The 71,171-nt window shown below is 37.6% G+C and overlaps 5 protein-coding genes, 1 long non-coding RNA gene and 1 pseudogene across 10 annotated transcripts; 2 read left to right on the top strand and 5 right to left on the bottom strand.

Annotated features, from left to right (window-relative positions):
- Positions 1 to 383: 383 nt before the first annotated feature.
- Positions 384 to 2,546, bottom strand: LOC112184154 (G-type lectin S-receptor-like serine/threonine-protein kinase At1g11410). The gene is made up of 6 exons (XM_040515265.1): positions 2,327 to 2,546; positions 1,945 to 2,006; positions 1,577 to 1,787; positions 1,259 to 1,496; positions 892 to 1,042; positions 384 to 780 (listed from the first exon to the last, which is right to left on the bottom strand). Exons 1-6 carry the CDS (start codon positions 2,463 to 2,465, stop codon positions 475 to 477), a joined length of 1,107 nt encoding a protein of 368 aa, XP_040371199.1. The 5' UTR covers positions 2,466 to 2,546; the 3' UTR covers positions 384 to 474.
- On the bottom strand, positions 2,497 to 3,980 carry LOC121048836 (G-type lectin S-receptor-like serine/threonine-protein kinase RKS1). Its single transcript, XM_024322429.2, has one exon. The coding sequence runs from the start codon at positions 3,860 to 3,862 to the stop codon at positions 2,555 to 2,557; it is 1,308 nt and encodes a 435-aa protein (XP_024178197.2). The 5' UTR covers positions 3,863 to 3,980; the 3' UTR covers positions 2,497 to 2,554.
- Positions 3,981 to 29,588: 25,608 nt separating this feature from the next.
- LOC112187789 (G-type lectin S-receptor-like serine/threonine-protein kinase RKS1) lies at positions 29,589 to 33,157 on the bottom strand. 2 transcript variants are annotated; one of them, XM_024326723.2, is made up of 7 exons: positions 31,783 to 33,156; positions 31,525 to 31,647; positions 31,147 to 31,349; positions 30,826 to 31,036; positions 30,508 to 30,745; positions 30,142 to 30,292; positions 29,590 to 30,030 (listed from the first exon to the last, which is right to left on the bottom strand). In XM_024326723.2, exons 1-7 carry the CDS (start codon positions 33,056 to 33,058, stop codon positions 29,722 to 29,724), a joined length of 2,511 nt encoding a protein of 836 aa, XP_024182491.1. In that variant the 5' UTR covers positions 33,059 to 33,156; the 3' UTR covers positions 29,590 to 29,721. The 2 variants fall into 2 exon arrangements, with proteins under 2 accessions (XP_024182492.1, XP_024182491.1); XM_024326724.2 differs by lacking the exon at positions 31,525 to 31,647 and having other exon boundaries at positions 29,589 to 30,030; positions 31,783 to 33,157.
- An 868-nt stretch (positions 33,158 to 34,025) lies between these two features.
- LOC112184153 lies at positions 34,026 to 49,375 on the top strand (annotated as a pseudogene).
- On the bottom strand, positions 35,296 to 39,407 carry LOC112187794. 2 transcript variants are annotated; one of them, XR_005807137.1, is made up of 7 exons: positions 38,184 to 39,407; positions 37,418 to 37,475; positions 37,140 to 37,248; positions 36,882 to 37,022; positions 36,516 to 36,752; positions 35,673 to 35,924; positions 35,296 to 35,579 (listed from the first exon to the last, which is right to left on the bottom strand). It is a non-coding gene; the product is annotated as an uncharacterized LOC112187794 (long non-coding RNA). The 2 variants fall into 2 exon arrangements; XR_002931227.2 differs by lacking the exon at positions 36,882 to 37,022 and having other exon boundaries at positions 38,184 to 39,399.
- Positions 49,376 to 50,574: 1,199 nt separating the features above from the next.
- On the top strand, positions 50,575 to 53,946 carry LOC112184152. The gene has a single exon (XM_024322428.1). It carries the CDS (start codon positions 50,575 to 50,577, stop codon positions 53,944 to 53,946), a length of 3,372 nt encoding a protein of 1,123 aa, XP_024178196.1.
- Positions 53,947 to 56,809: 2,863 nt separating this feature from the next.
- Positions 56,810 to 60,112, bottom strand: LOC112184151 (G-type lectin S-receptor-like serine/threonine-protein kinase At1g11410). 3 transcript variants are annotated; one of them, XM_040514986.1, is made up of 7 exons: positions 59,009 to 60,112; positions 58,755 to 58,877; positions 58,373 to 58,575; positions 58,005 to 58,215; positions 57,687 to 57,924; positions 57,319 to 57,469; positions 56,810 to 57,206 (listed from the first exon to the last, which is right to left on the bottom strand). In XM_040514986.1, the coding sequence occupies exons 1-7, from the start codon at positions 59,913 to 59,915 to the stop codon at positions 56,919 to 56,921; spliced, it is 2,121 nt and encodes a 706-aa protein (XP_040370920.1). In that variant the 5' UTR covers positions 59,916 to 60,112; the 3' UTR covers positions 56,810 to 56,918. The 3 variants fall into 3 exon arrangements, with proteins under 3 accessions (XP_040370920.1, XP_040370921.1, XP_040370922.1); XM_040514987.1 differs by having other exon boundaries at positions 58,373 to 58,497; positions 59,009 to 60,111; XM_040514988.1 differs by lacking the exon at positions 58,755 to 58,877 and having other exon boundaries at positions 59,009 to 60,110.
- Positions 60,113 to 71,171: the final 11,059 nt, after the last annotated feature.

The raw sequence follows: 71,171 nt of genomic DNA, 5'->3' as shown, positions 1-71,171 counted from the left end.
CCATTGGAGTTTGTAATTATAGTTTATGGTGCTTATGGTTGCTGGCTGTGAGCGTTTGGCATAACATTCAACTGCTAAACTGCAAAAAATACTGCAATCAACACGGGTGTCAAGAAAACTGTGTAGATGTTCTTTGGAATGCTCAGATTCAATTGGAAGCAACTCAAGATTTGGAGCTGTTCCATTTTTCAGAGGAGAGCTGCGATTTTTATTTATTAATTTTTTTTCACAGCGCACCTAATACACAAGCCGAGTTTGAGCTATAGTATGTTCAGCTCCTGGGCAGTTCGTATTTAATTATGAGTTAACTCAAATTAAGCTTGAGGTTGACTATTAGATGTTTTTCTATATAGTTTTTGTTACACAATTAATAATAAAAGGCGTTTATAAGGTAATCATTTTTATTGTAATAAAAAATTAATACTAAAACCTTTGCTTAACACACAAGCTAGGTTTTAGAGGGAGCCTCAGTCTTTAGCGAGCTTCAACTATACTGCATGTAACATAATTTATGGAATTAGCCTCTGCAGTACTAGTACTGGGGTCTCCATTGGTATAGTTACTTCTGAAGAGAAATCCAGGTTTTCTTGGTGAAGGAAGAGCTGCATCGTTGCCTAACACAGACACAACTTTTGACATGGTTGGCCGGTCATTTGCGTACTCTTGCACGCACAGGAGTGCGATTTGAATGCACCGTAGAACTTCACTTATGGGGTAGGATTCTCCCAAAGATGGGTCGACGATTTCCAAGGCTCGGCCTTCTTTCCACAAGTCCCAAACCTGAAAACCATTTACAACAGAGGATCAAGTTAATTATCAAAACTAATTGAGTAGGGTCATGAAGTCATGATTAATGATTGTGAAAATAGCTAGACTAGCTTGTACGCTTACATGTCCAACCAAATTTGAGTCAGGATTATCATAGTAGTAACCGGTGTTCTTTCTACCAGTAACGATTTCTAGCAGCAAAACACCGAAACTGTAGACATCAGACTTCACTGAAAATAGTCCTTCCATTGCATACTCCGGTGACATGTAACCACTATGACAACAAAAAGAAAAGTGATTATAAGCAAACTTCTTTCATTATATAGTTAACCAAATTTGTTGTCTTTGGATTGTGTACTTGGTGATGTTGTGTTTTCAAATTGATTACACTCATTTAGCTCGTGGTCATAACATAGAGGAAATGAAATAACACATGACTAATAAGGACTGAAAATTTAGTATGATATTGATCAAATTGGAGGAAACTTACTATGTTCCAACCACGCGATTTGTATTTGCTTCAATTTGGTTTGCTCTGAATATTCTAGCCATACCAAAATCTGCAAGTTTGGGGTTCATATCATAATCCAGTAGAATATTGCTGGCCTTTAGGTCTCTGTGGATAATTCTTAATCTCGAATCTTGATGAAGATACAAGATCCCTCTAGCAATGCCAAAGATAATCTCCAAGCGTCTTTTCCAATCCAGAGATGTCCTTTTCATTTCATCTGGAATATGTTTTTACATTATATAACTTTCTTGCTTGCTTTAATTTAGTTTATGGTACTACAGCGAGAGGAAGACATACTGAATATGAACGAGTCCAGGCTTTTGTTGGGCAGGTATTCATAGATTAGCATCTTCTCTTCATCTTGAACGCAATAGCCTAAGATTCTCACAAGGTTCCTGTGTTGAAGTTTTGCAATCAGCACAACTTCATTCTTGAACTCTTCATTTCCCTGGCCAGAATTTTTGCTAAGTCTTTTCACAGCTATTTCTGTTCCAGTAGAAAGCACTCCCTGAAATGGAAATTCAAAACCTTACTTATTGTACCAGAAACTTCTAGTATGATAATTCATATCCAGCCCTTGATAATGCATTTACATAGTGCATTCAGAAAAGAGTGAACAACAATCTGAGTCGGAGTTGATTGAGACACTAATTGAGGACAACTACCTTATAAACGGGGCCGAATCCGCCTTCTCCAAGCCTGTTCGAATCAGAGAAATTTTTTGTGGCTGCAGATATGGTGCTTAGATCAAAGAAAGGAAGATCCGGATTTAATCTGCTATCATCAGCATCTGTTCTACTAGGAGAATCTTCCAAGTAGATTGAAGGTGTGATCACACCAAATGGAAATAGATTTTGTCTTTCCTTACCTGTCAACAATTAAAGAAAACAAGAATTTCAAGTTAACTACTGGTTATTCTTAAAGCAGCTTGAAATTCTTGCATTTGTATAGTGTGCTATAAGGTACAAATTGAGCAAATTAAACTGCTCGACAATATAAACTGAAAATTTCATCTTGGTAAATCAAGCTGTTGACATAGTGACTTACCTTTTCTCTTCTTCTTTACGGACCAATATGCTATAGAGATCACAAGAAAGAACACTAAAATAGATGTTATCGTAATTGCCAGCTTTCCCTTCTTTCTAAAAGAACCATTCGACTTCCTTGCGTGTTTAGCTACAACCATATATGGTGAAAAATTAACACAATATACTTAAGAAAATGAGTAACAATAGATTAAAAATGTACCTTCTACTATGATGTGTGAAACCAACGTTACATTTGAACAAAGGAGAAGGCAGAATTACCTAATTCAATTGAATCAACTCGAACATATAATTCTTGAGTGACAATCGTGTAAGTCCTTGTATCCATCAAGTCCCCGTACCATGTCACACATCCATTCCTTTCTTGCGGGTCACCTGCACCCGAGTATGCCATGCAAGAACAATTCCTTATGCATTCCTCTTCACATTCTTTCGGACCCATGGTCAAGTTTACATGCGTAGTAGATGAGTCTGGTGCCTTTACTGGTGATACCTTCACGAACCCTTCTCCGTTTTTACACACGGATGCTCCTTTTTTCCTCACACACCCATCCGAGCCATCTCTCAAGTACCATGCATGGGGCAACTTAGGTTCAAACCCAGGTAGGCATGTACACTCGAACTCATCAGGATTGTAAGGGTCACAGTTGCTATTTGGACCACACTTTCCATAGTCGTCACATAGTTCTGCCGGGGCATGCCAGTACTTGTTCCATCGGTGATCCTGATCTTGCCACATGGACCGTTCGATGATTCCCGATTCATCAAGCACCATCCTTGAGAAGATTGAGTCGTCCTTAATGCCAGTCATGACGGATGGCTCATCTTGATTGGTCACAAAACCAGTGTTGAAGATGAAATTACGAGTCATTTCAGGGATACCACTCCATCTGTGTCCTATCCAAGATCCGGCCCGCCATCGGGGAGCTTGACCGTTGTACAAAAACAGCTGCGGAAACCCATCCGGATCAATCCTAGCAGAGAAATTCCCAGTTCCCGGGTCATCTTGGGACTTCCAAGAAGTTAGGAACCGGTTAAGCCCGGATCGCCGTTTCAGCCCAATTTTCATAAAGGGAAGCATTGTATTTGAGGGATAATCAAACCCTTCCCACAAGCTCCGCCCATTCTCAAACAAAACGAAGTTACCTGTATCCAACAGCTTGGCCATGGAGTTTTTTGGAGAAGAGAGAGTAACATTAGCAGACCAAAGAGGGAGTTTTCTGTCCTTTCCATATATGACAAGGCCTCCATCTGCATCGATCACTAGAAGTCCAGAGGAATCATTGATAGGGTTGTCTCTATTTGCTACCCAAACAATGGTCTGCTCTGGAACTTTGTTAAACCAAACTCCAATGTAACGTTTGCCAGAATTTCCAGGGCTGAAGAACCCTAGCGCAAAGAGCTTCCTGCTTGAGACTAAAACGTCGCCATCTTTGATGGTTTGGTTTGGAGTAATGGAATCAATGGAAATGCAAGAGGGGAGATAAAGAAGGAAGATGAGCAATGTAGTGATCATAGACCATTGAAAAGAATTCATGGTTGGGTTTCTAGTTTTCTACCTCAGTGACGCTGAGATTGATCGATTTGGGGGGGAGTGGCTAAGATCTTAAATACTATAAATTGATGAAAGACTCTGATTGAGGATGTTTCTTTAATTTCATTCCCAGTTGGATTGACTTCAAATTTCAACAACTGGACTTTGTTTTATGTATTACGTATAGTTGAAGGAATCTTATTTTCCATTAACTTTCTACATGTAGAAAATTATACATGTAGACTTTCTAACAAAGCATTTGGATTATATGAATTGGAGGGTTGTGATGACACGACCGTTATACATATTGCACTGTGGTTTGTTCATGGTAATGACAAAAATATTGAGCATTGAGTAAATATCGATAGTCTGAAAAATGGAAATTTCGAAGAAAATATCGGGAAAATTTTGATATCAACAAATTTTCGAAAAAAATGGTGGAAATTGAGAGAAAACTATAGAAATTTTAAGTGAAACTCTGTGAGCTACTTATTTATTTCATTATCTACTATATTTAAAAAAAAAAGGTGAACAACTGATAGGTTCATAATTTCATACATTTTTATACCCTTAAATGTAGGATTCTAGGCTTAGTTCTTATCATTTTTGAGTCATTTACTTTGTGTTTGTGTTTTGTAGGTTAAATTTGGAGAAAAGAAAGATTTGGAGCTTAAAGTCAGACGCAGGATTGAAAGGGTGCTTGCTATCCTGAGTGTCTAGAATTGGCTCTGCTGTGCGTCAACTTCACGGTTTAAACTGTACCTTATCACAAGGAATTAGCAGGCAAGCCTTATACCATTGGAAAGAGACGGATGTTAGCTTTCTGAGGAATTTTACGGAAGTGGATTCGCATTTTTCTGGAAGAAGTTATGATGGTTTAAGTGAACCTAGTTCGGGAAGGTAGATTCTGATGGATTTTGCATATCTTTTCGGAATCTGACTTGTGAGGCGCAAGTCCGTTGTTCTTAGCACTTGAATGGAACAAGGCTGAACGTGTTTGACATATTTGGAGTAATTTCTTGCATTGACTTTAATAACCCTGTGTTTCTTTGGAGAGAAGAAATCTATTCCAAGTTGGACTAGAAGACCTAAGAAGCCCAGGCAGAAAACCTGCAACGTCTAGAGACATAAGAGGCAGCAGATTCCGCAGAGAACAAGGAGAAGAGAAGCTGTCACCATCGCTGGACCCGAGTTCCTCAATTCTTCCATTGTTTGTTTCATGTTTTCTTTGATTCTAGTCATGGATTGCTAAACTTCTAAGCTAGGGCTGAGATGAAGCCCCTAGTATGACTATTCTATTTGTTTAGTTGGTTTGCTATTGAATTTCTGATTTCTATGTTAAACTCTTAATCACCGTTTCAATAGAACTTTTATTCAAAATCTTTGCTCAGGATCAATAAGACCTAGGTTTTGTTTGAGTTATTTGGTTGGAGAACATGATGCTTGATCAATGAGTAGATGTTTTCTAGGGTGCCAAAAGATAATTCAATCTTGTGATTAAAGAGTTGTGAATTGAGAATACAAGTGATTGATCTTAGTCGATATTCTTGTTTGCATGATTTCCTAGTTCTTTGTGCTTTATGGAGTTGAACATGTTTGCTTGAACTTGATCATTAAGTGGAATAAATTATAGTTTGGCTACTTGAGTTCTATACAAGATCAATAAGTTGGAATTCATAGGTTAGAAGAACTTTGGCATATGTCAGGGATCAATAAAGCTTATGTATGGAAATCTTTAGCATGAAATCTAGGGAATTCAATTTTTATTAACTAGAGAATCATATAGAAGTATTAGGTTGTGGATTCAATGCTCTAGCATCTTCATAATTTGCTTTCTTTAGATTTTAAATCTCATTGCTCATTCTTGTCTTTAATTTTAGTTTTCCTTTCTTTAATTTTCTGTTTAAAACTCAATCACATCATAAAAATCAGTTTGTTTCACTTAAGTATAGCACACTTGTCATAACAAAATTGTCTCAATCAGTCCTTGAGGGAATGACCTCGTGCTTGCACATCTATTCTACAATTGATTCGTGCACTTGCGAGTACTAAATTAAAAGTGAAAACACAACCTTCATATCATAGTTGTTGAAGGAAATCGACTTTTGTGTGCCTAATCAAACTAGGATTAGTTCTATAATTTTAATAGGTGAGAAGGTTCTAGAATTCCTAGTCCTATTTGGAATAGTTTTCCTTGTATCATTAGAACATGTACTTTGTAATCCCTATAATCCTATATATAGGGCTCCTATTCTCAATAATGAAATACACAATTCTCTTATCAATCTCTCTCAAATCTCTCATTCTTAAACGCATTATCAGCATCAGCCCTAACCCTGAAATAAAAATCAAAACCCGAAAATCTTCTTCACCATAAGCCTTACTACCACTGCCCCTAGCCCACGCTAGCCTCACCTGCGCGCTTGCCCTTGCCGCACCTACGCGCCCCTATGCAAGCATCTGTCGGCCAGCTCCTCGGCTTACCTCGGCCAGACCTGTCGACCACACTCCAGCCCACTAGGCCAACGTCTGCTTCTGTCTGACCGCATCCAACACCAGCCCAACCGCTGGCCACACCTCCCATCCATCTTGGCCCAGTTTTCTGACACCCTCGGCTTCCTTTTTCCGGTTTCTGTCAACAACACCAAATCAACTCCAAAGTTCAAGGTTTCAAGCTCCGATTAACCAAGTAAGTTTTAATTAAAGTTCCTGCTATGTGTTTTTAAAATTTCTTTCTTTTTCTCGGGGACTTGAAACCTCCCTTCTTCTACATCCGACCTTTCTTATAACGTGGGTTCGATTATTTGAAAAGCGGAATCGTGGGGATTCACGCTATAAATTAACTAAGAGTGTTCGTAAGACTTCGGACTAATTAAGAGCATCCGCAAGCATCAATTTATGACCATATAAAACATCATTGTTTCGGTCTAATCCAAATATTCTTGGAAATTGATTTCTTGGTAGCATAGCTCGAAAATCTTATTATTTATTAGTTGTCGTGGAAGCTTTGACTCCGAAACTAATCTACTTCTTCTTCTTGCTTTCAGGATGTCGAAATCGAAGCTTGACTTTCCTATGCTTGATTCAACTGGCTCGGAATGCCACAATTGAGTCACGGATGTTGAGAATCATCTCACTTCGAAAGGGATCCTAGCCATAGTTCAGGCACCTAATCCTGAGCTCATATTTGAGCGTATAGCTACAAATAATGCCGCTGCCCTCATCTTGATGAGACGCCACATGGACAAATCACTCTGATTGGAATACATGGAGATCAAGGATTCTAGAGAACTATGGGTTGCGCTAGAAGAGCGTTTTGGTAATGTCCAGGATTCCCTCCTCTCCTATTTGAAGGTTTGATGGAGAGCAAGAGCTAATTGAGAAAACTCTCTCCATCTTCCCCGTCTCAGCAATTTTGGTATCCAAGCAATACAGAGGTGAGTACAATGTTGGACAGATCATGAGGTTTCATCAGCTCATCAATGTCATGTCTGTAGCTGAAAAACATGATAACATCCTCTTGAAGAATTATAATTCAAGGCCTATCAGAACTAAGAGCATTCAAGAGGCGAATTATAACAATGCACCCAAAGGAGGGCGCAAGGAGCGGAACTCTAAAATTAAGGGACAAAACGGATGTTTTGGTCCATATAATTGCCCTACAAAGGAAGGTAACTGCCATAATGGAGCAGGAACACGTGGCAACAAAGGCCAACGTGGGAGAGGAGGATATATTGCCGCTGGCCATAGGGGTGGCGCCACCGTCCAACACGGACGCCCAACTCATACTCGTGCACAAGATGCACCTCAATTCAAGGGAGGAAATCACAATGATGCATGCCAGAGATGTGGATCTATTGAACATCGGTTCAAACAATGCAATGCAAGCAACAAATTGGCTGCACATTATAAAGCATATAGAGAAGCAAGAGAGCAAGAGGCACACTTTGCAGAAGAAGAAGAAGAAGATGATGGTGATGATGCCAACGTTAATCTCACCATAGTGGACTCAAATTTGACAAAGTAGTGCACAAGGATGCCGTAGATTTTGATTAGTGTAGTCCTTTATTTTTTCAAGAATTATGTAATGACAATTATGCCTTAATCAATAAAATGACTTATTGTATTAACTCTTTCTCACTAGATGCATCCAAGAGTAATTGTGATGTCTAGGAAAGTTTTGAATTGAGAGAACGGTTTTAAAAGTGAGCATTGCTCCATGAAAATCTCGCCTTACCTTACCTGGTCACAACTAAACGGATTAAGTGACTACAATTTGTTTAAAGTTTGATTTTTATTTTTGGATTAGATTTTGGTCAAGAAACTTTGATGTAATCATTGGCTATTTTATTAATAAAGTATCAATTTATTTTTGAATGTCTTGGACATATTTTAATTTCGAACTTTATTAATTTTCAGTATGTTTCCCGGAGAGCTAGAATGCCTCTTGGATAGTGCAACTACACATACAATCCTTCAAAATAGGCAATTATTCCTATGAATGATGCCTACTCGATCTTCTGTGACTACAATGGCTGGATCATCTCAATTGATTCATGGTAGAGGACCAGCCCAATTTATGTTGCCAAAATGGCACGAATATAAATGTCACCGAAGCTCTTTATGCTCCTAGGGTTGGACGAACCCTATTGAGCTTCAAAGATATAAGAGCCAATGGTTTTCATGTGGAAACACATTGTGAGAATGGACAAGAGTTCCTTTGCATCACCTCTAATGACTACGGACATAAAAGAGTCTTAGAGAAACTTATGTGTCAATCTAATGGGTTGTATGCAACCACTATTCAAATCATTGAATCCAATCATGTTATGAGAGATGATTTATGGGATTCTAACACATATAGGCTTTGGCATGACAGTTTGGGACATCCAGGTTGTGATATGATGATCTGTTTATTAAAGACTTCACACAGACATCCATTCTTTAGAACGAAAAGAAGTAAAAATCGGATTTTGGACCATGAAGGAGCCACTGAGCCTCACGGCGCCGTCCCCCTGTTGTCCAAGAGTGGCCTTGACGCCACCTATGCTCCCTTGACTCCAACTTCTACTTCTAAATTCAATTATGACTTCATGGCTCAACCAAAATCCTCATTGGTTGTTTCTAAAGCCCATCATTCATTCTGCAAAACCTGCTCTTTTTGCAAAATTAGGATCGAGACCATCCTATACAAAGGACACTAAAGAAAACATACCATTCTTGCAAAGAATCCAAGGTGATATTTATGGACCTATTCAACCACCTTGTGAACCATTTAGATATTTTATGGTATTGGTTGATGCATCGACAGGCTGGTCACATGTCATGCTTTTGTCCACCAGGAATGCTGCATTTGCTAAACTCCTAGCACAAATTATTAAGTTACGGGCTCACCACCCTGATCATCCCTGATCATCCTCTTAAGTCTATAAGACTAGACAATGCTGGGGAGTTTACATAAAAAACTTTTGATGATTATTGCATGTCCATTGGGATGAAGTTGAACATCCAGTTCCTCATGTTCACACCCAAAATGGTCTCTCAGAAGCCGCCATTAAACGACTACAAATGGTTGCTAGAGCATTGGTAATGCGCACCAATCTCCCTATTTCTGCTTGGGGCTATGCAATATTGCATGCAGTTGTGCTTATTCGTCTGAGGCCCACTGCCACTCAACCCTATTCTGTGTCCCAGATGGTGACTGGGTATGAGCCTGATGTCTCACACTTACGCATATTTGGGTGTGCAGTTTATGTGCCAATTGCGCCGCCACAACGCACCAAAATGGGTCCTCAAAGACGATTAGGCATTTATGTTGGATATGATTCTCCAACTATTAACTGCTACTTAGAACCCTTGACAGGTGATCTTTTTACAGCTAGATTTGCAGATTGTCACTTTGATGAGACAGTCTTCCCGTCGTTAGGGGGAGATAAGAACATAAATGTTCAACAGGAACAACATGGATTGTCGTGGTCTGTTCCCACTTTGTCTCATCTTGATCCCCGAATAGCACAGTCCGAAATTGAAGTGCGGAGAATTCTTAATCTTCAGAACGTAGTAGATTTGATGCCTGATGCATTTTCTGATATCGCTAAAGTGACGAGATCATACATACATGCTGCAAATGTGCCTACAAGGATTGAAGTCCCTAAAAATAGAGGACATGGTGCCGTCCCTAGTGTCATTGGGCACGGCGCCGCCGCCCAAAATGGTGATGGCGCAGTGGCTCAGGCCAGGCTCCCTGCAAGGAAGCGCGGGAGGCCCAAATATTCGATGGATTCTCACCTAAGAAAGAAAGCGAGTTTGGCACAAAATAATCCATTAATCATCGATGTAAATAATCCATCTCATGAGAATATTCCAGATTATGGTTATGCCCAAGAGACATTGGGGGACACTCCAATGTCAGAACCAATTCCTGAGAATAAGGAGATCTCTATGAATTACACTAGTGTACATGAGATGATGGATAAAATTTCTATTGCTATTGATGATGCCTTTGCATATCATGTTGCAAAAGGAATTATAGAATATGATGATATCGAACCTTGCTCTGTCGAAGAATGTGAATGAAGAGCGGATTGGCCTAAATGGAAAGATGCGATCTAGGCTGAATTAGATTCACTAACAAAGAGACAGGTATTTGGGCCTATAACGCAGACACCCCCAGATGTAAAGCCTTTTGGCCATAAATGGGTCTCTGTTAGAAAGCGTAATGAGAAAAATGAGGTGGTTAGATATAAAGCCCGCCTTGTGGCACAAGGTTTCTCACAACGCCCTGGAATCGACTACGAGAAGACATATTCTCCCGTAATGGACGTTATAACATTCCGCTACCTTGTTAGTTTGGTAGTTTCCGAAAAACTTGACATGCAGCTTACGGATGTGGTTACAACATATCTCTATGGGGATCTAGATTCAGAGATATATATGAAGGTTCCAGATGGACTTCAATTACCCAAATCAAGTGGCTCTAAATCACGGAGCGCGTTTTCAATAAGATTAAAACGCTCACTATATGGATTAAAAAAATCCGGACGGATGTGGTATAACCGTCTAAGTGACTACTTGGTTGGGAATGGATATATTAACATTGAAATATGCCCATGCGTGTTCATTAAAAGAACAAGTTCTGGATTTGCAATTGTAGCAGTTTATGTCGTTGATATGAACCTAATTGGAACTCTAGATGAGTTAAAGGAAATTGCTAAATATTTGAAATCCGAATTTGAGATGAAAGATCTTGGGAAAACACGGTTTTGTCTCAGTTTAGAACTCGAGCACCGTAGTGATGGGATTTTGATCCATCAGTTTGCATATACTCAAAAAATTCTAAGGCGCTTTAATGAAGATAAAGCAAAACCTGTGAGTATTCCCATGATTGGCCGTAGTCTTGAGCCTGGAAAAGATCCGTTTCTTCCAAAGGATAAGGCCGAAGAATTATTAGAGGCTGAAGTGCCCTATGTAAGTGCAATAGGCGCATTATTGTACTTAGCTCAATGCACAAGACCAGACATCGCATTTGCAGTGAACTTTTTAGCTCAACATAGTTATGCGCCAACATGCCGCTATTGGATTGGTGTAAAGACAATCTTTCGATACTTCAAAGGTACGATTGATATGGGCATATTTTATCCCTACAGAGAAAAGAGGAATGACATAAATTTGGGAACGGACCCCATAAGGCAAACCGCCGCAGTCCATGGTTCGGTCGCCGGCCATGTTGCAGCCGTAGCCCATGGTGGCTAGCATCCTCCTCCTCCCCTCCATCAAAATGACAATGATGTTTTGATGACTGATTCAGGGTACCTCTCTAACCCTCACAAAGGTCGGTCCCAAACAGGTTATGACTTTACCATGGGAAGCACTACGATATCTTGTAGGTCTACAAAACAGACCCTTGTTGCTACTTCCTCAAATCATGAGAGATTATTGCTCTACATGAGGCCGTGCGTGAATGCATATGGGTAAGTTATGTAATTAGACATATTCAAGGAACTTGTGGTTTGAAGTCTACCACGGATGAACCTACATGCATTTATGAGGATAATGCAGCTTGTATTGAGCAAATGAAGTTAGGTTTCATCAAGGGTGACAAGACCAAGCATATATCGCCTAAGTTCTTTTATAATCAGCAACAACAATCACTTCTAAAGATTGAAGTGAATCAAATCCGATCAGAGGATAATGTAGCGGACTTATTCACTAAGTCGTTACCTAAATTCACCTTGGAGAAACATGTGAGGAGCATCAGATTGAGAAAGTTATCCGAACTCCCATGATTGTAGCAATTAGGGGGAGATATCGACATCAGGGGGAGGTATGATGTCTTCATGTTCGATCTCGAAAAGTGAATGACATGTTGTACTTTTTTTCTCCTCCTCGAGCTTGTTTTTTTCCCACAGGGTTTTTCACTCGAGCAAGGTTTTTAACGTGGCAACGGATGAAGCGTCACCACCAACTTTGAGCGGCACAAGGGGGAGTGTTGAAGGAAATCGACTTTTGTGTGCCTAATCAAACTAGGATTAGTTCTATGATTGTAATAGGAGAGAAGGTTCTAGAATTCCTAGTCTTATTCGGAATAGTTTTCCTTGTATCATTAGAACATGTACTTTGTAATCATTATATATAGGGCTCCTATTCTCAATAATGAAATACACAGTTCTCTTATCAATCTCTCATTCTTAAACAATAGTGAATTATAGTAATTTTTTTTTGGTTACAAAGGGGACCTAAAGAGGCCCAGAAAACAGAACAAAACTAAAAATTAGCTAATCATGACCACTAGAAGGTTCGACACGAGATCTTCTTACTCTAGTAGCTCCATCAAAATCTTCAAGAAAAGCATTAGCAGCATGAACATGAGGAACATCAAATTCGATGACTCCATAAGCATGATCAATGCTATTCTTTGCAAGGCAATCTGCCTCTATATTAATTGCATTCACGATAGATGTGCTTTAAGGAATAAGATTGAAACTTCTTGATCAAAGCATAGCAGCAATCAATTAGAGAGCCAAGAGGATGGATAGATACATCACTATCAAGAATAAGTTTCACCAAAATTGCAGAATCCGACTCAACCTCGATCTTAGTAATATGACAAGCAAGGGCTTGCCTAAGGCCATAATACAAACCCCATGTTTCTACATCCAAAACCTCACTAATGCTCAGGTTACTTGAAACCCTTTGATCCAATCTCTAGAGGGAGATCTGATAACACCACCAACACCAACTTTGCCAAACAATTTAACAATCTATTTCTAGTACCATCAACATTCAATTTACAAAAACTAATGGGTGGTTTTAACCAATTGAGTAAGTTGAGATTATAAGCCTGATTTAAATCCACCTTAGTCTGTGCATTAATCCATTCAGTAGCAGCAGAGGAGATCAACATACCAGGATTTATGGGAATTTGAAATTGAGCATCGAAAACAAACTTGTTTCTCCACTTCCAGATATACCAGCAAATAAAGACAAAGGCTGAGCACCACTGAACTCCAGCGCTTGTTTTAGTAGTGCAGTGGATATGAGCATTTAATCGACCCTCCCAATCCATGTTAAAGGTGTTCCCAACAGATTCAGGCAAAGAGAAGGAGTTCCATATATGATAAACAGCATGACAATTTTTAAAGAGATGAGATAATGACTTACTGGCTGTGTGACAAATAGGACAAGAGTCATCATGAGTAAGATGTCTTCTAGCTCTCTGCACATTAGTCAGGAGCTTCCCATGATAGAGCACCCATAAAAAATCTTCAGTTCGGGGGAATCTGCAATCTCCATATGAATTTCCAAGGAGATTTATTCTCAGTATAATCATTAAAAATGATACCATAGGCAGACTTTACAGAGAAAGAACCATTTGAAGTGCAATACCAAATTTGAATGTCTTCTCCACAACCATCAAACCCAGGAGGAATGTGAAAAATTTGATTAACAATATCATAAGGAAGAAGCGAGGATAGCAGGTCAATGTTCCAACCATTAGCATCCCAAAAAGAGCATAGAGTAATATTGATATCAATAAAGGCACCAAGAAGAGCATAGCGTATGAGTGGTAGAGGAGACAGCCAAATATCAGTCCAGAATTTAATTTTCTTACCATTTCCAACTCTCCAAATAAGTCATCGTTTCAATAAATCAGCTCCATGGGGACACTTTTCCATGTACTGGAACAATCCTTTGGATAGTGGTAATCCTTATCAAAGAGATTATCATGCATGTTTCAAGTACTTTTCTCTATAAATTGAGGCCCACAAACCAGAGTCATTTTGAAAGATCCTCCATCCAGCCTTAGCTAGCATTGTCTGCTTCATATCAGTAGCTCTTTTGACTCCAAGACCTCCAAGAGATTTAGGCAAGCAAACAATATTCCAGTTTACAAGATGCACCTTTTTCTTGCTCTCTAAATTACCCCAAAGGAAGTTTCTATTTATTTTGTCCAAATCATCACAGATTGACATAGGTAATCTAGCAGTTTGCATGACATAATTAGGAATAGCAGCATTCACAGATTGAATTAGAGTTAATCGACCAGCTAAGCTCAAATTTTTGCATTTCCAACCTGAAAGTCTACTAATTTGAACCTTATCAAGAATATTGGCATATGTATATTTATTAACTCTTGAGTGAATGAGTGGCATACCTAGGTATTTTGCCCAATCAGAAGTAAGAGGAGATCCACAAATGGAACTGATATAAGTTACAATGTCATTATTAGTATTAGGAGAACATAAAATAAGAGATTTTTTTGTAACTCACTACTTGACCAGATAACGAGCATAAAATATCAAGGCAATTCTTGAGTATGCATGCCCGTTCAACAGTAGCTTCATAGAAAAGCATGAGATCATCCGCAAAGAATAAATGGGAAATTTGAGGTCCAGATTGGGAAGCTCTCACAACTTTCCAAGCCCCAGCATTAACACCGATTGAATTAAGTGGGCTAGTTTTTCCATACACAAAATGAAAATGTACGGTGATAGAGGATCCTTGTCTGATACCTCTTTGAGCATAAAAAGAGTCAGTGAGCTCACCATTGAAGCATATCTGAAAACTAGTGGATGAAATGCAACTCATAATGAACTTGTTTAAAGGCTTAGGAAGAAGAGTTTCATATAAAAAAAATTCAATAAATTTCCAGCTGTCTATCATAGGCTTTAGAAAGATCTACCTTCCAAGCAAAGAAACTCTTTTGGCTAGTAGATTTTCAGAATTTGTAAAGGATCTCCTGAGCAATCATGATATTGTCTGATATATGTCTTCCTGAAACATAGCTGGCTTGATTGGGATTGATAAGCTTCTGGATCAAAGGTCTTATTCTTGCAACAATGATCTTGGAAATAACCTTGTAAATTGTTGTGCATAGACTGATAGGCCTGAACTGAACCATATTTTGAGGACCAGTATCTTTAGGAATTAAGGAAATAATTGTATGGTTCAAGCCAGTAGGGATAATGCTACAATTGAAGGCATTTTGCACAGTAAAAAAGACATCAGCTGAATATACACTTCAAAATTTTTGATAAAATAATGCTGGAAATCCATCATAGCCTGAAGCTTTCAGACCACTAATAGAGAACATGTGGTCTCATCAAAAACCTTGCCCGATTAGACCAAGTAAAAAAGAATATTACAAACCTAATATCAACTAGACATATCATCTAACTCCTATGACTGGTACAATGTTATTAATAGATGTCCTATGATAGGAGTCCGGCCTAAACCCTAAACCCTATATATCTAACTCATTTTGAGAAGCACACAACAACTCGTTATTATATAGTATAGAACTCACAGACTCTCACTTATAAAAGAAAACTCCTTATGAACTAGGCCTCTCCTCGATTTAACTCGTTTAAGAAAATGGACTTAACCCCTGTGGCAATATGAAGACCCAATACCAACATGACAATGACCCAGAAGTTATCAAAACTAGTGGTTTGGACCTCTTGTCTGGGTCTTCACCAACCCCTCAAAACCTCACCAAAATCATATCTTTCTGCGCAACATCGGCTTCTTTCGATGTGGGTAGCGCCATTCACGCCATTGTTATCAAGTTGGGTTTTTGTTCAAATGTCTATATATGCAGTTCTCTAGTCGACATGTACGAAAAATGTGGCAATGCCCAGAAGGTGTTTGACGAAATGCCAAGATTGTACTTGTTAAACCCAAGTTCCCCCGGAGTGTTCTTAACAAAGAACAGCTAATTTTCTGCTAGAAAAAGTGAAAATAGGATTGTCATAATTAGAGAGAAACCACTTCCATCCTGTACATCTGCCAAGTATAAATTGTGAAAGTGAAAGAGGATCACAAATTTGCAAGATGTAAAATGCTTACTTTTCCAGGGATGCAGCATCTAGACAGAGCACATGTACTTTTGCAGCATACTAAAACCTGACCATTAGCTCCCATGTTTGCCTTCATTTGAGACTTATTACATTCTATTATTGACTTCAGTCATGCAGAAAATAGTCTCTTAATATGTTTGAAGTGTTTTAAGTACATTGTGAATTTACTTTAGCAAGAAATTTGCAATTTACTTGATAGTAATAGAAGCTAAACAACCCTGCACCTGCCACCTGAGCCCGAATAAAGTTAAATTGAATGGTATTATTAGAACAATGTAATTTCAGCAATATGCTTTGATTTGGATTTTGGGCTGAGAGCTACATATTCCTTGCAGACCAAAATACCGCAGCTTTTAAAGAGGTAGCAATTATCTGTCACCCATGTGTTGGCGAATATGCTTTTGGGTTTATTACATCAACTGTTACCCTTCAGGTTCTCACCTTTATGTTTCTATTCATTTGTTTCCTGTCTAAAATAGTCTTGTGGTTGATATTCTGTATTTCAAATCATAGATTTAAATTTATTTGCTCAAATACGTCTGACTTTTCAATTCATTTAGAATGAAATAAGAATAAAAATACTTTAAGAAACAAGCAGTGGTTTAGAAATTGTTATGAAAGGCCCTTAAACTCCTAAATTAAGGTTGCCCATGTCAAAGCTGTTAGGCATTGATTGATGTGGTTGTTCCATCTTTGGTATAGAAGGTCATTGAAGATGCATTCTCATCATCAGCATCTGTAAAATATAGGACCAATGATCTGCCCTGGGAATCTCCCAGCTGGCGAACTTTAAATCCTTTCCTTGCTGATATATTTCTGGTAGAAGTTGGTGGATACGTGGGCCTTGAAAGTAGAAGATAAATATTTCCTTGCTTTGTATATAAGTCATTCATACCATTTACCAGACAAAAGAGAAGCATCTATTGGATAATTTTTTGTTCTAAGGTCCGATACTTTTGTATTGGAATATTCCATCGATTAAAACATCCCAAACACTGTGCACACCTCACTTGAGACTTATATGATAATAGGATTTCATACTATTTGGTTCTAGTTTTCTTCCTATTTCTTATGTTTCCTCGCTTTATTATTCTGTATACAGTTTGCCTGCAAAGAAATGTTGTCCTACATTTGGCGGATCTTTTTCCTTTACTCCACCTAAAAAAATGACTTTGGGCTTGGAGTTTTTTTATAGGAGCATAAAATGCGACGTTTATAATGTTTAAACCCTATATCTTGCTAAGTTATTTCCTTTATCTTGATCAATTTAACTTAGTTAGTGTTTTTACAGGGTAAATGGAGTCTCAAAGTCCAAAAATGGCTAAGGAAGGCACAAGTGGCGCAGAAATGGAAAGTAATGAAGAAATGGAAGTTCTCCCAGTTTGACTAGGAAAATGAATCCCAGTTGGAGTAGGAGTCTGAAGCTGACTTGGACTAGGAGTTCTACTTGGAAAAGGAATCCTAATTCTACTCAGATAAGGAATCCTAGTGTGACAAGGAGTCCCTGTTGGATAAGGATTACTCAAGAAGGTTCCGGAAGAGTGTAGAAGAATCGCAGAAAAGAAGTTTGTATTCAACTAAGAAACCTACTTGCATATGGAGTTCTACTCATACTAGGAGAGCTTTGGAATGTTCATGAAGTATCTAGAAGACTCAAGAAGATCATATGCCGTGCACATGGAAGGAGAGTATACTTTGAATTCGGTTTTGAGAGAAACATGGAGTTAGAATTAGAAGTGGAAAAGGATTGTAAATTTCGGTGATATTCTTGAAGGTTCTAGGGGGTTCTTGACGTTTCATTCTTCAATAAGGTGTGGAAGACATGTGAGAGGCATGTGATGGAAAGGAAAACCGAGTTGGACTCAACTTGTGCTTCAAAAGTCAAATCCATTACAGATTCGGAAATCTTCCTGTGCAGATCAGTCAACTTCAACATAGTGTCAAAAATCTCTCAGAGCTTAGAAAATTATTATTTTTATATGATTGAAAAGCTACAGATGTCTAGTTTCCAAAATTTTTTACAGCTCATCTATATCTATTTTCTAGAGGAAGCTATGGCCGTTTTAGTGGACTGAGGTCAATTCTGCCGGAAATCTGTTTTGTGTCAACGGAGTCCTAGATCAACACAAACTAAGAGAAACCAAGTAGAAACGAAGCATGCCTTGGACGTATTTCTATATATACCTAGTGTATTAGACGTCCAGGGGTGACATATTATTCTCCACAATTTCGTTTCTCACCGGTTTGCTCTTGAGTTTCAGGTTTTCGCATCTTGCAAGTTCCTAGCCGTGCCATCCTCTAACTTTGCCGTGATTTTCACCTTGTGCCACCACCTTGGAGCTGCTTTGGACCCTTGGGACGTGACTAAGGGTTGTTCATACCATCTTCCTCATGTTTTCTTCTCGGTTTTGTAACTTGTTAGACAGAATTTCTGTTTTTGTTTTTCTTTGTGTAAAACTGAAACCATGAGTTAATTTTCTTATTTTTGGATTTGATTTTGATAGTCTTTTCAATGTTTAACTTGTTTGTGTGTTCTTGATTCTTGCTTGTTGCCGAATATGGATTGATAATTTGGTTTTGTTTTATAGATAACTTTTATGTGTTCTTGTTCTTTGATTGCAAACTTAGGATGATTGCATGTAATTGGAGCTAGTAATTAGGTTAACGCTTCGTGACCCTAATTCAATATGGTAGTAAAGGCTTTGTATAAAGGTCGAGATCAGATTATGCATGTAATGAAAAGATTCGCTTCGAGTACTTGAATTTGCATGTTTGTTGACTAAACTTTCACTTGTTCTTAATGATTCGAATGCATGAGATTACAAATTGCGTTGATTGTGTGATACTTGTCTTCAAAATATATTGGATTGAGTGTGTTGCTTTATCAATTGTGTAAAGGGAAGTAAAATAAGGGACATTGGTTGCTTTGATCTTTGTGTCTTGGTTGATAGCGTTCCATGGTAACTAATAAGATAAAAAGATTGCATGAATGGATTGATCTTGATTAGTTCTTGATAAATTGTTTTCCAAAAGTTCTTCTTTTCCCACCTATGTATATAAAAACGTTTTTATTCTTTACTTTATGTTCTCTGAAAATTTATGTTTTGATTTTCAAAAACTCCCCCCTTCTTTAATGTTTTCTTGTTTGTGTATATGTGTAAATCATTTTAGGATTTAGTATGTATAGAAATTGTAAATTGTATAAAATATAATCTGAAAATATATTTTAATTTTGTGAATAGTAATATGTGTTTGTGTTATACATGGATTTGTGTAGTTAGAGTTTAACTAGGATTTGTTGTCTGAATCTGTGTTGTATATGGATTTCTAATTGGGTCCTTGACCCAAAGCACCAAAATTGGTAAAATTTATCCCACTTACCCCAGCAACAGATTTTTGTTCCCACATACACAATCTAATAACAAATGACCATTTTACCCTCAATTCAATTAAAAAATTACAACCACACTACTCTGAAGTCTCTCTCATCCCGTTCACTCTCTCTCTCTCTCTCTCTCTCCCTCTCCCTCCCTCCCCCATTGACCTCCGGCTCCGACAAAGTCCCAGGCCGTCTGGCGCTCAAGTATATCGGACCGCATCAGATCACGGCCCAGACCCGAGTCAGATCGGGGCTATGTCAGTTCGAATTAGGTGAATGATTCTGCCATAGTCAACGGGTTACGCTCCAACCCGAAGTTCCTGATCGAATCGGAGCCGTCGACACTGCAGATCTATGCACAGAGGCTCTCCAGCAGCAAGTTCTGTATCTTCGAGTACAACGACGACGACCTGTCCGGGATCGGAGAGGCTCTGAGGTTCGAGTGCGTCCCCGTGGTGATTACGGACAGCCCGATCCAAGACCTGCTGAGGTGGCAGGAGATGGCGCTGTTCATGGGGAGGAGAGGTGGGGCTAAGAAGTTGGAGGTCGCCTTGTTCGATTGATTTTTCGCAAATTTGGATCAGTCAGGCTCTTCTCAATACCTGAATTTCAATTTTTCTTTTCGATTTGTGTGGTTTTGGTTATAGTTCTTGATTTTAGGATCAGACTGTTATTGGATTCTAAGGCTTATTAATTTCTGGATAGATTGGATTTGACAGAGTTTTGAATTAGGATTCGATTTTGGACATTTGGTTTTTTGTTATTGAATGTTGTATCAGAAGCTTGGTTAAAAAAAAAAAAAGTTCAGAAGCATGATTTTTTTGTTATTGGCTTAAAAAGAAAGTTCTATTGAGGCAATAGAGGTATATTAAATGTCTATTAGGGGGCAATAGACGTCTATTGGGGGGCAATAGATATTTTCAATTGATATTATCTCCTCGTTTTTTTTCTTTAATCAACATTTTATTTGTCTAAATTTAAGAAAATTAGTTCCAATTCCGGCGACCGAAAGTTCTATTGGATGACAATAGACGTCTATTGGGGGGCAATACATGGCTGATAGTCGTCTATTGGGGGCAATAGACGACTATTGGGGGGCAATACATGGCTGATAGTCATCTATTGGGGGGCAATACATGGTTGATCGTCGTCCATTGGGGGGCAATAGACTATTGGGGCAATAGATGTCTATTGGGGGCAATACATGGCTGATAGTCGTCTATTGGGAGGGCAATACATGGTTAATGGAGGCAATACATGGTTGATAGTCGTCTAATGCCACTTTATTGGGGGGCAATAGACGTCTATTGGGGAGCAATACATGGCTGATAGTCGTCTATTGGGGGGCAATACATGGCTGATAGTCGTCTATTGGGGGGCAATAGACGTCTATTAGGGGGCAATAGACGTCTATTGGGGGCAAAAAAACTTTCCGGTGGGTGGTAGCCGGTGATCGGAATCCGGCGGCCGGTGACCGGATTCCGGCGGCCGGTGACCGGATTCCGGCGAAGTTGGCCGGAATCCGGCGGCCGGTGACCGGAATCCGGCTGCCGGTGACCGGACTCCGGCGAAGTCCCCTATGATTTCTCTCTCTTCCATTCTCTCTCTCTCTCTCTCTAAGTAACAAAGGTGAGGGTAAAATGGTATTAAAAAAATAATAAAAACAAAAAAAAAATCTTAATGGGGTATTAGGGAAGACCTCCTTAGAGTGTTTGGGGTAAGAGGGAATTAAAAAAACTTAGTGGGGTAAGTGGGAAAAAAATCTCTAAAAATGGTGTAAATGGACAAAAACCCTTTCTAATTTAATTCTAACTTAATTTGTATGTGTTCTTATAATTTAGTAAATTTGTATATTCTTCCTTTAATTTCGTCTCACATGTTTGAACGATACCCTATTTGCACTATACTAATGATGATATTTTTCAGGGTTTAAATTGACTAATGCTTTTGCACGTATCATTTTTTACCAGCCACCAAGTATGTCAAGTATTGTCTTTTAGTTTGATATGTCAAACACTTGCTAATATTGGGTTTTCGCTACTACAATAAGTTAATCAGACGACAGACATTTTGTGTTGTGTGATGACCAGCTTCACTGTGGTCTAAACGAGTGTTGTGTGATTGAAAAATCACACAACAGTGATTTCACAGTTGTGCAATATTCATTTCCTCAACAGATAATTATTTCTGTTGTGCGAATTCTGCGCAGGCATGTGCCTGGCATAGCATGCGCGGGGATGCCTCAGCATTGACATGGCCATTCAGACAACAGAAAATGAAATTTAGCTGTTGTCTAAGATTCATAACACACAACAGTTGTGATTTCTTTGTTGTCTTAGATTCATAACACACAACAAATATAATTTGTTCTTTGTTGTCTGAGATAAGTAACAGACAACTACAATGAAATTATCTGTTGTCTGTTAATTGATTCAGACAACAGAGATAATTTTATTTCTGTTGTGTATTATGAATCTCACACAACAGAATTTTGTTATTTTCTGTTGTTGGTTGTTAGTTCACACAACAGCTATATTGTTTTAACGTGGTGTGAATATTGTGATCGAATTGGCTAACATCTAGTAACTGTTGTACGAGAAGCCTTAATTTTGAATCCTTTTACAGTCAGACAACATATTTTTCTGCATTGTGCTGTATGACTGAAACTTGGACAACTGAGGAGAACTCAAACAACATATTCTTTTTATAAACGATTGTGTGAGCATTATAAACCAGTTGTGTGAGTGATTATTTTAGGGTCTGTATGAATTAGAAGCTGATAATTTTTTCATGTGATATCTATCAGCACAAGCAAAAATTCATCATGCTTTCCAAAAACATATGCGATGGCTTCTACACGTATCTATTAACCACAAACCTAGCCCACTCATTCCTCATCTCATCAATATCCACTTGGGTATAAACATGGTTGCTTCTCCTCTCCCACTGAAAAAAAATTCAAGCAACCCAAGTCAAAATTACCATAAAAAGCTCGTTGGGGCACAAACAGAATAAACAAGCTTTAATTGTACGTTAGGGCAAACTTGTTTAGTGATTTGAAGAAATTCTACAATGTTTGCATTAGGCACAACATGGTTTAATGGTTGCTGAAGAAAGATTTACAAAGATGCATGGACTGATATTACCTTCTTTTTAAGAGAAAGCACTTTGCATTATCAAAATGCTGTATCAAAGAACAAGAACATGTAACCCAAGTTCAAGTGCCTTCTCCCCACTCACTATCACTAATGCAGCTGCACCGTCACTGTCCAAGAGAAAAGCAGAACCCACTATGCACTGTTAAAAATAAGAGACCAATATGTGGAAGAAAATCTTTGGAAAGAAGAATATACAACCTGGCATTTCATGAATGTTATATATGGTGATGCATATATATATCATTGATGCAGCATTTGAGAGAAATGATCCCATAATTGACCCTCCCATAATTAAGAATCTATGTAGATGATATATTTTGACAGCTTGACCCATGCAATTTACATTAAGAATCATTAGCTAGTGATAAGGCGAAATGACATACTTGTATAGTCTTCCTAAAATCCTTTGGTTCATTTGGATCCTCAAAAGGATATGATCCCATCAACATCACATATAAAGTTACCCCATATGACCATGCATCTGCAGTCCAACATTTTAACACAAAAACACAATAGAAACTACATTAGTTGAAACTCTTAAAAAACTTCAACTTTATACATGTGAAAATAAAACTGAACGATTTCAAGAAAGATGATATGCAAGATAAAGAGTTTTATTAAGTGTAATCAAGGTACTTGCTTTTTCTTTAATAGTCGAACACCTTTTTAGTTGCAGTTTAAACTTGTACTAGCCATCAAAAGTGACCACTCACATATTCAAAGTCTTTATGATCAGGTTCAACAATTTTGAAAAATGTACTTATATATGTATTCAAATCCCCCGGAATCATAAGCATGACACACTTTTTGGTTTCAAGCAGCACAAATAAATGAATTATGGGACAAACAAATTGGAAAAATCAAACGTAATCCAAAACAAATGCTAGAGTAAACTAACACTCTGAACTTTCTGAACATCAAATGATCTAATGATTACTATGGTGACAAATTAAACTTTTAGAAGAACCAACTCTATGCAACTGAAATTCTGAAAGGGATGCACAACCTGATCTCTCTTTTAACACTATTTAAGGTGTCTTAAACTATACCAATAACAGCCATTGAGTGCTCTGATCCCAAAGCTTCCATCCTAATGGTGATTCCAGCCAAGCATTCAGCTTTTGTTGGTACATGAACTGCTTTTGCTCCTCCTGCGTATGAGGAGAATATAAAAGAAAAGAATAAGTAACAATGTGCACAGAGTTATAAAAGAAATGATTTGCTCCTCCTGCTATAGCAGATCCAATCTGTATGTCTCGTGGAAAGAAAAACGATTAGCTTAACAGGATAGATCCCATCAAAGTGCACAGAGTTATAAAAGAAATGATGAGACAGGTATCGGGTAGGCCTTAAGTTTCTAACAGGAAAGACATTGGTCCAGGGGATTGGCTTAGCTACGGTAATCCATCAAGGCAATTGATATAGAAACAAGTGGTCTATTAGAAGGTCATCTTGACTAGCTCTGAGCTCCTTCTCTTTCTATTAAAAGTGTGGACACAAAGTATACATTAGGTAATAGTAACAAAGGCATTATCCAAAAGAAAAGGATAAGTAACAAATAAAAAACAGAGAATAATACCTTTGAGTACCCAAAATCACATATTTTTAAGCGAGGAGCTGGAAAAGAAGCAAGCCTAAACAAAAAGAAACCACACATATCAGCAAAGCAAAATAGCAAGGAAAACAAGAAAGAAAGCAATTTGGACCTAAGAAGATACAAAAAGGTCATGTGAAATTGGGATCATGCTGGAGATAGCCAGATGCCTTTCTTGTCCAATCAAATAAACAAAGTTGAGGAAGGTGGGATCAAATGGACACAAATTGACAATGACTGTGTCAAAAGTATTGACAGAAAATTGGAACTTTCAGCAACAGAAAATAGAACCAGACCTTTTGACAAAATAACTAAATAAGAAGAGAGTATATATAAACAATTTATGTATAAATAACCCGGAAACCCACATTACCAGACAAAAGTTGTGAATTTAATCATCAAATTATAGATGGCAGAAACATATAAACAATTTACTTGGTTTCATATCACAAACAAAAGGGATTATCCAACGCCACTAGTCAGGACTAAGAAGTAAATGGCAGGATAAAATATAGGATGAGCATTAGACCTGTGAGTATACATAAACTATTGGAAATTGATGATAGTTGGAAATTTTGCGACTATGGATTGGCTAACACTCCAAAATGGTTTCGAGTTTCCCCTTGATAAAGTAGGCAAAAAAAAAAAAGAGACACTAAAAGTAAATAATACAATATCAAACAAGTAAATACATACCCAAACATTCCCCGAAAGACAATAAGGGTGAATCTGATAGCTCTAGCAAACTTCAGGAATAACTCCCCCCATTGCAGCATAGATCATATGATTAAAAAGAGAACATCATCTCATTGAGAGTTGAAATGCTAGACAGACAAGGAAAGTATAACTTAACCACTAAAGAACTAATAAACATTATGCCACCCCTTTAATGAACACAAGTGGCCAAGCAGAAATTACAACAAACTGATCTTAATAGTTATGTAACTATTGACATCCATACACGTTAGACCAGTAAAGCAAAAGGCAGAAATGCAAAACAACTATAATACAACTGCAGCAAGAATTGAAACCAATAACTCTCTAGGTATACCATGAAAAACTAGATAATAAGAAGGTGATACCTGACCAAAGCAGAAAACTGAAACCAGGGGATAGCCATTCTCCATGGCTATGCGAACAAATCCTCTTCTCGTCTTAAGGAATACTTTCTACAAAGTATGCAAAAGATGAGCATTAGACCTGTGGGCATTACTGAATGAGAAAAGTAAATAAAAATAGAGCTCAAAGCAAGAAAGAAACAGAGAGTGACCTTCTAGGGCGTAACAGCAAAAAACACATAAACCTCGCCTTCAAAATAGAGAGTGAGCTCACTAGTCCTCGACAACAAGAAGAAGAACTAGTGCACCAGACTTCTGCCTTATTACCAGCAATGATTTTGTCCCCATATATTCACAGCAAGTCTCCAATATCTAGCCAAGCTTGTAGCAGATAATCAAATCCAACAAATATATACTAATCAAAAGTAAGTGCAATTTTGACTATATAGAAACCCCCAGCAAGATTGACCGATGCTTCTAGCTCTTTAAGCACTTGTTGTCACTGCAATTTGTTTGCAACGGATATTGCAGCTCAAAAATCTGCAAACCTCGAAAATTCAAAGTCATCTATATGCTAAACAAATTGGAAAAAGAAACATATATAAGAAAGCTAAGTAGCACAATGTTCAATTACATATGGTTGCTGGTTAGAACTGGAGAGATATAGAAGCAAAACAAAAGCACAATTAATGAAAACCAATACCTCCAAATCCAAACTTACAGTTCTAACAAAAAGCACAATTAATGAAAACCCATAAAACCTTAAGCTAGAGAGAGACCCGGAGCATGAAATTACCTTAGAATTGCAGTCATTCCTTTCGGTCATCCAAACCCAAAGCCTCCACCTCTATGCTAGATAGCAGATCCTAAATCTCTTCACTTCAAGATGTTTAGCATAAGCCCAGGAAGATATAAAGATTAGAATTGAGCATCAATTTCATTTCAAGTGATGAATTGGATAGATAAAAAGACTTTAGACCAACTATCGGGTTTGGGAGAGAAACCTTTGGTCGATCAACTCAGCCCCTTAGGTGTAGCGACCTTTAGCCCAGTTGTGCTCGGCGCGTATAAGTCCAAGACGAAGTTTTCCGGCTTGAAGATCCGGCTATACGATCTAGATCTGACGCTATTCATGGGCATGAACCTAGCTAGTGCGACTAGCCTCGTTATAGTAGACATTGATCCTCTCAAGTTAAAGCGCGTAGCCTTCATACCTACTGAAGCAGTTGATGCCGTGCTCGACACAGAGCACCTCCCAGAACTTGGCTCCAATATGGGTGCCGCCTTGGATGTGGAGAATCCCACTCATCTTGAAATTTAAAAATCGGAGATCAAAGAAAAGATGGGTTAGGTTTTGTGACTTAGAGAATCGCAGAGAGCATGGAGTGAAGTGAGAGAGAGAAGGGGCACAGCGAGAGAGGGGTTAGGGTTTGATTTCTAAGGTTTGATTTCGATCTTATGGGTTATTGGTTGAAGGGAGTAAATGGGACTGTTTTGGAAGGAGTAAGAGTGGTTGTCGAGTTTGGTGGGAGTAAAGGTTTTGATGGGAGACTACAATTTTTTTTGAGTTTTTCCAACAACAGATATTTAGTGGACCGTTGTGTGAGTGTATGATGACAAAGCAGGCTGGGAGGGAAAATTTGCCGCTTGTGCCTGTACATAAGTTTCATAAAATTGAAACTTTGCCGCGCTGTGCAACTTGCTTTCGTGCTCAGACAACAGAACTATGACAATCTGTTGTACAAATTTGTGTATCTTGCATTAGGTGTACCTAGTAGGATTTCTCTAAGTTCATACAACACTTCGTTACACAACAGATAACAAAAAACTATTGTGTGGATAGTTCAAATTTCATTTTAGGGAGCTCGTTCTGGCAGGAAACTATGTTATCATTTCCCTCCATTTTGGGTCTCCCATTACACAACAAAATCGTCTTCAATCAGCTGTGCAATACCTTTCGAAAAAAAAAGTTTTCAATTTACTTACATTCACACAACAGAAACAGAATTATACCGTTGTATGATAGAGTTCGTGTTAACACACAACAGCAGATTTTTGTTCTGTTGTGTGATGAGTGTTGTGTGTTTCAATTTTTGTAGTAGTGTTCTCTCTCTTTTTTCTTCTTCTTTTATTTTCAGAGAGATAACGAAGATGAAGAGTTATGTAGTGTTTTTGTCCCAACAAATCATCTATATATAGGTGATATATTTCTCGTTGACTCCAAAGATATCATAAGACCAAATCTGTCTATCCAAGAAGGCATAGGTATGTTTTATCTTTCTTCAATTTACCAAATCGTTGTATTGTGATCATATTGTCTCTTTGTTTATTGATTTTTTTTAGGGGACGTGAGGAATGATTGATTTAATCGTATACAGTGATCTTGATTGCAATGCTATTTACTATTATGCTTGGCTCTCACAAGGGATGGTTTAATTGGTAAAGACCCATGCTGAAACAGTGGGCAAAACAGTTTCTTCAGTACTTATAAAACTCAAAATTAGATATTGTGTATAGATGTGATTGTTGATGATGTGCTAGAGAAGTTCCATTACATTTCCAGTTTCTTCCTTTAGAGAAATCTAAAGCTTGTCATGATTTTAGATATACTCTTTGTACCAGTTCATATAGTTATGCTAAGCAGTTATTATATAGGTAGTTGCCCTTAGCATCTCCAACAGTAGGAAAACTTTTTTAGTTAAATTTAGCTAAAATTGTGAAATATAGCTATTGATTTAACAATATTGCTCTAGCAGTAGTAGCTACTTATAAATAATATACTATATTTTATCGAATCATAAACTGACATGTGGACAAAAGAGGAGAGAGAAATATAACTTTTTCTTTAGCTATGCATGATTCTCTAGCTAAATATAGCTAGCCAATTTAGATAAAGCTAAATTTAACTTAGCTCTAACTAGTCTGTTGGAGTTGAATTTTGCTTTCAAAATAGTTATCTATAGCTAAAATTTGAATTTAACTAGGCTGTTCGAGATGCCCTAAGAGGCACATTTGAGTTGGTTTGTGTACTGGCAAAATGGAATGCATCAATATAACGGTTTTCTTTTCTCGATAATGCAGAGATCATTGTTTCTGGGGGTATGACAATGCCCCAAATCATTTCTGCTCAAGAAAGGTTACCCAACAGAGTGATAAAATTCCTTTGAACAGAATAAAGTGATGTCATCAAACAAGAGACGTTCCTGATAAGATTATAATTCTTTCTTTGTCTGCGAGATTAGGTTGTCCATAATAGTAGGCTTTATGATGAAATAGTATGCCTCTTTTGATTTTGTAGTGATGCTCACGTTTGGAAGTGCATTTGTGTTCATTTCTAGAACCGAATGATTCTTTAGTATATATAAGTTTATTGAGCCGTTCAATTACGATGGGTACACTTCTGCATCATGTTCATGATGTGATAATCGTTCGCCATCGAAGTTTGTTATTGTAGTTTATGGTGCTTTTGGTTGCCGGCTGTGAGCGAATGACATAACATCCAACTGCTAAAAATCCCTCAATTAGCACCTCTAGGAAATCAACACGGATGTGTAGATGTTCTTGCAAATGCTCAGATTCAGTTGGAAGCAACTCAAGATTTCAAGCCTCTTCAATTTTTCAGAGGAGAGCTGCGATTTTTATTTATTAATTTTTTTCATTGTGCACCTAATATTGTTTCACCATAGTGCATTATTGGATATATGACTGACCTGCATTGGGCAACATAAGTCCCGTTGGATGGATCATGGGTTGAAAATAAGCACTAAAGAGGAAAGAAGGAAAATGATTACTATGCTGAATTGAATCTGCCCTCCCAATTAGAAGGCAAGCTCTTCTTGGTGTTGCTCAATGACTTAGGTTTCAAGGTGGCGGTGGCAGATGGTGGGCATTGTTTTCATGTGGCCATTGATGATTGTAATTTAGTACTCAGATATTCCGAAGTTTTCAAGACAAACCCAACTTATCAGCAAGTTGTGCAGCAGCAACCACTCCAGGATCAATTAGGGTTGTAAATCAGCTCGATACAGCTCGGGTGCGAATCGAGTTCGGCTCAATTTTTGCTTCTTCGAGCTGGGCTTTTAATATGACACAAGCCTAGTTTGAGAAGTAGTTTTGCTCGAGAGCAACTCGTATTTAGTTATGAGATAGCTCAAATTAAGCTTGAGTTGACTATCAAATGTTTTTCTATATAGTTTTTGTTACACAATTAATAATAAAAGGCGTTTATAAGGTAATCATTTTTATTGTAATAAAAAATTAATACTAAAGCCTTTGCTTAGCACACAAGCTAGGTTTTAGAGGGAGCCTCAGTCTTTAGCGGGCTTCAACTATACTGCATGTAACATAATTTATGGAATTAGCATCTCTAGTACTAGTACTGGGGTCTCCATTGGTATAGTTACTTCTCTTCAACAGAAATCCAGGTTTTCTTGGTGAAGGAAGAGCTGCATCGTTGCCTAACAGAGACACAACTTTTGACATGGTTGGCCGGTCATTTGAGTACTCTTCCACACACAAGAGTGCGATTTGAATGCACCGTAGAACTTCACATATGGGATAGGATTCTCCCAAAGATGGGTCAACGATTTCCAAGGCTCGGCCTTCTTTCCACAAGTCCCAAACCTGAAAACCATTTACGACAGAGGATCAAGTTAATTATCAAAACTAATTGAGTAGGTTCATGAAGTCGTGATTAATGATTGTGAAAATAGCTAGACTAGCTTGTACACTTACATGTCCAACCAAATTTGAGTCAGGATTATCAGAGTAGTAACCGGTGTTCTTTCTGCCAGTAACAATTTCTAGCAGCAAAACACCGAAACTGTAGACATCAGACTTCACTGAAAATAGTCCTTCCATTGCATACTCTGGTGACATGTAACCACTATGACAACAAAAGAAAAGTGATTATAAGCAAACTCCTTTCATTATATAGTTAACCAAATTTGTTGTCTTTGGATTGTGTACTTGGTGAGGTTGTGTTTTCAAATTGATTACACTCATTTAGCTCGTGGTCATAACATGGAGGAAATGAAATAACACATGACTAATTAGGACTGAAAATTTAGTATGATATTGATCAAATTGGAGGAAACTTACTATGTTCCAACCACGCGATTTGTATTTGCTTCAATTTGGTTTGCTCCGAATATTCTAGCCATACCAAAATCTGCAAGTTTGGGGTTCATATCATAATCCAGTAGAACATTGCTGGCCTTTAGGTCTCTATGGATGATTCTTAATCTCGAATCTTGATGAAGATACAAGATCCCTCTAGCAATGCCAAAGATAATCTCCAAGCGTCTTGTCCAATCCAGAAATGTCCTTTTCTGTTCATCTGGAATATGTTTTTAGATTATATAACTTCCTTGATTGCTTTAACTTAATTTATGGTACTACAGCGAGAGGAAGACATACTGAAAATGAAAGAGTCCAGGCTTTTGTTAGGTAGGTATTCATAGATTAGCATCTTCTCTTCATCTTGAACGCAATAGCCTAAGATTCTGACAAGGTTCCTGTGTTGAAGTTTTGCAATCAGCACAACTTCATTCTTGAACTCTTCATTTCCCTGGCCAGAATTTTTGCTCAGTCTTTTCACGGCTATTTCTGTTCCACTAGAAAGCACTCCCTGAAATGAAAATTCAAAACCTTACGTATAGTACCAGAAACTACTAGTATAATAATTCATATTCAGCCCTTCATAATGCATAGTGCATTCAGAAAAGAGTGAACAACTACCTTATAAACGGGGCCAAATCCGCCTTCTCCAAGCTTGTTTGAATCTGAGAAATTTTTTGTGGCTGTAGATATGGTGCTTAGATCAAAGAAAGGTATATCCGACTTGAATCTGCTACCGTCAGGATCTGTTCTACTAGGAGAATCTTCCAAGTAGATTGAAGTTGTGATGACACCAAATGGAAATGGATTTTGTCTTTCCTTACCTGTCAACAATTAAAGAAAACAAGAATTTCATGTTAACTACTGGTTATTCTTAAAGCAGCTTGAAATTCTTGCATTTGTATAGCGTGCTGTAAGGTACAAATTGAGCAAAACTGATCGACAATAAAAACTGAAAATTTCATCTTGGTAAATCAAGCTGTTGACATAGTGACTTACCTTTTCTCTTCATCTTTATGGACCAATATGCGATAGAGATCACAAGAAAGAACACTAAAATAGATGTTATCGTAATTGCCAGCTTTCCCTTCTTGCTAAGAGAACCATTCTTTGCATGTTTAGCTACCAACATATATGGCGAAAAATTAACAGCATGTACTTAAGAAAATGAGTAACAATAGATTAAAAATGTACCTTCTACTATGATATATATGTGAAACCAATTTTACATTTGAACGAAGGAGAAGGAAGAATTACCTAATTCAATTGAATCAACTCGAACATATAAATCTTGATTGACATTCGTGTAAGTCCTTGTATCCATCAAGTCCCCGTACCATGTCACGCATCCATTCCTTTCTTGCGGGTCACCTGCACTCGAGTATGCCATGCAAGAACAATTCCTTATGCATTCCTCTTCACATTCTTTGGGACCCATGGTCAAGTTTACATGCGCAGTAGATGAGTCTGGTGCCTTTAGTGGTGACACCTTCACGAACCCTTCTCCGTTTTTACACACGGATGCTCCTTTTTTCCTCACACATCCATCCGAGCCATCTCTCAAGTACCATGCACGGAGCAACTTAGGTTCAAACCCAGGTAGGCATGTACACTCGAACTCATCCGCATTGTAAGGGTCACAGTTGCTATTTGGACCACACTTTCCGTAGTCGTCACATAGTTCTGCCGGGGCATGCCAGTACTTGTTCCATCGGTGATCCTGATCTTGCCACATGGACCGTTCGATGATTCCCGATTCATCAAGCACCATCCTTGAGAAGATTGAGTCGTCCTTAATGCCAGTCATGACGGATAGCTCATCTTGATTGTTCACAAAACTAGTGTTGAAGATGAAATTACGAGTCATTTCGGGGATACCACTCCATCTGTGTCCGATCCAAGATCCGGCCCGCCATCGGGGAGCTTGACCGCTGTACAAAACCAGCTGCGGAAACCCATCCGGATCAATCCTAAATGAGAAATTCCCGGTTCCCGGATCATCTTGGGACTTCCAAGAAGTTAGGAACCGGTTCAGCCCGGATCGCCGGTTCAGCCCAATTTTCATAAAGGGAAGCATTGTGTTTGAGGGATAATCAAACCCTTCCCACAGGCTCCGCCCATTCTCAAACAAAACAAAGTTACCTGTATCCAACAGCTTGGCCATGGAGTTTTTTGGAGAAGAGAGAGTAACATTAGCTGACCAAAGAGGGAGTTTTCCGTCCTTTCCATATATGACAAGGCCTCCATCTCCCTCGATCACTAGAAGTCCAGAGGAATCATTGACAGGGTTGTCTCTATTTGCAACCCAAACAATGGTCTGCTCTGGAACTTTGTTATACCAAACTCCAACGTAACGTCTGCCAGAATTTCCAGGGCTGAAGAACCCTAGCGCAAAGAGCTTCCTGCTCGAGACTAAAACCTCGCCGTCTTTGATGGTTTGGTTTGGAGTAATGGATTCAATGGAAATGCAAGAGGGGAGATAAAGCAGGAAGATGAGCAATGCAGTGATCATAGACCATTGAATAGCATTCATGGTTGGGTTTCTAGTTTTCTACCACAGTGACGCTGAGATTGATTGATTTGGGGACAGTTAGGAGTATAGCTGAGGTCTTAAATGCTATAAATATTGAGGGAAGACTGATTGAGGGATAAGACAAAGTATGAGTCAATTTCATTCCCAGCTGGATTGACTACTGGACTATGTTTTATGTATGACGTATAGTTGAAGGAATCTTATTGTCCATTAACTTCCTATCTTTCATTAATATTTTTTTTTTTTTTTTTGAAATGTAATATCTTTCTTTCGAAAAGTCGAGATTAATCAAATTTTAGTAACTTCTATCTTGTTGGAGTGCAACATGCTTCTAGATACAGATAGAAAATTATACATGTAGACTTTCTAATAAAGCATTTGGATTGTATGAATTTGAGGGTTGTGATGACAAGACTGTTATACATATTGCATTGCGGATTGTTCATGGCTCGTAAGGCTAGAATCTACTAGCAAATTAAGGGCATGGCCATAACTCACAAACTCATTCTTTCTCTTCTCTCTTGCTTCGGCCACCATCATATTTTGTAGAAGCTACAACATGGCCATGGAATCAGATGACGACTAGGACGAGGATGAGGACGAGAAGGAGTCATCTGATGTTGGAATGATTTTGTTCTTGGATTCAGCTAAACTCTGAGGTATATACGTGATTGAAAATTGTATGCCAATTACCTTGTCAAATATTGAGATCGCTTGTAGCATTGTGTTTGTTTGACACGATTTTATATATGTTGAATTGGCACCATCTTAAATCTTGTGTGTTTTTCTTATAACTAGTGTTAGACTTTGTTTTATACCTGCATATCCATAGTAATTCTAAAACATGCATTTGTAAATCACATCTGAAAATCACTCTGTTCTTCTCTTCTTATTTATGAATGTAACATATAACTCATTCCTCACTAATAATCTGTGCTTGTCTACTAGAACAAATCCTGTTTGCAGCATGAAGTGGTATAACCAACTATCTTATTCTGCAGCTTAGATATTCCTTTCTGATGTCTAGTTCTTGATCAGATTCACAGGATTTTCTAAGCCTAGAGTTGTCTTGAATTGTTTGCAGTGTAGGTCTTTTCCCCGTTGCTGTTACTTTTTTCATTACATGGTGGTTCATCCAGTTTGTTGATGGGTTCTTCAGTCCACTCTATGAGCAGCTTGGCATTGAGATCTTCGGTAAGTTATGAATGTATAATTAGTGATCTTTGTTGAAAACCAGCTTTAAAAAGTGAGGCAAACAGCCAAAATTGTTGCTTTCTATAGTTGATACAATTTTTTTTTTTGGCGGTTGTATAACTTTTGGTGATGCCACTCTTTGAGGACCGCAAAGTGGGGTAGTTTTATTGAGAACGTCAATTTTGATTTTGAGGTAGCAAGGTTGGCAAGATAATACAAAGGTTTTGGAAAGTGCAGGGAAGATTACGTGGTCACTGAGCATTTGCTTGTCCACTGGGATAGAAACAATTTGATATATGACCTCATAGTTCAAGTCCAGATGTGCTTAACGGTGAAGCAAATGCAGTTAATGATGGAGCTTCAGTCTCGTAGGAATGTCTGTGGTTGCATTAAATCTGAAGAGCTTAAGTTGTAATGCCAAGTAGATAACAGACCCAGTGCAGAAATGCTATGATGATTTAATGCCAAATGGGATTTAGACAGTGGCTTGTGTGGGAAATATTAGCTTTTAATGAGTGCCCACGTCATAAGTCAAATGATGTTCATGAAAAACCGTGTTTATCTGTTAAAACAGTAATGCACATTCGAGTTCTCTACATCTTTCTCTAACTATCTAGATTAGTCTAGAACTTGTTCAAATACTTGGTCTAGATTAATCCATAATGATCATGTAATCAAATGTCTAGAGAGTTTCAGTGTTGTGTATAAATGTGTGGTTAACAACTAACCACATTAAGTAATGTCGGTGGAATGGTAAGCCACAATGTCGGCTTACAATATATATACTAGCAAAAGTTACCCGCGCGCTGCTGTGGGAGTTATGATTGCCGGCGAAGGAGTGTTGATTGTTTGTGAATAAAAGGAGTTGAAAGTGAATGTATGGTAAAGAGGATTGCCTAGATGTTGAATGGGTGTCTTGTTGTTATGAGTCTATTTAGGCACATATTTTGTGCAGTTGAGGTTAAAATTTCAGAAATGAAGGGGCAAGACTGATAAAGCAGAGAGATTAATATTAATTTTAAGAACAGAGTAGCAAATAAATATCTGGTTTCAAGTTCATGTTCTTTGAACATTTACATTCAGACAAACGCTGAGTTTAGTCTGAGGGGGCCTGGCATTGGTGAATTGCGTTTAAAGTTGTTACATGAAATGTATGTTCAATGGAAGAAACGTAGATCGAAGATAACGTTCTTGTTGTATTGAAAGGATTTCTGCTTCTGCAATTGTTGCTCTAGCCAGTGCTAAAGTTGATGGTGGCAAGTTTAAAAGCTTTTGTGACAACTTTCCCTATTCTATACGTGAGCCTTATTATCATGGAAGGACCTGCCTGAAACAAAGAAGAAAATAGTTGGGGAAATAAAGTTTCTGTACAGAACGTTCATATCAATGAAAACAAAATTGGATGCAAAAGCACACAAACCTTCTGTACAGGACGTTCACATGTTCGACCTCAAAATCCTGATAACCACGATATTCGTTCAATTGAAATACTTTTTGGAAGCAGGTACCATGATGTTCTTCTTCAGGGGAATCAGCAGCTATGAATAGTTTCCTCTTTTGACCAGGTGTAAATGCATGGTCAATTGGTTGCCAGGTGAGAGAGGGATTAAGATGGATGTCCAAAATTATGACCTGTGAAGCACGTAGTAAGGATAAACGCTCTCCGCATGCCCTGATTGATCCAAAGGAGAATTGTTAGCAACTAACAACAGGGATAGAGGCAAAAAACAATGAAAACCAGAAGCAATTGTAAAAAGAATATCTCTTTTGAAGTTAGGTATATTTAACTTAGCATGATTGCCCCCGCATTGCCATCGCAGTTATGACGACAATATAGAAGAGCTTTGCTTATCAGCATTAGAGAGAGAACAAAGTAATCAAACTTGATGAATTATGAAAATCACAGTGGAACAGCTTGACTGCAAAGTTTAGATTTTGAGGTTGACCTGATCAGATTTTGCTAAAATGTGGCATGTGTAAAAAAGCTTGATTTTGTAAAATTTAAAGAAATATGTTTTTATCACTTGGCAATATCACAGATTACTTAGCCATATTGAAATTGGCCGTATCACTTAATGAAAGAGTGGAAGACTGGTCAATCTGTTTTTTTTTTTTTTGGTTGGACAAAGTCAACAAACTTGATGAATTTGCACAGATGATAGTTTAAATGTTTGTACTTGAAATAGTATTCTGGTGCAGGCAGTCTGTATTGGTAGTTTAAATGTTTATATTGCATATTCGCAACTCAATCTTAGAAACTTACCAGAACATGCAAAGCACTGTAGTGTTTGGTGGAGTATGCTTTGACCGGTGTTCGTGTAAGCAGATCACTCATAAATGGTTCTATCTGCTATTGTCAAGAACCGTTCCATCTAAGGCATCCAGCAAAATATTGGTAGAATTCATTCATAATCATAGCTAAATTTTGCTGGCTGGATGGCTTGGATGGATTGGCACAACAATCTCACCATATTCACCTGGTAAAATTCAAAATGGATACCTGAATGCAGAAGAATAATAAAACTCAATCAAAACCACGATTTTATGCAATAAAAATAATAAAGAAACTGAAAACTGCCTATGGATCTTGAAGTGAAATTTAAGTTGTTTGACACAGTTCTAGGAGCACCGTTTTAAATGTTGTCAATGCACAGTTTTGGAACCTCTGAATGTATAAATATATGTAACTACTCAATTTGACAGCACAATAGCAAATAGATACTTGGACTGTAGACAGTTAAACTATCTGACAGCACACTGTTCCCCAAATCTGTAAAGTGAAATAGAAACATCAAAAACCAAATACTCACACACAAACAAAAGACGAAAAACACACTGTACATAAAGAAAACAAAGGACTAATATAACTAAAATTCAAAATGCATACCTGAATGCAAATAAAAGACGAAGACAATACTGAACAGCAGACCAAGGAACAGCGACAAACCAATGATACACAAACTTCTTTGCATGAAATTTGCAAAAAGTGAACAACACTGCAACAAAATCATAGAATTAATCACATATATAAATTCAAACTAAATGATATATCTCCTTACTGTAAGACTTCAAAAAAGGAGTTCACATGCAAAATTAAAAACATTCCTGAGCTATTTCTCGAGATTGAAAGCTCTCAGAGCTGTGGATCTGTGAGGAAGCTCATACCTTTTATGAAAAATACCAGATTTCCAAAGCCTTTTGAAACCAATTAAACCTTACAAAACTGCAAAACCATAAGATCTTATCATATTTCATCTTCAAAGTAACAGATAAACACGCATAAACAATAAATTTAAATTACAATAATCACAATTGGCTCTTCGCAACAAGTAAACGTTCTACAAATCACAGTAAATGATATTGAAACAAAAACAACTGCCTTTTCGCAACAGGTAAACATTGTAGAGATCACAGTAAATCATATTGGAACAAAATAAAAATCCCCCAAACAGAAATTAGAAATCAGAAAGAGTCTATTCATCCTTTTAAACTATTTTCTTGACACAAACAGAAAAAGATTAAAAAATCCCACCAATATAAACTTAGTTACTGCACACAAATGCAACCATTGAAGTGCGATTTTTATTTTTTAAAATTTTGACTGGGAATTTGTGTAAGGATTTTAGAGGTGGCAGGTATTGACTGAAAAAATGGGTGATTTGCATGACCTAAATATACTGCCTTGATCAGTTGAATTTGCATTTTTTTTGTGTTTCTTTTTCAAAACAACAACCTAGTATCAGACAAATCACAGGAAATCATATTCGAACAAAATGAAAATCCGACCACGCATATACATTTTCATCCAGGTTTACCAATTACTGATGGAACACAGTTTCTTAGCTATAGAAATTAAAGACAGTCTATTCAATCTTTTCAGCATTTTTCTTCAGACAGAGAGAAAAAGATGAAGAAGTCGCACAAAACTAACCTTAGTTACTTTCCGACCCATCTATTTTCAGCAAAATCTTCCTGTGTCCAGAAACGCGCAACCAAGCCCTTTTTTTCCAATCTTGATGCAACTCCGTCAATTGCAAAGCTGACAATGATCATCTTATCAGAAAAAACCAAAGGCCAAAAACGACATTTCAACCCTCACGAATGGCAGCCTCATAATATCCCACAAACGTGAGGTCAATATCGATTGTTTACTGTACTTAGAACAGTGTAAGAGTGCATCCACGCTTAATATATGTTTAATTAAAACAACCTCCTCAATTTTAACTCCTTCTCCCAAACCCTTGCTCCCAAAACTAAAGTCCTAAACACATTGTCCTAGCCCACTACTACTAAAACTTCCGCCCCAAATTACAACAGTGGTATCAAAGCCACAAATTCTAACAGTAGGATCAGAGCTTGCTTCGATCAAATTTGGGGCGTTGATTTGTGTCTTCCACCATGTCTTCCTCCACCTCCAACCAAACATCTATTCCTCTTCCCATCTTCAAGGGAGAACACTATGAGTTTTGGAGTATCAAGATGAGAACCTTCTTCATGTCTCAAGATCTATGGGACATAGTAGAGAAATGATTCTCGACTCCAGAAAATCCGACGGTGGAGCAATTGTGGCAAGAGAAGAAAGAAAAACTAAGAGATGCTAGTGCTTTTTTTGCCATTCAACAAGCAGTGGACGATACAAATTTTTCAAGAATCATGGGAGCTACCACATCAAAAGAAGCTTGGGATCGACTAAAGGAGGAGTTTCAAGGGACGGCAAAGGTACGTTCTGTTAAACTACAAACAATGAGGAGAGACTTAGAAAATTTAAAAATGAAAGATTTTGAAATCGTTAAAGATTACTATTCCTGGTTAAAGAAAATAGTAAATCAATAAAGAGCCTATGGTGAAAATATTAGTGAGACTAGAGTAGTTGAAAAAAAATACTCATTAGCCTCACTGAAAAATATGACCCAATAGTAACTTCCATCGAACATTTGAAAGACATATCGAATCTTTCGGTGACAGAATTGATAGGCTCTTTAGAAGCTTATGAGAAAAGATTGAGTAGTCGGAATGAAAGTCCTATAGAAAGTGCATTCCGATCTAAACTCAATATTCGATCTCAGAAAAATGAAAAAGAAAATAACTTTGAAGAATTTTCTAGAGGAGGAGATAGACCCAAATATTGGGCAAACAAAAAAGATATAAAGGAGAAAAGAAATTATTCTCCATGTGGAATTTACCACAAAAAAATAATCATCGAGAAATAGATTGTTGGTTTAAGGGAAAACCAAAATGCCGAAATTGCAACAAGTTTGGTCATACCGAGGAAACTGTTTCCTCAAGAAAAATCACCGAGCAGACTTTTAAGAAGAAAATGAGCAAGATGAGAATCTCTTCTGTGCATGTCACTCGGCAATTGAAGAGAAAAACAAGAAGTGGTACTTGGATAGCGGCTCCAGCAATCACATGTCAGGAGACAAAACCATTTTCTCCAAACTTAATATTTCACAAAAGTCTCAAGTGAAACTAGGAAATAGAGAAATGGTGAAAACTAAAGGAAAAGGTACGATTTCCATCCCGACTAATTTAGGAACTAAAAAGATTAATGATGTTCTATTAGTTTCTAGCTTGGAGCATAATCTCCTAAGTGTCGGACAAATGATGGAAAATGGTTATGCTATATTATTTCATGGAGACTTCTGCAGAATATTTGACAAGAAAAGATTGTTGATATTCAAAATAAAGATGAAAAATAGAAATTTTCCAATTCAATGGCAACAAATGGTCATGAAAGCAGAAGTCAAGAAGAAAAATATTGGCCTAGAGAAAAAGCAGCCAAGGAATCCACCACGTCAAGGAAATAAAGAAGGAAATTCAAATCCTTCAAAGTCTAAAAGATGTGAAGTTGCGATGAAGAACAAAGCCGGAGAAAGGCTAAAGAAAGCAAGAGTGAAAACACCTTCGCCAAGGTACTTCCAAGAACGAGACTTGAATCACTACGAGATTGCTCGAAGTATCACCAATGTGCATTAAGGAGGAGTGTTAAAACAGTAATACACATTGGAATTCTCTAAATCTTTCTCTAACTATCTAGATTAGTCTAGAACTTGTTCAAGTACTTGGTCTAGATTAATCCATAATGATCATGTAATCAAATGTCTAGAGAGTTATAGTGTATAAATGTGTGGTTAATAACTAACCACATTAAATAATGTCGGAATAAGAATGTATTTGAGAGAATGATGAGATAATTTTATTCTTCTCATAAGGAGGTATTTATATACTAAGGTTACATATACTAACTAGGTAAGTGCTAATTACAATTAAAGAGATAATTACATTCCTAATTGCATACAATAAGTACATTCCTAATAAAATAAGAATATTCTAAATAGGATACATTGACTCACGCTAACACTCCCCCTCAAGTTGGAGCATACAAGTCACGGATGCCCAACTTGTCAAGTGAGTCATGGAACACCTTGGTGGAAACTCCTTTAGTCAACACATCTGCTAATTGCTCTTCAGTTGGAACAAATGGAAAGTCAATCAACTTCATGTCTAGCTTCTCCTTAATAAAATGTCTATCAACTTCCACATGCTTGGTACGTTCATGTTGTACCGGATTCTGTGATATATCGATTGCTGCCTTATTGTCACAGTGTAACTTCATGGCTTGCTTAGGTTTGAACCCTAAGTCACGCAATAAATTACGCAGCCATAGTAGCTCACAAACTCCATGAGCCATCCCTCTATACTCTGCTTCAGCACTAGACCTTGCTACCACCTTTTGCTTCTTACTTCTCCAAGTAACCAAGTTTCCCCCTACAAATGTAAAGTACCCTGAAGTAGATCTCTGGTCAGTAATACAGCCAGCCCAATCTGCATCAGTAAAACCACTCACCTCCAGGTGATTATGTTTAGAAAACATCAGACCTTTCCCTGGTGCAGTCTTTAATTATCTTAAAATTCTTACAACGGCATCCATATGAGCCTCACTTGGATTGTGCATGAACTGACTCACTACACTGACTGCATATGCTACATTTGGTCTGGTATGAGACAAGTAAATTAATCTTCCAACCAATCTTTGATATCTAGCCCTATCTGTAGAAACTTGATCAGGATACTCTGCCAACTTGTGATTTTGCTCAATAGGTGTGTCAATCGGTCTGCAATCTAACAAACTTATTTCAGTCAGAAGGTCCAGAACATACTTCCGTTGGCATAAGAAGATTCCACTTCTCCCCTTGCTACCTCAATGCCCAGAAAATACTTTAGGTCTCCAAGATCTTTCATCTCAAACTCAAAAGCCAATTGCTATTGCAGTCTTCCAATCTCATCACTATCATCACCTGTAATCACCATATCATCCACATAGATTATCAACACAGTTATCTTACCCTTCTGACGCTTGGGAAAAAGAGTGTGATCTGAGTTGCTTTGTTTATAACCAAAGCGGCGCATTGATTGAGTAAACCTCCCAAACCATGCACGAGGTGATTGCTTCAAACCATACAAGGACTTTTTCAATCTGCAAACCACATCAATATTTGCAGTAGTTTCATATCCAGGAGGAAGGCTCATGTAAACTTCTTCAGCTAAATCCCCATGAAGGAATGCATTCTTCACATCAAACTGTCGAAGTGGCCAATCTAGGTTTGCAGCTAAAGACAATAGCACCCTGATGGTATTGATCTTTGCTACAGGGGCAAACGTCTCATCATAGTCCACACCATAAGTCTGTGTGAACCGCTTGGCCACCAATCTTGCCTTGTATCTATTAATTGAACCATCTGCATTGTATTTCACTGTATAAATCCATCTACACCCCACAGTCTTCTTTCCACTTGGAAGTGGTACTAACTCCCATGTATTATTCTTCTGCAATGCTTCCATCTCTTCCTCCGTTGCCTTAGACCACTTGGGATCTCTCAAAGCATCCTGCACTTTGTTAGGAACAGATACAGCAGATATCTGGTGCACAAAAGATTCATATGACTTAGATAACCTATGGGTTGACACATAGTTGGCAACGAGATACTTTGATTTGGCACTAATGGTAGGTTCATATCTTTTTGAAGGTTTACCACGATTGACTCGATTAGGCAAAGTGTATTTGGTAGGTTCAGACTCTTCATCTTGATTAACAACATTAAGAGGATTAGACACATGTTCAGGATTTACCTCAGAATGATCTTCAAAACCTTGGGAACCTTGATCAGAGTGGGGTAATGGAGGAAGGAGAGTTGCTGTAGAAACCTCTTCATTCGATTGATCAAAAGGAACGAAAGGAACGTTAACTCGTTCTTCAGGAACGCTTGACCGTTCTTCAGGAGGTACAGGAACGACTTCAGGAACGAGAGGAACGCTCGACCGTTCTTCAGGAATGATAGGAACGATCGAATGTTCTTCAGGAATGCTCGACCGAACGGTTGAACGTTCTTCAGGAATGAGAGGAACGCTTAACTGTTCTTCAGTAACGACCGACCGTTCTTCAGAAACAATTGGAACGATCGATCGTTCTTCAACTTTTTCATCCCATTCTTCATCTTTTTCATCATCTTGGCTTCCACTGACCATCTCTTCAAAATAGCTAAACTTCTCCCCCTAAAGAGAAGTGTCGGTGGGAGAAAAATAGCAGGCATCCTCGAAGAAAGTAACATCCATAGTAACACAAAACTTTTTGTGGGAGGATGAAAACACTTATACCCTTTCTGATGAGTCCCATACCCGACAAAGACACATTTTAAAGCACGAGCCTCCAACTTAGATCGTTGGTTCTTGGGAACATGAACAAAGGCTACACACCCAAAGACTCTAGCAGGTAGATTATGAAAAGAAGGAAGGGAGACATGTGTGGAGAGTATCTCAAATGGGATTTGGCCCTGAAGGATACTAGAAGGCATACGATTGATAAGATGAGAAGCAGTTAGAATAGCTTCTCCCCACAAGTACTTGAGCATATGGGCACAAAAGAGGATGGAGCGGGCAACATCTAGGAGATGACGGTTTTTACGCTCAGACACGCCATTTTGCTCAGGTGTTTGTGGGCAAGTTGTTTGGTGGACAATGCCTTGTGCCTGGAGATAATCTTGAAACTCATGACTCATGTACTCCCCCCCATTATCTGAACGAAAGACCTTAATTTGACCATTATATTGAGTTTGAATCATGGCTTGAAAGGCTTGGAAAGCTAAGAAGACAGCAGATTTAGACTTAAGTAAAACCGCCCAGGAAACTCGAGTACAATCATCAATAAATAAAATAAACCAACACATGCCAGTAGGAGTAAGTTCACGGGAAGGTCCCCAAACATCTGAATGAATCAACTCAAAAGGGGTAGTACTTTTATTGGAAATACTTAAAGGATAACTGACACGATGGTTCTTGGCCAAGACACAAGTTTCACATCTAAGAGAAGAATCATTAATGCCCAAAAACAAAGAAGACATAGACTTTTTCATGTTACTAAATGAAGGATGTCCTAAGCGACGATACCATAACCACAGCTCACTCAACTGCTCAGAACTCGAAATCAAAGCGAAAGCCACAATGTCGGCTTCCAATATCTATATATATGTGTGTCCACTTGTAATTATGAATTAAGTAAGAAGAAGAAGCAATAAACTAAGCAGCCATTTGATCCTCTTTTTAAAGAAAGTAAAAAAAAAAAAAAAAAATTAAATGAACCAATCAATCAATAGTTGACAAGCCTCCTCTGTTTTTAATTAAACAACCTCATCTGTTTTAACTCCTTCTCCCAAACTCTTGCTCCCAGAACTAAAGTCCTAAACACATTGTCCTAGTCCACTATTACTAAAGCTTCCGCACCAAATTACAACAGTGGCATCAAAGCCACAAATTCTAACATCATCTTTCTAATGTGAAAATTTCTTAATAAAAATTTCTTGCTTTACACAGTTTGGTTTTGATTCTTTTACTGAATGATGGGAATCCCGTGTGTGTCTCAAGGCTCTTCGTTTGTGATGTAGGACTTGGATTTATCACGTCCTTACTTTTCGTATTCTTTGTTGGTGTCTTTGTTTCCTCATGGATGGGTGCCACTGTTTGCTCTCTTAGAGAATGGATTATAAAGAAAATGTCTTTTGTTAAGCATATCTACTCAGCCTCCAAACAAATTAGTTCCGCAATTTCTTCAAGTAATACTTTATTTAAATTATGTTTATGCTTGGTGACTATGCATTTTATTGCATGAAGAGAAAATGCACAAATACTTGAACACAGTAGGATGGAGTTGTACAAACCCCATGCTTATACTATATAGCACGCGCTGTCCCGGAAGTTTGTTGTACTTGTTCAACCCAAGTACCTCTGGAGTGTTCTTAACAAAGAACAACTAATTTTCAGCCAGAAAAAGTGAAAATAGGATTGTCACAATTAGAGAGAAACCACTCCCATCCTGTACATCTGTCAAGTATAAAAAATTTGAAAGTGAGAGGATCACAAATTTTCAAGATGTAAAATGCTTACTTTTGCTGGGATGCAGCATGTAGACAGAGCACATGTACTTTATTTGCAGTAACATAAAAAAACTGGAACATTAGCTCCAACCTTCATTTGAGACTTATTACATTCTATTAATGACTTCCGTCATGCAGAAAATTTTGATAGTCTGTTAACTGTTTGAAGTGTTTAAGTACATTGTGAATATATTTTAGCAAGAAATTACTTGATAGTAATAGAAGCTAATCTACCCTGCACCTGCCATCTGAGCCCGAATAAAGTTAAATTGAATGGTATTATTAGAACAATGTAATTTCAGCAATATGCTTTGTTTTAGATTTTGGGCTGAGAGCTTCATTTCCCTTGCAGACCAAAATACCACAGCTTTTAAAGAGGTAGCAATTATTCGTGACCCACGCGCGTGTTGGCGAATATGCTTTTGGGTTTATTACATCAACCGTTACCTTCAGGTTCTCATCTTTATGTTTCTATCCATTTGTTTCCTGTCTAAAATAGTCTTGTGGTTGATATTCTGTATTTCAAAATTCAAATCATAGAGTTAAATTTATTTGCTCAAATACGTCTGACTTTTCAATTCATTTAGAATGAAATAAGAATAAAAATACTTTAAGAAACAAGCAGTGGTTTAGAAATTGTTATGAAAGGCCCTAAAACGCCTAAATGTTACCCATGTCAAAGCTGTTGGGCATTGATTGATGTGGTTGTTCCATCTTCGGTATAGAAGGTCGTTGAAGATGTATTCTCATCCTCAACATCTGTAGAATATTGTTGGGTATATGGGACCAATGATCTACCCTGGGAATATCCCAGCTGCCGAACTTTAAATCCCTTCCTTGCTGATATATTTCTAGTAGAAGTTGGTGGATACGTGGGCCTTGAAAGCAGGAGATAAATATGTCCGTACTTTGTATATCATTTGGTTCTACTTTTCTTCCTATTTCTTATATGGTAATACGATTTCATCTGGATACTTGAGACTAATATGGTAATAGGATTTCATACTATTTGGTTCTCGCTTTATTATTCTGTATACAGTTTGCCTGCAAAGAAATGTTTTCCTACATTAGGAGGATCTGTTTCCTTTACTCCAACTAAAAAAATTACTTTGGGCTTGGGGTTTTTGACCAGCCACGAAGCATGTCAAGTATTGTCTTTTAGTTTGATGTGTCAAACACTTGCTAATAGTTGGTTTTCTCTCTCTCTTTTCTTCTTTCTTTTCCTTTCAGAGAGATAACGAAGATGAAGAGTTATGTAGTGTTTTTGTCCCAACAAATCATCTATATATAGGTGATATATTTCTCGTTAACTCCAAAGATATCATAAGACCAAATCTGTCTATCCGAGAAGGCATAGGTATGTTTTATTTTTCTTCAATTTACCAAATCGTTGTATTGTGACCATATTGTTTCTTTGTTTATTGATTTTTTTTAGGGCACATGAGGAATGATTGATTTAATCATATACAGTGATCTAGATTGCAATGCTATTTACTATTATGCTTGGCTCTCACAAGGGATGGTTTAATTGGTAAAGACCCATGCTGTTGGTAGCATACAAGGGTGGAACTGGGAAAAATTTAAGGGGAGGGCAAAAGCAGCATAGGCCCTTAAATTTTTGCTTTCAAGAAACTACCTGAGCTGAGTATTCCTTGTGGGTGGTTTCACCCTTGACAACATAGACCCTTAATACAGCTCTTCTAGAGCACTTTAGGCTGCCATGACTTCCATGTTCTTGTTGTAGACGGTTGAGCTCTCTGCACTCTAGGTTTGCCCATATGAAATAGTGGGCAAAACAGTTTCTTCAATACTTATAAAACTAAAAATTAGATAGGGTATGGCTATTGCCACCCAATTAATTCCTTTTCACACCCTACAACAACTTTTTTTATTATAAACTACCAATTCTATCCTCTCAATATAATTAGTAGGATTAATTTCAGTTTACCTACTCCAACTTTAACTCAATCTTCATGTTAGTCCTTGTTCTTTTAATTTCATCAAGATTATCCCTATACTCCTAATTTTAATAAACCGTGTCCAATTTTTCAAATTTCATCCAAATCTACCGTTAAGTAATGATGTGGCAGGAGACATAATTCAAAAAAATTTCTAATGAGCCCACATGAAGGGCTAAAATGGACAATTGCACTAATTCTTCCTCAACGACGCATTTGCCTTCTCTGTTCTTGTTCAAAATTAAACTCAACCGTGTCTTTCTGAACCCACCACGCCTCTTGGATTTCCCATCGCATATTTCTGAACCAACATCAAAGTCAAGCCATTTTTGGCTACTAGGTTTTTGTTCATATGGAGTTTGAGGAGAGAGAAAGTAAATCTAGGATTCTCTCTCTCCTCCACCACTAGTCTCTAGCACCACCGTGACTCACCTCCACCACCATCGTGCTCACGGCTCCGTCAAGTCGAGCCTGACCTCCATGACATCCGACGACGCCCCGAGTTAAACTCACGCGTCGACACCCAGACTTTATTTGGACACCCAAATCTCCTCTATGTACGCGACCTTCCTCTTCGCTCATCTAGCTCCTGCAGAGAACCGTCAAGAGCTCCTCCCTTCTCCTGTTAATCAAATATTCAAGCCTCACATTTCTGGATTCATGTGTGAGAGAGAGAGAGTTGAGGTGAGAGAGAAAGCTCTACAAGACAAAGAGAGAAATTTGCCTCCTCTATTCTCGGTGGGAGTTGGTAGAATCTATTGGTATTAGAGTGTGGTCATGTCCATTTGGGTTATGAAATTTTTAGTGAATTGCCAATTCTCTTCATGACAAAGTTTCTAATTGGGGTTTTTGGCTTCTATTCTTGAGAATTTAGTTCATCTCAATTCTAGATTTTTCTGAATTTGTTATTTCAAGTTATGGGTGGAAGGGGATTTTTGAATTTGTTCATGTGAGAATTGGGTATTTGAATTACAAGTAATTTGTGTTTATCATGGCAATTTGATGGACTCTCATCTTCAAACTTGTACTATTTGAAGACATCTGATCTCCTATATGTTCTTGAAATTGAATCTTACTGAGAAAAATAGTTTCGGTAAACAACTATTATTATTGTTATTATTATTTTCAACTATGCTTTTGAGTATATATGCATACTTGAATAATAGAAAGAAAGTCACTGTCGTGCACAAGGCGAACATCATGAAGCTTGCAGAAGGTTTGTTCTTGGAGGCAAACTAAGTTAATCTGGATAGACTCAGGTCGGGTACTAATCTTGTCTTCTTCTTGCTCTCCGAGCTTTGTGGTTCCTTCCCACACTGGATAGCAACCCATCAGGCAATTAAAAACCCCTGCTTCCCAACATTGTAACTTTCAAGGAGTAATATCGAAATTTAACATTCTCTCTCCTACCACGTCAATTTAGATGGAGTTTGGAAAATTGGACACGGCTGATTAAAATTAGGAGTATAGAGGTGATCTTGATGAAATTAAAAGAACAAGGACTAACATGAATATTGAGCTAAAGTTGGAGTAGGTAAACTGAAATTAATCCTAATTAGTAAAACTAAAGAAAATAGCAGTAAATTGTTTCAGAGAGACTCATCCACAGCACCGTCGTCTTCACACCCCTCCCGTCCACAACCCTGCCGTCTTCACACCCCTCCTGCCCCTCTCTCCCCTCAATTCACTTGGTAATTGAATGTTAATTGGATCACCATGTAAATAATCTATTCTGATTGTCAAGGAAGTGTAAGAAGCACATCTTCAAATCCAATGTGACTTAAAAGAAAAAAAAAATTGGGTTGAATTGGTTTTAGGTTTAAAAAATGAAACTTGATATTAAGAATCAATGATGATGTCGAAAAGGCTACAGAGGGAGGATAAAGAGAGAAAGAAAAAGAGAGGGAAGAGAGAACTATAGAGAATGAGAGAGGTGCGCCTGGACTCTGATGACAGCGGCGGTGGAGGCTGGCCGAGAAGTCGTAGCATGATTTTTTACTTTTTATTTTATTTCTTTTGGTTTTTTCTCATTTTGTGCTAATTGTAATATGGGGGCAAAATTGGGAGTTTATGACAAAAAAGTTAAATGTAGGGGGTGGAAATGAATTAATAGGGGGAAATAGCCTCACCCATTTAGATAGTGTATAGATGTAATTTTTGATGATGTCTAGAGAGGTTCCATTACATTTCCAGTTTCTCCCTTTAGAGAAATCTAAAGCATGTCATGATTTTAGATATACTCTTTTTACCAGTTCATATAGTTGTGCTAAGTAGTTATTATATAGGTAGTTGCCCTTAATAGAGGCACATTTGAGTTGGTTTGTGTACTGGCAAAAGGGAATTCATCAATATAACGGTTTTCTATTATCTCAATAATGCAGAGATCATTGTTTCTGGGGATATGACAATGCCCCAAATCATTTCTCCTCAAGAAAGGGTTACCCAACAGAGTGATAAAATTCCTTTGAACAGAATAAAGTGATGTCATCAAACAAGAGACGGTCCTGGTAAGATTATAATTCTTTCCTTGTTTGCCAAGATGTATCGAGCATCAAAGTCTTCTCAGTGCGCAGGAACTATGAGATTTGGTTGTTCATAATAGTAGGCTTTATGATGAAATAGTATGCCTCTTTTGATTTTGTAGTGATGCTCACATTTGGAAGTGCATTTGTATACCATTTAATTATGCATCTGTGTTCATTTCTAGAACCAAATGATTCTTTAGTATATATAAATTTATTGAGTCGTTCAATTACGATGGGTACACTTCTGCATCTTGTTCATGATGTGATAATTAATTGTTAGCCATTGAAGTTTGTAATTATAGTTTATGGTGCTTTTGGTTGCTGGCTTTGAGCGTCTGGCATAACATCCAACTGCTAAAAATCCTGCAATTAGCACCTCTAGAAAATCAACACGGATGTCAAGAAAACTGTGTAGATGTTCTTGCAAATGCTCAGATTCAGTTGGAAGCAACTCAAGATTTCAAGCCTCTTCCATTTTTCAGAGGAGAGTTGCGATTTTTATTTATTAATTTTTTTTCATTGTGCACCTAATATTGTTTCACCATAGTGCATTATTGGAAATATGATTGACCTGCATTGGGCAACATAATTCCCGCTGGATAGATCATGGGATGAAAATAAGCACTAAAAAGGAAAGAAGGAAAAAGATTACTATGCTGAATTGAATCTGCCCTCCCACTTAGAAGGCAAGCTTTTCCTGGTGTTACTCAACTAAGATAGGTTCCATGGTGGGTGGTCACAGATGGTGGGCATTGTTTTTCATGTGACCATTGATCATTGTAATCTAGTGTTCAGATATTCTGAAGCCTTCAAGACAAACCCAAACTCTTTAGGAATTTGTGCAGCAACAACCACTCCAGGTTCAATTATGGTTGTAAGAGCATCTTTAGCAGACTCTCTATTGTGGCTCCTTAGCTATTTTGGAGAGCATGTTTAGCTTTTTATCTATTTTAGCAGCTGCACCAGACTCCTAAGTGATTCTCTATTATAACTTTTAGGGCTAAATACTAGTTATTACCTCGTACTTTAGGTGCAAAATAGATTCAGTCCCTGAACTTTTAATTTAATCAAAAACACCCCTGCACTTTAATTTCTAATCCAATAAATCATTCCGTCAGTAGTCTGTGAACAAGAAGGGTTAACTCGCTGACGTGTCATGCCAACTCAGCTCTTGTTGGGCCTACATGCAAGGGAAAATCCCCAAATTAGCCCTGCCACCTCAGTTTCTTATATCTATCTTCTTCTTCTTTTTAGAACGAAATTGACATCTTTTATATTATACGAAATTGACAAAAGGTTCTGCTACTTCAGATCATTGTCCCCTGCTCATTACATTCTCGAAGCTGCTACGTCAGGCGCGGACTCCTTTTCGGTTTCAGAGCATGTGGCTTCAACATCAAGATTTCATACCAATGGTTAGAGACTTCTGGTGTCAACTTCAATATGCAGGCTGCCCTATGTTTGTGCTTGCTGCCAAACTCCGGGCCTTGAAAGTGTTTTTGAAAAATTGGAACAAAACTACTTTTGGTGATGTCAATCAAAGAGTGGAAGACACTAAAGCGGCATTAGATGATATTCAACGTGAAATCTCTATCCAGGGTCCATCTTCTGAGTTGTTCCATCGCGAGGGGATTGCCAATTCAAACTACCTTTTAGCTCTCTCCATGCAAGACAATTTCCTCCGTCATAAAGCTCGGGTTCGGTGGCTAGCTGATGGTGACCGGAATACCTCCTTTCTCCATAACATGATCAAGGTACGAAGATTACAAAAGCCTTTGGTGTCTATTAGGGTTGGAAATGTGTTACTTCAGGACCCGGATTTAATTGAGAGCCATGTGGTTCAGCATTACACTGATGCTTTCACTAAGGACCCTGGCATTGTTGATACGGGTCTAGTGGAAAGGGTGATTTCCAATGTTGTCCCTTTGGAGGAGAATTCTTCACTTACTGCTATCCCTAGTTCCGAGGAAATTGCAGAAACGGTCTTGGAGATGGATGGTTTTAGTGCCCCAGGGCCAGATGGTTTTGGAGGATGTTTCTTTCAACGTTGTTGGGGTGTGGTTGCTAATGATGTGATTGCAGCGGTTCAATCTTTCTTTGCTTCGGGTTGTATTGCACCAAATTTTAATTCCAGTCTTATTATTCTGATTCTAAAGAAAGAGGATGCAGAAGGGCTTACTGACTTTAGACCTCTGGCTCTCGCAAACTTTGTCTTTAAGGTGATCACCAAAATCCTTGCTGATCGATTAAGCCCAGTGGCTATGAGAATTGTGTCACCAAGCCAGAGTGCATTTATCAAGGGAAGATCTATTGCTGATTCCATCATTTTGACATCGGAGTGTATGAACTTATTGGACAGGAAGTGTGCGGGGGGAAATGTTGCTATTAAACTGGATATCAGTAAGGCTTTTGATACCTTAGATTTGGAGTTTTTACTCAGGGTTCTGAGCTCCTTCGGCTTTTGCTCTACCTTCGTGACTTGGATTCACAACATCCTTCTTTCAGCTAGACTTTCTGTGTCAGTGAATGGGACTCCTTGTGGATTCTTCAGTTGTTCTAGAGGAGTTCGGCAAGGAGACCCACTATCCCCTCTGCTCTTTTGCCTTGCAGAAGAAGTTCTCAGCAGGGGCTTATCCAGACTAGTTAGCAGGGGTAAAATTAGGTGTATTGCTGCCCCTAAAAAGCTTCATCCTCCTTCTAATGTCCTGTATGCAGATGATGTGATGATATTCATGCAAGGGAATTCTAGCGGGTTACGGTCGCTGAACAAATTTCTTCAGGAATATGCAGCGAACTCAGGTCAGGTGGTTAATAAAGCCAAATCATCTGTTTATTTGGGAAGGCATGCCAGACCCAGGGCGTCAGTGATTAAACGTATTCTTGGCATCAGAGAAGGTAATGTGCCTTTCAACTACTTGGGGGTTTCGATATTTTTTGGGAGTCCCAGGGCATCATATTTCAGGGCCATCGCAGACCGGGCAAGATGCAAATTGAGTGCTTGGAAGGGCATGCAGCTTTCACAGGCAGCGCGTCTGCAACTTATTTCTTCCGTCATCCAAAGTCTACTTGTTTATAGCTTTAATGTTTACCATTGGCCACGTGCTTTGCTAAAAAAAGTTCAGTCTTGGATGCGCAACTTTTATTGGTCTGGGGACCCTCTTAGAAAGGGAGCTGCTTTGATTTCTTGGAAGACCTGTTGTCTGCCTAAGGATTGTGGAGGGCTTGGATTAAAAAATATTTTCACTTTGAACAGAGCTCTTCTTCTTCGGAGATGCTGGGATATGGTGACAGGTTCTTCCGATTCTTCGATATTTCTGCGGGATAGATTCTTAAAGAAGAATTTAGACACGTTCTCTTATTATCAAAGATCATCTATTTGGACCGGCTTGAAGAAGTTGTGGCCAACTCTGGTTTCTAACCTGAGATGGCAAGTGGGTGATGGCAGGAGCATCCATTTCTGGAAAGACAATTGGCTTGGAGGTTCGTTGGTGGATAGCTTGAATATCAATCCTTCTTTCTGGCCTTATCTTCGTGACCGCGTTTGTGACTATATTGTGCAGCAACGTTGGGTTCTGCCAAATGAGTTCCTTGAGAATTTTCCAGAAGTTTCAGAAGACATTCTAAAGACTGAAATTCCAGCTATTGACATGGATGACACTGTCCTTTGGCCTACTACCTCTGCCGGATCCCTGAATACGGCAGCAACTTATTCTTTTCTCACTGGTCCTAGTACATCACTTGAGTGGGGTAAGGCTATTTGGCACAAAGCGGTGCAACCCCGGAAAAGCATTGTATGTTGGAAGGTTTTCCATCTTAAGATCATGGTTGACGAGGTACTGCAGAGAAGAGGTAAGATCCTTTGCTCCCAATGCTCTTTTTGCTGCTATAATGTGGAATCGGTCTCTCACCTATTTCTAAACTGTCCTTCGCTTGGGGAGTTGTGGACATGGTTGTTTGATATATTTCGACTGCAGCTCTCAGTTGGATTAACCTTACAGGGAATTTTTGACTCGAATATGATGAACCAATTACCGGTGGCTTCTAAATTATTATGGAGGCTAGCAGTTTGCAATATATTTTGGTGCATTTGGACTGAACGGAACAAAATAAGGTTTGATGGCAGGGTTTTTGAATTCCGGAGATTTAAACAGTTCTTCATTAATTCTTTTAAGGAATCGGCGATGTGCTACTTTGCTCCTTGTGGTCGGATTGGTACTGCAGCCCCGGTTTATTCTTTGCTGGGAATTTCTCCACTTAGAGCGCGGGCCCCAAAGTTTACCCCTGTGGTTTGGGAGTCTCCGCCTCCAGGATGGATCAAGGCGAACACGGATGGGTCTTTTTTAGATCCTGCTAGAGCTGGCTTTGGCGGAGTATTTAGGGATTCAGATGGTCTCTTCCTGGGAGGATTTTCTTATAATGCTGCTGTCCCAAGTGCTATTGATGCTGAGGTTCTAGTAGTTATTGAAGCAGTGGAGGTGGCAATGGTTAGACGTTGGACTCATGTTTGGTTGGAAACTGATTCTGCTTTGGTGGTGCGTTACTTCAATAAACCTGATCTGATTCCTTGGAGATGGCGTATCCCTTGGATGAACTGTTTATACAAGATTAGCCATTTTACCTTTCAGATATCGCATATATTCAGAGAAGGAAATGCATTGGCAGATAAATTTGCTCGCTATGGTGCTTTGAATATGGGGGCAGTTTGGTGGAGGAAACTCCCTACATCCTTTCTCTTAGAGTATGCTAGAGACTTGGCTTCTAGAGTTACTTTTCGCTTCTCTTAGTGCAGGCTTGTTCTTATTTATTTGTTCTGTTACACTATTAGGTCTTGGTTTCTTAATTGTTATGTTCTTATTTTGTACTGCGTGGGGTCTGTCTATTCATCCAGGGAGGTTTCGGTCTAGTCCCCCTCCCATGTTTGTATCTTGGTTCATTTTAATAAATTCCTGGCAAGGGATGGGCGGTGGGCTCCCGGTTGTTGCGGTCCCCTTCGGGGTTGTGTGGGTGCTAGTCTCCCCTTTCAGACTGCTTCAGAGGAGCTAATATCGCCTAATCCTTGCTAGTTTATTTAAAATATATATATATATATATATATATATATATATATATATATACAGATCCTATCCAGAGTGGAGCTCCGCTTTGAAAATTAACGTGTGAAGTTTGAGTTTTGGGTCACTTTTCAGTTGCACATCCATATCTCGACCGTTCAGTTTTTAGGTACTAGTGTATAGATCGTCTCTGCAAATTTTCAGCCAAAATGATGATCTTTAAGGCATTGATAATTGGCTTAAAGCTAGTACGATTCAGGTTGGATATATTCAGTCCGTCCATTGGTTTAACCGAGTTAGATACCTTAACGATCATCAATTTAGCTGAAAATTTGCAGAGATGATCTATACACTAGTACCTAAAAACTGAAAGGTCAAGATGTGGATATGCGACCGAAAAGTGACCCAAAACTCGAACTTCACACGTTAATTTCAAAGCGGAGCTCCGCTCTGGATGGGATCTGTATATATATATATATATATATATATATATATATATATATATATATTATATATATATATATATCTTTGGGAGTAGAAATATTCAACTATTTGCAAATGAGAGTTGGTTCAGTTGGCAAAGGCGAACTTGAGGTGTAAATCCACACAAGTTCGATCCTTGCTACCAACAATCTCTCATTTGGTGGGCAATCTAGAAAATGTCCTGCATAATTCCATACCAATGGGATGGGCTGGGTTGGGACACTGGCAAGTTTTGTAACTCCTGTTGGGTTGAGGTCGTAGGTTTGCTCTATCCCTGATAGTGTAGGGAAACCTCCCTCTTACCTAAACTTTTTGTAACAAAATAAAAATAAAAATAAAAATATTCAACTATTTTTTGCAATCAAAAAATCCCCGATCAATAAATATTTCCAGATTGTCAGCGAGAATGCTAAGATGGAAAAGGCCCAACTGTAGGCGATGCACAAAACCAAATGATTGCAAACATGAGCTTTGGATGGTGAGATGTTTTATCCTCTCAATTTCTTCAAGATGCAACTCCTTCATACACTTGAAAGAAGATGAGATCCACGTGAAAATTCCTCTTTCCATGTATATTTGTCAACTTTAAGCATCCAATATTAGAAAAGCAAGCGGAGGGTACCGTAAGGAATACATACTGATCGATACCCCATTCCCATTGTTAAAGACTTTAAATATTGACGAATCATGAATATTGATGAATCATGAAACTATCCAAAGCATTCAACAACCTTGACCTCTTATCCAATGAAGATAAACTCGCCCTCGAAAATCCTTAAAATCCATCGGACAGAAGCAAAATGATCCAAAACCCAGACCAGAAAAGCCTTAAGATTTAAACTTTTCTCAAAACCCAGATGAGAAAAAGATTCAAGTTTCAGTTTCCCTCAAAACCCAGATTGGAAACACAAATCTGTGAATACCCAGATGGGAGAAAAGCCTTCCTTCCCCTTTTTCCAAGATACCCAGATTGTCTATGGACTTTGACGGGTTGCAGAGATTGGCAAAATGGGATGCTCATGGGCTCGGCGGCGGAGTCCTTCAGAAGTTCGAGGAGAACAAAGGCGAGATCTAGAGACTCCGTGGCAGCTACGAAGTGAAGCCGGAAAAGGACCATGACGGAGCAATCCTCGAGATTCCATCTGAAGAAATCCTTTGCAAATCTTAATGCTTTGACGGTGCAAGAGAAAGAACTGAGAAACAATTATACAAGCCGTTGCTCATATGGGATTATATTTCCTCAATTTCTTTCTCTCTCTTTGAATGTTTCACGGAACCAATGTTTTTCTCTTTCTTTTTTTATCTTTTCAAATTTATGGTACCAAAACATGTTTCCTATGGAAAAAGCTATTTTTCACTCCAGAAAAAATAAACTAATTGATACTAAAGAGGAAAAATGAGCCAGGGCTAATTTGGGGATTTTGCCTTGCATGTGGGCCCCACAGAAGTTGAGTTGGCATACCACATCAGCGAGTTAACACTTCTTATTCACGGAATACTAACATAATGATCTATTAGATGAGAAATAATAGTGCATAAGTGTTTTTGATGAAATTAGAAGTTTAGGGACTGAATCAATTTTGTACCTAAAGTATGAGGTAATAACTAGTATTTAGCTCTAACTTTTAGCTATCTCGCTCTTAAATATAGAGAGCGGGATGAAGGTTTTCTATAATTTAAAATATTCATTTTTAAGTTATTTTATGTAATTTATAAATACATTTAAACTATTTAATATTCATTTTAAAAAATAATATAAATTCAAAACTAGCTAAAATAGAGAGCATTGATGCCGACATAATTCTAAAGTGGCTAGCTAAAATGACTTTTTAGCTACTTTAGCTAAAATTTGACTCAAAAATGGCTAACATTGCTAAAGACGCTCTAAATCAGCTCGATACAGCTCAGGTGCGAATTGAGTTCGACTAGATTTTAGCATGTTTGAGCTGGGCTTGCAATATGACACAAGCCAAGTTTGAGCTGTAGTACATTCTGCTCGTGAGCATCTCGTATTTAGTTACAAGATAGCTCAAATTAAGCTTGAGCTTGACTACCAGATGCTTTTCTATATAGTTTTTGTTACACAATTAATAATAAAATAATAAAAGGCATTTATAAGGTAATCATTTCTATAGTAATAAAAAATTAATACTAAACCTTTGCTTAACGCACAAGCTAGGTTTTAGAGGGAGCCTCAGTCTTTATCGAGCTTCAACTATAGTTCATGTTACATAATTTATGGAATTAGCATCTCCAGTACTAGCACTGGGGTCTCCACTGGTATAGTTACTTCTATTCAACAGAAATCCAGGTATTCTTGGTGAAGGAAGAGCTGAATCGTTGCCTAACACAGACAAATTTTTTGACATGGTTGGCCGGTCATTTGCGTACTCTTGCACGCACAGGAGCGCGATTTGAATGCACCGTTGAACTTCACTTATGGGGTAGGATTCACCCAAAGATGTATCGATGATTTCCAAGGCTCGGCCTTCATTCCACAATTCCCAAACCTGAAAACCATTTACAACTGAGGATCAAGTTAATTAACAAAACTAATTGAGTAGGTTCATGAAGCCGTGATTTATGATTGTGAAAATAGCTAGACTTAGCTTGTATGCTTACATGTCCAACCAAATTTGAGTCAGGATTATCACAGTAGTAATCAGTGTTCTTTCTACCAATAACGATTTCTAGCAGCAAAACACCGAAACTGTATACATCCGACTTCACTGAAAATAGTCCTTTCATTGCATACTCTGGTGACATGTAACCACTATGACAACATAAAGGAAAGTGATTATTAAGCAAACTTCTTTCATTATATAGTCAACCAAATATGTTGTCTTTGGATTGTGTACTTGGTGAGGTTGTGTTTTCAAATTGATTACATTCATTTAGCTTGTGGTCATAACATTGAGGAAATGAAATAACTCATGAATAATTAGGACTGAAAATTAAGTATGATATAGATCAAATTGGAGGAAACTTACTATGTTCCAACCACGCGATTTGTATTTGCTTCAATTTGGTTTGCTTCGAATATTCTAGCCACACCAAAATCTGCAATTTTGGGGTTCATATCATAATCCAGTAGAATATTGCTGGCCTTTAGGTCTCTGTGGATGATTCTTAATCTCGAATCTTGATGAAGATACAAGATCCCTCTAGCAATGCCAAAGATAATCTCCAAGCGTCTTGTCCAATCCAGAGATGTTCTTTTCATTTCATCTGGAATATCGTTTTAGATTATATAACTTTCTTGCTTGCTTTAACTTAATTTATGGTACTACAGCAAGAGGAAGACATACTGAAAATGAATGAGTCCAGGCTTTTGTTAGGCATGTATTCATAGATTAGCATTTTCTCTTTATCTTGAATGCAATAGCCTAAGATTCTCACAAGGTTCCTGTGTTGAAGTTTTGCAATCAGCACAACTTCATTCTTAAACTCTTCATTTCCCTGGCCAGAATTTTTGCTTAGTCTTTTCACGGCTATTTCTGTTCCACTAGAAAGCACTCCCTGAAATGAAAATTCAAAACCTTACTTATTGTACCAGAAACTACTAGTATAATAATTCATATTCAGCCCTTGATAATGCATTTACATAGTGCATTCAGAAAAGAGTGAATAACAATCTGAGTTGGAGTTGATTGAGACACTAATTGAGGACAACTACCTTATAAACGGGGCCGAATCCGCCTTCTCCAAGCCTGTTTGAATAAGAGAAATTGTTTGTGGTTGCAGATATGGTGCTTCGATCAAAGAAAGGTATATCCGACTTTAATCTGCTATCATCGGGATCTGTTTTACTAGAAAAATCTTCCAAGTAGACTGAAGGTGTGATCACACCAAATGAAAATAGATTTTGTCTTTCCGTACCTGTCAACAATTAAAGAAACCAAGAATTTCAAGTTAACTATTGGTTTTTCTTAAAGCAGCTTGAAATTCTTGCATTTAAGTTTAGTGTGCTATAAGGTACAAATTGAGCAAAATTGATCGACAATAAAAACTGAAAATTTCATCTTGGTAAATCAACCTGTTGACATATAGTGACTTACCTTTTCTCTTCATCTTTGTGGACCAATATGCGATAGAGATCACAACAAAGAACACTAAAATAGATGTTATCATAATTGCCAGCTTTCCCTTCTTGCTAAGAGAACCATTCTTTGCATGTTTAGCTACCCACATATATGGCAAAAAATTAACAGCATGTACTTAAGAAAATGACTAACAATAGATTAAAAATTTACCTTCTACTATGATATATGAAACCAATTTTACATTTGAACGAAGGAGAAGGAAGAATTACCTAATTCAATTGAATCAACTCGAACATATAAATCTTGATTGACATTCGTGTATGTCCTTGTATCCATCAAGTCCCCGTACCATGTCACGCATCCATTCCTTTCTTGCGGGTCACCTGCACTCGAGTATGCCATGCAAGAACAATTCCTTATGCATTCCTTTTCACATTCTTTCAGACCCATGGTCAAGTTTACCTGCGCAGTAGATGAGTCTGGTGCCTTTACTGATGACACCTTCACGAACCCTTCTCCGTTTTTACACACAGATGCTCCTTTTTTCCTCACACATCCATCCGAGCCATCTCTCAAGTACCATGCACGGAGCAACTTAGGTTCAAACCCAGGTAGGCATGTACACTCGAACTCATCCGCATTGTAAGGGTCACAGTTGCTATTTGGACCACACTTTCCATAGTCGTCACATAGTTCTGCCGGGGCATGCCAGTACTTGTTCCATTGGTGATCCTGATCTTGCCACTTGGACCGTTCGATGATTCCCGATTCATCAAGCACCATCCTTGAGAAGATTGAGTCGTCCTTAATGCCAGTCATGATGGATAGCTCATCTTGATTGTTCACAAAACTAGTGTTGAAGATGAAATTACGAGTCATTTCGGGGATACCACTCCATCTGTGTCCGATCCAAGATCCGGCCCGCCATCGAGGAACTTGACCGCTGTACAAAAACAGCTGCGGAAACCCATCCGGATCAATCCTATATGAGAAATTCCCGGTTCCCGGATCATCTTGGGACTTCCAAGAAGTTAGGAACCGGTTCAGCCCGGATCGCCGGTTCAGCCCAATTTTCATAAAGGGAAGCATTGTATTTGAGGGATAATCAAACTGTTCCCACAGGCTCCGGCCATTCTCAAACAAAACGAAGTTACCTGTATCCAACAGCTTGGCCATGGAGTTTTTTGAAGAAGAGAGAGTAACATTAGCTGACCAAAGGGGGAGTTTTCTGTCCTTTCCATATATGACAAGGCCTCCATCTGCCTCGATCACTAGAAGTCCAGAGGAATCATTGACAGGGTTGTCTCTATTTGCTACCCAAACAATGGTATGCTCTAGAACTTAATTTGTTATACCATACTCCAACGTAACGTTTGCCATAATTTCCAGGGCTGAAGAACCCTAATGCAAAGTGTTTCCTACTTGAGACTAAAACGTCGCCATCTTTGATGGTTTGGTTTGGAGTAATGGAATCATTGGAAATGCAAGAGGGGAGAGAAAGAAGGAAGATGAGCAATGCAATGATCATAGACCATTGAATAGAATTCATGGTTGGGTTTCTAGTTTTATAACTCAGTGACGCTGAGATCGATTGGGGGGGGGGTAGCTGAGATCTTAAATGCTATAAATATTGAGGAAAGACTCTGATCGAGGAATTTTCCTATTGTCTTTTTTGAGTCAATTTCATTCCCAGCTGGATTGACTTATAATTTGAACTACTGAAATTTTCCTATTGTCTTGTATGAGTCAATTTCATTCCCAGCTGTATTACGTATAGTTGAAGGAATCTTATTTTCCATAACGTCTTTGATGGTTTGGTTTGGAGTAATGGAATCAATGGAAATGCAAGAGGGGAGATAAAGACGCAGGAAGATGAGCAATGCAGTGATGATAGACCATTGATTAGAATTCATGGTTAGGTTTCTACCTCAGTGACTCTGATGTGGGGGGAGTTGCTGAGATCTTAATATTGAGGAAAGACTCTGATTGAGGGATTTTCCTATTTTCTTGTAGGAGCCAATTTCATTCCTAGCTAGATTGACTTCGAGAAGTCCGGTCGTTTTATGTATTACGTATAGTTGAAGGAATCTAGCTATTTGTTAATCTTACTTTTCAAACCCTAAAATGTTAATTTCTTTGACGATTTTATTTTCAGGGAATCATCGACCTCTTTGAGAGTCGAAGGCATTGACAGAGCTCAAGATCGAGCCAAGGTACTATCTTTTCTTAATTTTCTTTTTTCTTTTGTTTTTTTCCCCAGTTTGCTTTGTTTCAGTTTACACCGACTCCATGAATTTCTATGGCAGATATATGAGAAAGCTAAGAAGTTTGCTTATCAGAGTGGGGCAAAGGTGGCTTTTGTTTATGGTGGGCCACCGATGGCTCAGTAGGTTTGTGTCTCTTTTCCAGCGGTTATGTGGTTCAAAAGTGATGAAAAACAAATTCTATTGTCCTCATTGTTAATTGTTCTTGATGAAGCCCACTTAGACTATGCTATGTTTGTGGTTACTTGTTCTGTGCTCTTTGTTAAACTTATTATTTGCTAATCCAATTTGTTTACTGATGGACTTTTGGTTTTCAGAGTCATGGTGCAATTTTTGAGACTATTTGTTACTTGCCTCAGTTTCTGTCCATGTTGTTTTCATTTCAGCCTAGCTTTATTTGATTACCTATTCTCTAGGTTTAGATTTATTGATACGCTATAAGCAAGCGCATAATTTAACCCTAAAAATATCATTAGTAGTATAAGCAAGTAGGGATCGATCTAATCCGGGGATTGAGGGTACACCTGTCAATGTAGGACAAATAAAGAATTAAAATTAAAACAAACTTTAATATTTACAAAGATATTTACAAGTATAAACAAATTTACAAAATTAAGGGGGGTATTTAGAATTGGATTTCGAAAATTAACTAAGTTAAGAAAACAATTAAAACACAAAAACATAATTACACGAATGGAATGAGAGAACAAAGATCAAAACCGAAACTATGATCAAATTCGATTAAACCCTAATATTGTTCATCTAAGTCATGAGAAAGGAGTTGATCATGTGAAATATTCGAAAGCAAATAATTTCCCATTTTTTACTTTTCAATGCTAATTAACCTAAGTGAAAGCAGAAAGATTAATCATATCAAACATGTAATCAAGCCCTAGAAAGCTAGTCAATCATGACATGTTTAACGCATGAAACACATAGAAAGGCTATCAACTCAAGTGTGCAACTTAGTATGAAAAAGTCCACCTAATTGCAATCCTCTTTAATTAAATTCGGTTTTTGTCCAAAACCTTTACTACTTCGATTCAAGTTACACAAAACAAAAAGTTGATTTCATGTTCTTAAATCTAGCACCATTCATATCAAAACCCTAAGTGTTTCGAACCACATAAGATTAAAATACAAAAGATATCTATAAAGCAAATTTAATTAAACAAACTCACATAAGCAACTCTCGAATTACAATAATAGAATCTGAAATTTTCATTCAATCATAAAAATTTCAGAAATAATAACTTTGTTCAATCATGAATGTCAACTAAAGCAAAACCAACGAAATTCAAACAAAAGTTACAAAGTAGAGGTCGAATTACACCGTGGATGGAAGATGAGGATGGATGATTTTCGTTGTGATCCTTGAAGCTTGAAAGCAAGTCTTCAATGGTGGATGGTGGAGGAATAGGTCACGACTCCTTCTTCTCCCTTCGGCCTTGCTTGAACTCCGTGGCTTGCTTTAGAGGATGGAGAGAATTTTTTGAATGAAGAGGTGTTTGTTGTGGTGGTGTTGTTGTGTGATGGTGTTGGTGTGTAGAGAATGCTCCTATTTATAGGAGGATGGCAACTTAGTCTCCAAGTCTTCAAGATTTATCCACACAGCATTAGCCAATCAGAGAACGCCACGTCAGCTCTGCTATGTCATCCAACCAATAAGAAACCTCCAATTTAACACCTTGATTTAGGGAGATTATTTTTGAATTAATTGCATGATTATTTTTTGATTTATCTCCTCAAATAACTATCCAATCATGCCACACAGCTTCGACCAATCACAGAATGCCATGTCAGCTCTGCCATGTCACTCAACCAATCAAAATGCTCCAAAATAAATCCATAATCTTTCCAAATATATTATTGCTGATTTTCCCAAGATTTAATCTGATTTTTCTCTTAATTTTCGGCCAAAATACTCTTGAGTGAAAATAGGAATGAATCTGGACTTGTTTTAGACCTTTTCTCCCTTAAATCTCTCCATGGCGTCATTATCCTTGATCCTCTCTTGATTTTTGACATTAACTCCATGATTTCCCATGCAAAAATCAGATTTAATCTCCCATAATATCTCCCACGTCATCATGTTGTCTCCTAATGCCTTCAGGTTTCCTAGCCTCATCAGGATTCCTGCGTTGACTGGGATTCCTAGTTGGACCAGGAAAACTCAATTTATTCATTTAAGCTCATTTATTCCAAGGTACCTAGAAAATAAAAATTATATTAAAATTTATTTATTTAAGGAAATAACTAAGAAAAATATGAGGAAATAATTATTAAAACGTCGCATAAAAATGCTCCTATCAAATTCCCCCACACTTAGCTTTTGCTAGTCCCTTAGCAAAATCAAAGCAAATAAACTAAAAATAAAGACTCAGACTCAACGAAAACTTAAAGAAACAAAATACAAAAACATTACGAGAGACAATGACTCTATTGCCCTTCAACATTTTGTCTCAGAAATCTCTTACTTTCACAACATCAAGATTAGCACTCAACCAAGAATCAATATGTAGATATTCAAGAGTTAATTAAAACAGATAATCCACACATACACCAGTAGGACTTGGTTGTAACAATGGTGATGGGGTGGAGCTCAGCATGTTTCAGACAAGTATGATTCATATCCTCACAAGGTATATCCACTCTTTCTTCTCTCAGAATTCAAGGCAATGCTTAAAAGCGTATAATCACTCAATTATATGTGAGAGAAAAAATATTTTGAGGCAATCAAATAGCTCACATATATAAGAAACGAAAAGCACTTTGTGAATATAATTTTTTTTTTTCAAAAGATCTCATGAAAGATATCAACTACTTGCACGGATGGACCCAAGCCATAGGTTCAACTCTTGTAACTCATCTCCACATCAAAGGCTGTCCCATCTTAAGGATCAAGAAGGTCTTATTAAGGGTTGAAATGGGCCAAGGCTCAAGGTTTTAAGAAATGAAGGGATAAGGAATTTAACAAAGTATCCTAAAAACCTAGTAGAGCTCATGTTGATGTAGAGACTTCTAGAAATCCACCAAGGCATTGCAAAAACGTCACATCCCATAGAGGCTTTATAAAAGGGCCTAATGTCTTCATGTTGGGCACAAATTTCATTCTAAACTTCCCTTGAACTAGTGAATTGGACAAAGACCAAATTTTCCAATAATGGGCCTTCAATTCAAAACAAACTCCAAACTCACCAAGTATGGGGGACTAAAATCCATAAACATATATTTTTCCCTTTTTTTTTTTTTTACGGCTTCACATATATTTTTCTTTTCACAAGTCTACCCCCACACTTGAACTTTCACCTCTTCTCAATCTTCATTCTCAATCCCAAATCCTTAAGTAAAGTCCCCAAAAGATAGCTCCACTAAGTTTTTAGAATAAAGGGTAGGAGTGTAGCTATATTAAGGTTCAGGGGTTAAGGATTTTAAGGGTGATGAAAGAAAAGGCTTAATGTAGGCTCAAAGGGGTTTATCTAGGGGAGTCCCACGACGGGCGCAAATGAGGATACAGGCTTTTATGGCAAATGGTGGTAATTCCTAGAGTGCCTCTATCCCTCTCAGAATCAGGGCCATGTATTGATAAAAGTCTCAACAAGTACAATAGCGAATTCTAGTATTCTCTAGTCCATCAAACTTAATCTATGGCAAGCAGTCAATCAAGATGAAAGAATAATGAGATCATCAAAACATCGCCAAGAAATTAAGAATATATTTTTCATTTATCACTCCAAGAAAAAGGGACATGGGCTCAAATATCTCACATGGGCTTTTATGAATCAAAACTTATCTTAACATGCTCATATTCTGTACCAAGGTCACGAAATCCATATCCACTACAAGGCACACATTTTTCATATATCTCAATTAACCAAAGAATACCATTTAAAATCATCTCAATCTTGTGATCATCTTTTAGCCATAATTTCAGAGATATAGAATCATCCTAGACAGTTGAAAGGGCATCCTATGACTCAAAAAATAAAAACAAAGGACTAAGACTCAATAAATAAAAGCAAATTTTTTTTTTTAATTTTTGACATTTTTCAATTTTTTTGTATTTTTCAATATATATGACTCAAAATAAAAGACTCAAATATAAATCCCTTCCCCCACACTTAAATATTGCATTGTCCTCAATGTAATCAATCATAAGCAAGCAATGAAACAAGTAAGCATAGATAGAAGGCATTTATGAAAATAAATTCTAAAATAAAAACAAAAGAAAAAAATTGAAAAATAAAAAGAAATAGGGAAAGAGAAAGCAAATCTGTGTAGGTAGACTCCTTCACAGCTACTTCTGAATTGGGTTGCCTCCCAAGCAGCGCTTGAGTTTAACGTTTTTTAGCCAGACGGAATAGAAATTAGAAAGTTAGTAAATATAATTTACAAAGAAATACAAAAAATAAAAACAAGTAACTATGAATTACAAACTACAAGTATAATTAACAAGTACATTGTACATAATTTCTCACACAGGACACAACTTAAGTACACAAGTGAGTAAAAAAAAAACACAAAAAATATTTACACAAGTGTTTTTTTTTTTTTTTGGGTACCTTAGTGTATCACAACATTTTATTTTGTTATAAATATTATTGATATCGAATCTAATTCCAAGCGGTAAATCAAGTGGACATGCGGCCCAAGTATAGTCGCCTAGACACAAACTCCCTTTCAAATCCTTTGGGCAACCTTACTGAAATGGCCAGGTGGGGGAGGACGAACACGAGAAGAAAAATCCATTTTGGCATGAGCTACTCCCACATAGTGGTTTAGGCCCATTTGTAAGCACTTCTGGATTCAAAAACCCGTCATGAATGTTGTCCCCTTCCTAGACACCATTCCACATAGGCTATACTTACTGAGATGAAAAAGTTCATAAGTGTGAAGACAGTTCAACAAGTGTTAATAAAGGCCGCCCTCAACCTTAAGGGACCTGAACTAGGTACCAATAAGGGGTTTAGGCCAATATTAACAAAAGAGACTTCACCTATTCCATTTAATTTACAACTTACAATTAAAACTCGTATTCAACAATATAAAAAAAAACAACCTAGTTAATTTAAACTAAGTTTCAAACAATTTATATACAACAATTATAAACAAAAACAAGTGGTTTTTCAATCCCCGGCAACGGAGCCAAAAATTGATGCAGCTAAAAGCAAGCGCATAATTTAACCCTATAAATATCATTAGTAGTATAAGCAAGTAGGGATCGATCTAATCCGGGGATTGAGGGTACACCTGTCAATGTAGGACAAATAAAGAATTAAAATTAAAACAAAGTATAATATTTACAAAGATATTTACAAGTATAAACAAATTTACAAAATTAAGGGGGGTATTTAGAATTGGATTTCGAAAATTAACTAAGTTAAGAAAACAATTAAAACACAAAAACATAATTACACGAATGGAATGAGAGAACAAAGATCAAAACCGAAACTATGATCAAATTCGATTAAACCCTAATATTGTTCATCTAAGTCATGAGAAAGGAGTTGATCATGTGAAATATTCGAAAGCAAATAATTTCCCATTTTTTACTTTTCAATCTAATTAACCTAAGTGAAAGCAGAAAGATTAATCCTATCAAACATGTAATCAAGCCCTAGAAAGCTAGTCAATCATGACATGTTTAACGCATGAAACACATAGAAAGGCTATCAACTCAAGTGTGCAACTTAGTATGAAAAAGTCCACCTAATTGCAATCCTCTTTAATTAAATTCGGTTTTTGTCCAAAACCTTTACTACTTCGATTCAAGTTACACAAAACAAAAAGTTGATTTCATGTTCTTAAATCTAGCACCATTCATATCAAAACCCTAAGTGTTTCGAACCACATAAGATTAAAATACAAAAGATATCTATAAAGCAAATTTAATTAAACAAACTCACATAAGCAACTCTCGAATTACAATAATAGAATCTGAAAATTTCATTCAATCATAAAAATTTCAGAAATAATAACTTTGTTCAATCATGAATGTCAACTAAAGCAAAACCAACGAAATTCAAACAAAAGTTACAAAGTAGAGGTCGAATTACACCGTGGATGGAAGATGAGGATGGATGATTTTCGTTGTGATCCTTGAAGCTTGAAAGCAAGTCTTCAATGGTGGATGGTGGAGGAATAGGTCACGACTCCTTCTTCTCCCTTCGGCCTTGCTTGAACTCCGTGGCTTGCTTTAGAGGATGGAGAGAATTTTTTGAATGAAGAGGTGTTTGTTGTGGTGGTGTTGTTGTGTGATGGTGTTGGTGTGTAGAGAATGCTCCTATTTATAGGAGGATGGCAACTTAGTCTCCAAGTCTTCAAGATTTATCCACACAGCATTAGCCAATCAGAGAACGCCACGTCAGCTCTGCTATGTCATCCAACCAATAAGAAACCTCCAATTTAACACCTTGATTTAGGGAGATTATTTTTGAATTAATTGCATGATTATTTTTTGATTTATCTCCTCAAATAACTATCCAATCATGCCACACAGCTTCGACCAATCACAGAATGCCATGTCAGCTCTGCCATGTCACTCAACCAATCAAAATGCTCCAAAATAAATCCATAATCTTTCCAAATATATTATTGCTGATTTTCCCAAGATTTAATCTGATTTTTCTCTTAATTTTCGGCCAAAATACTCTTGAGTGAAAATAGGAATGAATCTTGACTTGTTTTGGACCTTTTCTCCCTTAAATCTCTCCATGGCGTCATTATCCTTGATCCTCTCTTGATTTTTGACATTAACTCCATGATTTCTCATGCAAAAATCAGATTTAATCTCCCATAATATCTCCCACATCATCATGTTGTCTCCTAATGCCTTCAGGTTTCCTTGCCTCATCAGGATTCCTGCGTTGACTGGGATTCCTAGTTGGACCAGGAAAACTCCATTTCTTCATTTCAGCTCATTTATTCCAAGGTACCTAGAAAATAAAAATTATATTAAAATTTATTTATTTAAGGAAATAACTAAGAAAAATATGAGGAAATAATTATTAAAACGTCGCATAAAAATGCTCTTATCATTTATGAGTTTTCATTAATTGTGCTTTTTGTTAGAACTGTGAGTTTGGATTTGGAGATATTGGTTTACATTAATTGTTCTTTTTGTTATGTAGTGTTTTTTCCAGTTATCTCAAGGGCATAGTTTCATGGAGGACCATCAGTCTCAATGAAAACTGAGTTGCTTAATTTACCTCTGATTTCCTAGTACTTTGAGTCTTGACATTGGAAAATCATAGATCAGCTTTTTTTTTTTCTTTGTTTTTTTTAACCACGAGAAGTAATTTTTGAATTCTTAGTTCTTGAGTATTTCTTTCCCCCATATTTTACACATTCTTTCAGTATATCTGCTAAATAATGTGAGTATGTTATTTCAGTTTAGAGAATGCATTTTTTTTTTTTGGCAGCTTGTTTGCGTATGGAACAATAACAATGAAACATGAGGTACTTTGCAGCAGTGAATTGTTCTTTTTTTACTGACTTTTTAGTGTGGGTACTTTGCCAAAAATTCGATCAGGAGGGAGCTTGGGTTCTCTGGACTGGAATTGGACCTAACATTGAACATAATGCTATCATTAATGCTGCTGAACTAGCCAGATATGATCAAGTGAAGCAGGTTAACTCATCATGAATATGGTCATCATTCCCTTTTGAAGTAAAACTCTTGTTACTCCATTTTAATGTGTAAAATTCTATGAAAACACTTTTGAAAATTCCTGGGTTAGAGGCAATGTTGTCAGGATCTTTTGCTGGTCTGGGGGCAGGTTTCTATGCCAATGATTTTATTTTATTTTACTTATTCATTTTTGACTAATGCATACATTTGATCCTCTTCCAAAGCTTGCAAATCTAGACTCCTTAAGTAAATTTCTGGATGTATACAAAGTACTATTAGATGTATTCCTTTTGTGGATAAAAGATTGCTTTTGCACAATCCATTTTGGTGCATGATGTGGATTATAACAATCTCTTCTATATATTGATCAGTTACTGTTAATTTGGTCATTTTTTATTCCAGCATATATAATGTATCGAATCATTCTATTAAGACAACAATAACCACAAAAAAAAAAAAAAAACTATTATATGTACACTATTCACAATGGCCACAAAATAAAAACTGTCATATGAATTCATAACATATATCACGGATACTTTCAAAAAACAGTTGTGTGAATAAAAGTCACATAATGGTTATAAAAAAAAAAAGACTTCTTAATTGCAATCACACAACGGATGTTAAAGCTGCTCGTTGTTTGAATAACAGTCACACAACAGCTAATGTTGTCGACATCGATGCTGATCCCTTCATACAACGATTCCCTACAATCGTCCTTCATCAAACAGCACCTCGATATACGATAATCAGTCTCCATATCAGATGACAGTTTTTAACCGTCCCGAAGGAATCTAATTTTCCACCAACTTCTACTGGACTTTGTTTTATGTATTACGTATAGTTGATGGAATCTAATTTTCCACCAACTTTTTGTCTTGTATTTAGTAGGGTGGCAATAGCCGCACCATTGTATGAATTGGAGGGTTGTGATGACAAAACCATTATACATAGTGCATTGCGGATTGTTCATGGCTCATAAGGCTAGAATCTACTGGTAAAATACGGGCACGGTCATAAGAGACAAATTAAGATATTCTTCATTTTCTTTTCTTTTTTAATAAAAAATTCTACTGAAGTTGAAAAAAAAAAAAAAAAAATCTTTCTTTGATGTCAAATAGTTTTTTCATCATTAAGTCCGACCATGCTGAAGTTGAAGCTCGTCAAGAAACAAGCCAAGCCAAACCTAAGCACCTAATGCTCAAACACAACTAAGTAAGAGACAACTAAAAACAAGCATCTAATAAAATTCTACTACTACTACTACTACTAAAAAAAAAAAATCTTTCTTTGGTGTCAAATAATTTTTTCATCATTAAGTCTGACCATGCTGAAGTTCAAGCTCGTCAAGAAACAAGCCAAGCCAAACCTGAGCACCTAATGCTCAAACACAACTAAGAAAGAGACAACTACAAACAAGCAAGCAAAGCTCAAATACAGCTAATTAAGCTTTGATAGAAAACGACACAAATCTGAGCACTTAATGCTTGGCTTGGCTCGGTTTGTTTACACCCCCTAGGGTCAATTTGTTGTATGCAAAATGGGACATCAGTTCCCCTAAGATATGATTCACCAATCTCAAACTCCGAATCTAGTTGCATCTCTCCCCCAAGTTTGCCTTGTCACCAATTACCATGTCAATTTGCTCAAGTTCATGAAATGCACAACCTTTTATGACATTCAAGAGATCTAGTGAAAGACTAGTTTAGGTTGGCTTCATCCGCTACAACCATGTTAAACTGGACAGTGTGTTGGTCTTTTTCCTCAAGCAAGTTTGGGCTATTAGTTATGGCTTCGAAAGTAATTGAGTAAATTTATTAGTTGTAAACATTGTAATCCGGCTTTGCGATCTAAGGCTAGGATGTTCGGTTGTGTCTAATCCAATCTCCTAATTTGACTTTCATGTTCAAGGGAATCACTAACATTTTTATTTTATTTTTTTTTGCCATGAAGGGGTTTGTTCATATAGTCGTTTTGGTTCTAGATTGACAAGCTTAAGTGACTTACCCAAGCTCACTCTCAAGTCTACTTCTTGTCGGACCGTTTTCGAATATGGTTGTGCAGTGCCGCCCTTCCAGAAAGGGGCTGATAGGAGCATTTTAATGCGACGTTTTACTTGCTTTTCCCTACATTTCTTGCGTTATTTCCTTAATAAAATCCTGTTTAGGAAAGTTTCCATTCTTCGATTGGGAAAGTTCCTATTTGTAGAAAGTTTCTATTTTGTAGTTTCTATTTTTCATTTTTAGAAAGTTTCCCATTTCAATTTAAGAAAGTTGCCATTTTTCATTTTAGGAAAGTTTCTATTTTTCTTACCAGTTTCTATTTTCAGGTCCTTGTCACAAATGAGCTGAAATGAGCTCACAAATGGAAAGAAAATCTAGCCAACGTTGGAGTGAGACAAGGTGAAGTACAAAGGGAAGCACAAATGAGTAGAAATGAAGAAATGAAGCTTTCCTGGTCCAACCAGGAAACCCTGTCCAACCAGGAAACCCTGTCCAGAAAGGAAAGCTTGCCAAAACAAGACTCTTGAGCCAACCA

This window comes from Rosa chinensis, chromosome 2 (assembly GCF_002994745.2).
Source record: "Rosa chinensis cultivar Old Blush chromosome 2, RchiOBHm-V2, whole genome shotgun sequence".
Lineage (NCBI taxonomy): Eukaryota > Viridiplantae > Streptophyta > Magnoliopsida > Rosales > Rosaceae > Rosa > Rosa chinensis.
The sequence above is the reverse complement of the archived record's forward strand: the minus strand, read 5'-3'. Positions and strand labels throughout refer to the sequence as shown.

What these genes read in the sequence shown, in the direction of transcription:
- LOC112184154 (XM_040515265.1), bottom strand. Translation starts at nt 2,465, where the DNA reads ATGGTTGTAGCTAAACACGCAAGGAAGTCGAATGGTTCTTTTAGAAAG. An exon ending in CCTGGACTCGTTCATATTCA is followed by an intron (nt 1,497 to 1,576) that starts GTATGTCTTCCT and finishes AACATATTCCAG; the next exon opens with ATGAAATGAAAAGGACATCT. An exon ending in AATCGCGTGGTTGGAACATA is followed by an intron (nt 1,043 to 1,258) that starts GTAAGTTTCCTC and finishes TTGTTGTCATAG; the next exon opens with TGGTTACATGTCACCGGAGT.
- LOC121048836 (XM_024322429.2), bottom strand. Translation starts at nt 3,862, where the DNA reads ATGAATTCTTTTCAATGGTCTATGATCACTACATTGCTCATCTTCCTT.
- LOC112187789 (XM_024326723.2), bottom strand. Translation starts at nt 33,058, where the DNA reads ATGAATGCTATTCAATGGTCTATGATCACTGCATTGCTCATCTTCCTG. An exon ending in CCTGGACTCTTTCATTTTCA is followed by an intron (nt 30,746 to 30,825) that starts GTATGTCTTCCT and finishes AACATATTCCAG; the next exon opens with ATGAACAGAAAAGGACATTT. An exon ending in ACTCAAATTTGGTTGGACAT is followed by an intron (nt 30,031 to 30,141) that starts GTAAGTGTACAA and finishes AATGGTTTTCAG; the next exon opens with GTTTGGGACTTGTGGAAAGA.
- LOC112184152 (XM_024322428.1), top strand. Translation starts at nt 50,575, where the DNA reads ATGGTTAGAGACTTCTGGTGTCAACTTCAATATGCAGGCTGCCCTATG.
- LOC112184151 (XM_040514986.1), bottom strand. Translation starts at nt 59,915, where the DNA reads ATGGCCAAGCTGTTGGATACAGGTAACTTCGTTTTGTTTGAGAATGGC. An exon ending in CACAAAGATGAAGAGAAAAG is followed by an intron (nt 58,576 to 58,754) that starts GTAAGTCACTAT and finishes AATTGTTGACAG; the next exon opens with GTACGGAAAGACAAAATCTA. An exon ending in CCTGGACTCATTCATTTTCA is followed by an intron (nt 57,925 to 58,004) that starts GTATGTCTTCCT and finishes ACGATATTCCAG; the next exon opens with ATGAAATGAAAAGAACATCT.